Source organism: Solanum pennellii, chromosome 3 (genome assembly GCF_001406875.1).
Source record: "Solanum pennellii chromosome 3, SPENNV200".
Classification (NCBI taxonomy): domain Eukaryota; kingdom Viridiplantae; phylum Streptophyta; class Magnoliopsida; order Solanales; family Solanaceae; genus Solanum; species Solanum pennellii.
This window is the reverse complement of record NC_028639.1, coordinates 68719905-68791429: the sequence shown is the minus strand read 5'-3', so window position 1 is coordinate 68791429 and position 71525 is coordinate 68719905. Positions and strand designations below refer to the sequence as shown.

Sequence of the window (71525 nt, the reverse complement as noted above, 5' to 3'; positions counted from 1 at the left end):
TTTAAGAATTCAACTATACTATGGCCAATTTGTTGGTCATTACAAGGGAGACTAGTTAATCTGAAAGCAATTTGACAGTGCCTGTTGTACCAAAACGTCTACCTGGAATGACTCTTGATGGTGATAAAATTTCTGCAAAAGAAAAGTTGTACGAATCTGTTCCTAGCCGACTCTGCAACCACCCCTTGCCTCCGGAGAAGCCATCAGTCATGATCCAGCAGTTATTGAAGCCAAAGCTCGTCAGCGATTTAGCAACTGTTTTAGCTGAATCAGAGTACCTGAAAAAAAATAACAGAATATCATTGATAACTAAAATTATACAAAGGTGCAGATCGACTATAAGACCAGAAGGGAAATAAGAGTGGGGTATCAAGTAGATTATAAGAAAATTTAGAAAAACTCACGAGTCCATTATCACGATGTTAGACCCCTTGTTGATTTTCTTGAGGAATGATATCTTCAGAGCCACTATTTCAGCTTCCACTTTCTTCGGATTCCTCACAAGACTCTTCACTTTACTCGGCAAATCTTCCAAACTGAAATATAGCAGGAGAACATATGCACAAGTATAAACATACTTATCTGTAGATCTTTTCCATATCTTCCCTAGGAAGTTCCGAATCAAATGATTTCATGCACAAAAGAAACAAAAAGATGAAAGCAAGTATCCCCTACCAGGTTTCTTCTCACTAGCATAAGAAGTCAATTTACCGCCTCTCAATTAGTTAAGGAGAATGTAGCGAGGAAAGAGACAAATAAATAAAAAGGAAATGTTTGGTTCAGCCATTATCAAGAACCACACACAGTTTGTTCCGGACTGAGAATCCTCAAGAAATTAAAGAGAACCTTCTTAACCCTTAAGACAAGTAACATAATAGACTTATTTTAGTCTTTTTGCATGTCATTCTAGTATATTTATCTAAACAAGACAAGCTTGTTTCTGAGATAGAGCAATTTGAAACATTAGATGGCGGTGGAAATGATAAAAACACAGTTCATTATGTTTTGTACCTCTCTTAGAAAATAGCAATTCTACTAAGAGAGAATGTAAACTTGAAGAAACCCAACTTACGGGATTTGAATCATCTTGTTTTTAGCACTAGATGGAAGACGAGGGATTCCAGCCTTATCCTTGTCCTTCTCTGTTCTAATATCAATCAAGACATAATTCTTAGAACACATATTGTCCAGTGTTTGAGCAGGAGTTAGTTCACCTGGAAATGGCATTCCAAAACAAATTTCTGAATCCCAAAATTAACAGGAAATTGAAAATAATAATAAAGCTACAAACAACTAACTTGGTGTCAAGATAATGCTATTAGAACAATTGTGAACAGAATTTCAAGTATGATAATGATTTTAGTCACTCAAGATAGCTAAATGAACGAACCTACCAAGCCAATCTGATTTTAGTCACTCCAAAATTATGGTTAAAAGAATGTTTGTTGGTTTATATTTGTATACCTTTTTTTAGAGGGAATGGGTTTGCACTGTACATCGCAATGGTCTAAAGCAACAAAATTAAGGGAAATAAACAAGAGAAATAGAACCCATCCAATTACCCTTGTAACCACGAAAGCTGAAAGAGAGAGCGGAGAAGACAGGGGGAAGTAGAAGATATGCCAGGAATAATGTGCCACCAGCCACTGCAATAACAGCTGGATCAGTTGATGAAATGGTTTCAACTGTGGATGTGGCAATTGGTTTGGCCCCTTCAATCACCTTGGATGTCTGTTGAGCTGCATCAACTACTGTCTGCAACCAAACAATCATGCATCTCTTAAAGTTGAGTAAAGAAAGATGAAACTCAAATCATAACCAACACCGAAAGTCCAAGATCATCCTATCATGGCCAAAAATGGTATAAAACGAATGAAGTATTGAAAATGTTTTGTTCTATACCAAATGCTAGTAGCTTTATCAACCAATATACTTCTTCCTCCTACATATAATTTATATCCATGTTGTTTCTTATAAGTAAATTTCTCTAATCAAAAAGCAATGATGGTTAGCTGGCAAATTATTCACATTGCACATATGAATTTAAATGGACTTAAAGCCTTGTGAAACATGAACTATTATAGCCAAACCTTAGCTGCAGTCATCACTGGCTCAGAGTCCATGCCAGCACTCTGCATTGCCTCTTGGGCTTTCTTAGTGGCATCCGATATGACAGGAGAAGCATTCTTTAAAACTTCCTCTCCTGCCTGCTTTACTAAAGGTAATGCTGCATCAATCCCAGGTTTCACAAATTCAATCACGGGCCCAATCACTCCGCTTACAGTATCAAAGATGTTCGAACCAACCTCTTGAGCTTGATTAACTACCGATTCTACCTGGAAAGAGAAAGCTTCCAATAAATTGCTAAATACCAAATCTCAAGAAACAAGTTTTATTCACAAACACAACACAGAGTTTTGTGGAACTGTACCTACAACTCCCTCCGTCTCAATTTGTTTGTCTAGACCATTTAAATGTCTAGTTTCTTTAGCAACTCTATAATTTCATCTTTTTCACATAACATGTTCAATACCATAAGATTAAAAAAAACATTTTGATACATTTACACATATCTTTAGTGAAAGACCAAGATCATTTTGATACATTCCACATATTTTTACCATAAAATTCATAAGTTCTTTTTACTTTCTTAAACAAACTCTGTATCGAAAACTAGGGATGACAATTGGACGGATTGGGTAAAATTAGGCGGGTGTTTAAAGACAATAAGACCCTACCAAATCCAAAGTTGCTTGGGTCAACTTCAATTTAACAATAACAATATATCAGAACTGCATGCAGTAGAAATTATTTGACCAAAAAAACATATTTGAAGAAATGGGTTTTAGGGGGAATATTGTGATGGGTACCTGATTAAGGGAAGAGACGATGTCTTCCTTGGGTAAGGTGATTGCTCTTGCTTCATGGGTCGCAGTGAAAAGGGGAAAGAGGAAAAGTGCAGTGGATGTAGAGAATGATACTGATACAAGTTTTTGAGTAAGTTTAGGAAGACTAAAAACTTTAGGTGGTGATGAAGTAGAAGAAGAAGGAGGAGGAGGAGGGGGCAGAGGAAGAGGTGATTTAGCGGTGGCTGAAGCTCTAATTGCCATCACTTTTCAGCCTCTTTGCCACTGCTTGCTTGCAGAGTCTTATTGATTTAATGGATTTTGTCCTACTAATTGAAACTATGATGGGCAATGTGTGATGAGAAATTGAGAAACAACTCTTTAACGGCTGTTCCTCTTCTTTGGTCCTTATTATCCGACGTGGCATTACAAAATACTGATGAAGCTATAAGATGATGACACGTGGATTGTAAGATGAGAAAACGTGGGGCCCTGTCGTTTCCTATTGTGTACCGCATCCTTCTACCATTCGCTTAGACAATAGTTCTTTCTTGACATCAATTTTAATTTTGTTTCAAAAAGTAGACAGTAGTACTGGGTTGTGAGATTAGTAGTACAACAATTTTGTTTTTTCTTAAATCAAAGTGAAATTCATGGTATTTATTTTGATTAATTCACGAGATGTATATTATTTTTCATTAATAATAAGTATATTAGATGATTTTATTAACTATTTTTCATTAATAATAAGTATATTAGATGATTTTACTAAGTAAGTCTAGGACCTATGGGAATTGAGACCTTTCATTCCTTGGTCTTTCCTTATAACATCGTTGTTTGTTCAACTTTAAGCAATCCATTTGATTCCATAAGTGGATTAGGGAAGATAAAAGGGTATGCAAAATCAATTACTTCTTTCGTATCATTTTATGTGATATTATTTTATTTTTGGTTAGTCCCACAAAGAATATTACATTTTCTTATATGGTAAGTATTTAAAGGTATAATTTCTCTTTTACCCTTATTTAAGTTACTTTTTTAAAGGGCATTTGATAAATATTTTAAAGTTTTCATTATTTCTTAAACTCTATATCAAGTCAAATATTATCACATAAAATGAAACAGAGTGAGACTCTTATTTTCGATAACTTTAACAATAAATAGTGCTGAAAATCTTACTGCTGTAATACTATTGAGCACACTGTTTCAGAATCCTCGGGGAATATACCAAAGTACATTACATATATGACCTGAAGTAATCAGCTATTAAAATAAAAATTAAATAAGGTCTTAAATTTAAAATTTTTAATAATTTTTATATAATTAATTTTTTTTAGTTTTTATCGGATGATATAATTATTTTTATTTTAAATTATTTTTCATAAGATATAATACTCTAAATATGTCAAATTTATTCTAAGAATCCCTTTATTTTCATGAAATGTTTATTTTTTTACAAATAATATTCAATATTTGTTAAAAAATACTAACTTATAACTTATTATTATTAAAAATGATGCGTCTTAAATTTGGGGACTTAAAACACATGTTTTTTTTAAGCACGGTCGAGCCACCCCTGAAAATAGATCATTTTGGTCGTAGTGACCAACCGGCTCCATAGATAAGATCTTAATGGACATCAGTGTAATTTTTTGGCAAAAACGATCTCGAAGTTCCGGATGACCAAAAAAGATGGTGGACTATAGCACACGAAAATCAGCAAAATAGGAATTTTTCTGCTCTAGGGCTCGTTTGACCTTGAAAATAAATCGTTTTGGCCGTGGTGACTAACCGGCTCCATAGACAAAAATCAGCAAAATAGAGAGTTTATCAACTCTAGGGCTCATTTGACCTTGAAAATGAACCGTTTTGACCATAGTGATCAACCGACTCCATAGATAAGATCTTAACGAACGTCCGTGTAAACTTTTTGGCAAAAATAATCTCGGAATGCAAGTAGTATAACATGACATAATGTTGATAAAATTCTCTGCAAAAACAATGTTGAATCCTGATTTTGCTGCGAATACACACTTTGCAAGACCTTTAGCCACTCACTAAATTTTGCTTCTTTTTTTAATTTGTTTTTTGGGGCTATTATTACCACATGCTGTTCCGATTAATTATTTATTTACATATTTATTTTCTAAAAAATAATTGATGGCCTATTCAGCCTTTTATTTATATTTTATTTTAGAGAAGAAAAAATAAAATTCATGGTCAATCCTAATTAGCGAGGTGTATATTTTGGGCTCTTAACTTGCAAGTTCCGTTTGGGAGATCAATGGACAACCAGTGTCTAATCACCTTGGGCCAAAGCCCTATTAGCTTTTAGCCCAACACAGTAAACCCAAATTGTAACCTAGATCTGGGTTGATTGAGCTCACTAATTAAGCCCAATTCAAAAGTTTAAGGATAAGAGGCAATCAACTCCTTACATGGGACTTCCCGGCACGAATTCGGACTTGGTCAGGCTCCAAAGTGGGTGTGGGACACCAGGTGGGAAAAAAAAAGAAGAAAACTTATATTACTTGCTTATAAAATTCAAAAATATTATCAAATATTAAAAAGGCAAGAAATCTCATTTTCTTCAGAATTACAAGAAAATTAGCTCTATTTTCTTGGTTGCACATTTTGTTTTGAAACTACTGGTCAATTTGAGCGCATCTCAACTACTTTACGTGTTGATCAGAGATAGCAGATCCATGGGGACACTAACCAGAATTTCTGCAGCAATATCTAAACCATAAATATTGGAACAATCAACAATGTGAGGATTATTTTGAACAGTGCATGACAAAATCTACCAAAAGTTTTACGTAAGCACCTGTTAAAAGTACAATTAATGAGAATCGAAGTATGAGAATATTAAAATGAGAATGTTCTAAGAGACTAACAAAGACATACACTATGTGACAACAACAAAATATTAGTTTTTCATCTTTCTGAGAGGAGAGAGAGTGAAGTCTAATAATCAGAAAGAAACACTAAAGAGCTCTATTCATTTTTGGACTTTTGATGAATTAATTTTTGTTTGTTGGCTCTTGGAAGTACTTAGCCAAGGGCATTAACCTTTTATCATTTTAAGTTGATCCTATAACAAGATATGACAAATATTATTTGTAGTTTAGCACCTAATGTTTCAACATTTCAGCTCTATTATCAATTTTTCACATCATAGCTAGCCTACAATAATTTAAAAATACTACTCTTCTATCCTTAATTACTTGTTAATTTTTACTTAGCACATCTATCAAGAAAATAATGATAGACATAATGATTTTACTATTCTGCCTTATAAATTGATAGAATTCTAAAATCAATTTTCTCGTTCTAATTCTACCTTTTCAAAAACATTAACAACAATGATATAATATGAATATTAGTAACAACACTTTATATAAATATCCTTAAATGCTTTAGCAACTAATCTTATTTAGGTTTACAGTAAGCAATATGTTCAAATAAGTTCAAACGGAACGATATGATCAATTAAAAGTCATATAACTAGACCTAATTTATAAATTGAGAGCGTAAATATTTGTATTTTTGGTATCAATGATGACGTCATTTATAACATGTATTTTATAATAAATAGGGAAAATACACAAGTACTCATCAACCTATGCTCAAAATTTCAAAGATACACGTATACTATACTAAGATCATATTCTCATGCTGAACTTATTTTATAAGTAATTTTCTACCCTTTTTCAGCGTACGTGGCACTAGATTGAAAAAAAAAAGTCAACCAATATTGGTCCCACAAAATAGTGTCACGTAGGTCAGAACTGGTAGAAAATTACTTATAAAATAAGTTCATGAGATAATGAGACCTTAGTATAGTATAAGTGTGTCTTTGAAATTTGAGGCATAGATTGAGGGGATACTTAAGCATTATCCCTAATAAATATTACTCTTTCGACTCTAAAATATCCAAATAAGGACAATCAACATTCCATTATATACAAAAACCAATATTAGTTTCCCCAACCACCTAATCATAAAACTAAACCACTTCTAATCTCCTCTCTAACTAAGTATTAGAATGGAAAACTCACAATCCCCATCAAAGTCCTTAAACAACTCATCCAAAAACATCCAACAAAAAATAAATCCAATTTCCTCAAATGATGGAAAGAGATTTATTGGAGTTAGACAAAGGCCATCAGGCAGATGGGTTGCTGAAATCAAACAAACTTCACAAAAACTCAGGCTGTGGCTTGGTACTTTTGACAAAGCAGAGGAAGCTGCTATGGCTTATGATAGTGCTGCACGTCTTCTTCGTGGGAAAAGCGCGAAAACAAATTTCAACAACCATGGAATCTTTAAACCTAATGAAGAGAATTACAGTTTGTTGGAAAAAGATCCAAGATTATATCAACTTATGAAACATGCCATCATGAAGAAATTTGCAGGGAAATATCAAAATAATGAATGTTTAGAAACAGAGGAGGTATTATTAGTTCAAGAAAGTATAAATAAAGAAGAGATCTGTGGGATTCAATTACACGGAAGTTCAAAGGTTTATTCATCAGTGATTGTCGCTCCTTCTTTTAGTAATAATGAAAAATCGTATTAAATAGTTCCTTTTAATGTTAGTTAGGTTGTATTAGCTTTTAGATGTTAGGTTGTATTAGCTTTTCTTTATCATATTTGGTTTGTTTCTGCTGAGATTAGTTTTAATGCAATACATATTGTTCACTTTTTAAATACCAAAGTTTATATGATTTTGGGATATTAATAATTTTCCCGATTTCACTCAGGTGTTACAAGTATATATCGCCTCCAACTTTAAAAGATTATAGATTCAAATTATTAAAGGAGCAAAATATGAGAGCTCCAGAGATTTAAAGAAACAAGTGTGTAATAATCACTAACAGATAATGTAGTATTATATAATGATCAAACTTTTATAAGAAATATCAATTAGGATTAGTTTTTGAATAATTACAGAAATTTCATATTTTTAGTTTACTTATTATCATTATTCTCCATTATAAGTTTTGTAAATCTTCAAAATTTCTCATTTTTCTTTTAAGGCAAAAATGTTATTAATGTATCTGATCTTCTATTAATGTACTCAACTCTCTTTTTAATGTATCTAACACATGTATTTGATCCTCTTTTTAATATATCAGCGCTTTAATTTTTGGTCATTAATATATTTGGACCCTCCATTAATGTATCTGACCCTCTTTTTAATGTATCAGCGTTTTGATTTTTAGCCATTAATGTATTGACCCCCTTGTTAATGTGTCAGCGCTATATATTGTATCCGTTTAAGAAATTTATGTAATTATAAATTGTTAATGGATAAATTGTAATTTTTTCTTTAAGGATGTGATTTATTAGTTTTTGTTGTTGACTTCATTAAACTGTTACCAATAATTGGGCTGTTTATGGCTTGTCAAAATAGATTCATTTCTTTAAAAGGGCCTGGCAGTGACATCTTTCTAATGTTTCTTGACCTCACTGGGCTCAAGCGGGTCATTAGGTAGAGTGAAATATTCCGGGACGATGCTTTCAACAAGTTCTTTTATAGAAAATTTACTTAGAGATATGATTGACTCGATGCAAAAATTTAAAGAAACTTGGATTAGGTTTTTTGATTTTGAATAAAAAGATTAAATAAAATTTATTTTAATTATTGAGATGGAGCCACATATTTCTTTGGAATACACATAACTAAAAATTTAACGATAAAAATATATATAATCTTAAAATATAACAAAAATAATAAGATATTATTTGTGATAGTTAGAGATATATTTATTATTTTTCTATTTAATAAATGTAATCAATTCTTTGATTGTAATCTAACTAGTACCTACTAACTGGTTTAAGTTATCTCTTAATTATATCATAATCACCGATCATCAACATTTCAGTTATTTTGTTACTTAATTTTTTTTAATATGTTATTTTTATTTAAATAGTTGACTATAATATTTATCGTTTTATAAAATTAATGAATAAAGTACAATATGCTTCATATTTTACTCTTGTGAGTTATTAATTTTAAAAAATTAATTTAATCAATATAGAAAAATTAAATAAATAATTCATATTGATTGATTAAATTAATCGATTAAAATAAATTAATTCATATTCATTAATAGAAAAGTTAATTTCAAAAAAAATTAATCATAAATAAAATAATAAATTTATTTAATTTTTTAATGCACGTAAAATAAAAATTAGTGATTCATAAATGAAAACGTTGGGAGTAGTACTTACTAGCGGGGTGTGCATGTGGGCGCATGCAAACAAAAAACCTTTCACCATCAAAAGATGTCATTTTTTTGGCTGTGAAATGGATATGTTTCCATTCATAATTTGGCATTATTCATGTTTGCTTAATGTCAAATATTTCTATCGCTCGTTTCATATTTATCCATCATTTTAAAATAATTTTTTATTATTATTAATTTATTTTTTGATTTTTTAAATTTTAGAAATTAAAAAAATTAATATAATGATCAATCAATATAGAACTAAAAAATCTTATTAAAAAATATATAAAATTTAAAATGAATAAATAAAAGTTAATCGGAGAAATATAATTGCGATTGTCCATTATCACCTCAAACATTTTTTAAATTCCACTTGTCATAAAATGTTTCATGAAATGAGGACCCCTTTTTTTAATCGAAGAACTGTGCAATATGATAAAACTTCGTCATATGTGACGAATTAGTGTTGAAACTTTTATGTTTCACATTTTTTAATGTGGTCCACATATTAAATAATTATTTCTTTCTTAATTAAATAATATAATTAGGTAGTTCCTTGATGGAAGAAATTAATTATTTGAGTTCCTAACTTTACATTATTTTATGATGGAAGAAATTAATTATTTGAGTTCCTAACTTTACATCATTTTATCAAGTGAAAAAGTTCCTAGGGTTAAAAAGTAATTGCATAAAATATAAACACCTATGAAGTGTAGCGAATTTTCCATTAATTCGTACTAGAATTAGAAAAAAATGTGACCGTACACAATTAATTAATTTTCTGCACTCATTCAAATCCACTTTTTTCTCTCTTTTTTAAATGGTAAGTCATATCATTGGTAATATTTAAGTAGATTGAGAGTTTGAAGTTCATGAATTTTTAATTCAATTAAATGTTTGAGTGCGTAAAAAGATTGACTTAAATTTTAAAAGAGAATATTCAAAAAAAATTAATCAAAGGGGCTAAATCGCTAGTGAGGTGGCAATTTTGTTTTATTTTTGCTATTCCATTAAACAATCAAAATCGTTGATCTACCAGGAATTTTATCCAAAAAAGTTTTCATTTTTTAAAAAAGTCGTTGTCCATGCAGTGCTTTTGAGGATGTAACGATTTTAGAAAAAAAAATTAAAATTACTGCCTTGCCAGCGTTATTGGTAAAAGTTTTTCTTTTTTTTAAGATTTGTGAAATTTTTTCCACTTAGTAGTACTAGCATTTGTCTATTCACGTGTAATAAATTAATGAAGGTAAGTTATAATTAGTTTTCCACTTACTGAAAATTACTTAAAGATTAAAAAAAAGTTCTTCATCTATATCGCTGTATTAGCAGCGATTTTTAAGGAAAATAAAATTAAAAAAAAATTCAAAACGCTGTTTTTGCAATTGTGATTGTTTAATAGGATAACGGTGTCAAAATAAAATCGTTATCCTACTAACAATTTTACCTCTTTGATTAAAAAAAATTCGATATACCCTCTTTGGAACTTTTGTAAAAAAAAAATTTCACCCTTTAAACTCGAGACTCATTAAAACCTCGTCAATGAGGGTAGTAAAGCTTAGTGGGTTCTATTTTTTTTACTAAACCAAGAGCCTACTTTCTTATTAGGATTAATCCAGCACATATTTCTCATATATTTATTAGATTTCCATAAAATATTGAATCTCGAAAAACTATCTCAAACTCTAGATTCGTTCTATAATATTCAAAGTCTATTAGATCTAAACAAAATAGAACATGGCGAAATGACGTAGGTATTAACATAAACATGGTAAAATATGTTTGGAAATAACTCAAAACTGAGTTATTTCCCGTGAAAAGTTTATAAAATAAAAATAATGATATTAAAAAGTGCAGAATTCTGTGAGAAATAGATATTTATCTTACTAATATTGGAGTGTTTTTTCCCCCTAAATATATTGGCTCGACCATTATTAAGATGTTGTATATAATTAGTTGCTATATTTTTTATATTATCTTCTTTTTCTTTATATTTATTGTACTTAAATTGAGAGTCCTTCAAAAACATCTCTACAAAAGAGTCCTTCGTAACCAACCTTTCTACAACATAATGAACAATTTTGCATAAATATTTTATCCTCCCCAAATTTCACTTTCACTCGTACGCTACATCACCACTCCATAAATGAAAAAATAACATTTGTGTTATTCTAGAAGTTTAATATGTGATATATCTTAGATAAATATTTAACTCAAGAAAAGTATAATCAAATTAGGATTTAAAGAAAAAGTATGATAATAATATTGTATTTAAAAGTTTTTGTTCTTTTATTTTTGAAAGTGATGAAGAATATTTTCCTTTTAGTGATGCTATTGAGGTACAATGAAAATAAAGTTAATTTTGATAGCTCCAACCTTGTTGACTAGGTTTCTAGTTATGCAAAAAGAATATGATACCACATTCCTACGAGTTCAGTTCACTTGTAAAGATTCTCTGACGATTTCTTACTTTAAATACTTTCATCTTTACTTTCAACATATTTCCCACATTCAATACTTCCTTTACTAGGTTAACTTTCAGACCTCCACAACTAGTAACAACTTTTCACTCACTAATTATGAAAGTGACACTTAAACTTGCTAACCAATTGATTCTTATCTTAATCTAACCCCAAAACCATAAAAGAAAAAAAAAGTAGCATAATATTAATTAATTTGACATCAGTTGATAAGTGGTTGATAGGAGTTACGACTCATTTGTTTCTATTAAGATTAAGAGATCTAAATCTAAAATACACATCTAAATTTTAAGATATGATCTCTAAATCTGAACACTAAATAACTAAATGTTATTTGTTTTCAATATTTGAATATGCAAGTAAAATTAAATATTATATTGATAAAATATTATAAAATTTTCATTTCAACAAAATATATCATTTTTGATTAAAAAAACATAAATTAATAATCATGATTTGAAATATTATTTTTTCATTCAAAAACCTTGATAAAACCAAAAATATTATTGCAACCACTATTCTTAATATAAGAAAATTATTAATATATAAAACATACTTGAAAGGATTTATGAAAACTTACCGGTTCAAAAGAGAAAAAAATGATGTTTGATTGAGAAAAGAAAGAAAGATTTTCATTATGAAATAAAAATTAAGAATCTCCAACAGATCTGATTCGTTCAAACCTACTAAGAAGTTTTTTAAAAATAAAAAAAATGAATTTAGTGGATTGAATCAGAATAATTTAGACCAAATCATACGAACTTAATAAAATAAATCTGAATAATCAAGATTTATACCTCCATTAAGTGAAAACAAATGAGATTTTAGAGTCGAAAAAAAATAAACATCAACATATCAAAAGGACCAATTGGCAAAAAACATGTTACAAGCTTCTCTTGATTAAAGTTTTAATTAATCAGATTTTTCAAAAATAGTAAAGCTACTTCAAAAATAATGCACTTTTAAGTAATTTAACATAAATTCAATATAAATGAATTAAAATATCAACGTTGAACCATCGGAACAACATAAAAATCATGATACGTTAGGTACTTTACATGAAATCAAAAAAATGAAACAGATAAAAATAAATCAGAACGCCCGAAAAAGTTTAAGCATTTCCCAACATGTACTTTTCGCCATATAATGAAAAAAAACAAACATAAAATAAACCGTTCCGTTTTCGAAAAGATAAACTATGCAAATAATAAATACATGATTATTTAATGACAAACTATGAGATTTTTTTTTCTATTTCAGAAATAATAATCGTAAAGCCAAAAAAATTCTTCACATAATTAATATTAATTGTGTTAGGACGTAGATGTAAAAGCTTTTAGTTACATATGATAAGTATGAGTGTTAAGTGCTAAATTATTTAATTTTTGAAGGTACAACATATAAAATAGAATTTAGATATTAAGAACTTATATGTAAATTTTATAATATAATTAACAATATTCAGAATACTTAAATATTAGGTTTAGCTAAAGTGTTTAATGCCAAGTGACCAGGCGATATCTACAATGATGCAGTATAAATGAACTAATGCGGCCAAATACATTATATATATTTTAAGAAAGGGAAAAAAAATCGCAACAACATAATTAAATGACAATAAATAATTAAAAAAATTATATGGACGCACATTAAGAAAATCCAACAAAAAACAACTAAAATATTAGGTTAATTTCTTCGTGTGTTCACTCAATTGAATTTATTATATCATAATTTATTTTTTTTCGAAAAAAAAAAAAACTTGTAACTCAGGCGTGAAATCCAACAAATCAACCCTAAAAAAAAAGTTTAGGTTATACCTGGTAATGGAAGAAAATTCAGATAGAAAACCTTTTTTTTTTTTTATATAGATCTTAATAAACGCAAATCCAACTTAATCAAAACCTCACAAAATTCAGATAACATTGTTTCTTTTTAGTTACATAGATTTTAAACAACGCAAATCCAAATAAATTGAAACCAGATAGAAAACTTAATTTTTTCATAAATAAATCTTATACGATGCAAATTCAAATTAATTGGAACCTCAAAAAACTCAAAAATTCAGACAGAAAACATTTGTTAAATAGATCAAGGCAAATCTCCAAATTAATCCGGCCTCAAAAAATTCAGATAGAAAATGTTTCCTTTTACTTAAATAGATCTTAAATAACGCAAATCCAAAATTAAATGAATCAAAAAATTCAGATAGAAAACGTTTCATTTTACTTAAATAGATCTTAAAAAACGCAAATCCAAAATTAAATGAATCAAAAAATTCAGATAGAAAACTTTTTTTTTTTACTGAAAATAGATCTTAAACAACGGAAATACAAAATCCAAAATAATTGAACTAAAAATTCAGATTGAAAACATTTTTAAGATCAACAGATCATAAACAACGCAAATCTAAACTAATCGAGACCACAAATCGAATACCAGACAGAAAACAGAAATCCAGATCGGTGCCGTAACAATGTGAGGCGGGTTAAGCACTGGATGCAGAGGTTTATCGATCGCTTCCTGTTGCTGTATTTATCGCTTTTCAGGGAACAGATCGATGAACCGCTGCCTCCAGTGTTCTCACCCAACAAAAGAACAAGAACAGATCAGTTATCCACGCTTGTATCACATAGATCTAACCTCAAATTGACTTCGAAAATGACGATATAACAAAAAAAATTATATGTACATATACACTCACATAAATTTTTTTTAAAAAAAATACAGGAATCTATGGCAAGAGAGAGAGGGAAGGGGGAGAGAAGAAGATAAAACCCAGCTGGTAACTGAAAAGGGCAGACTGAATAGCTCTGCCATTGATGAACTGTCACATTTTATTTATTTTATTTTTGTATACTGATTGTGGTGGTGCTTATTAAAGCAGATGTGGGGTTATTTATATGCAAACCTGGGTGGCTTTAGGGAAAGTGAATGACTACTTTATCCCTGGATATTAAAGATACTGACCAGTAATATTTGATGAAAAGGGTCATTAGAACAGTTACGTCTTGGAATTCTGAGAGTGACGTGTTTGTACAAAATTTATTGGGTCAATTGGAAGAAGCTTGGGAGTAGTGTACACGTGTTTGGATCCCCGTCAAAGGAATCTTTTGTTTTTAAAAAAATATACTCCATAATCTTAAATAAAAATATTTTCAAGTATTTGTACATCAAATATGTCATTGTAAATTAAAAATAGTTTTAGAGCCCTATTGGATTAGCTTTTAAAACGTAGTTTTTAAGTAAAATTTAAAAGGGAAAATTGTATATAATAGCAAACTAATAATTTAAAATAAATAGAGTAATTAGGGTTTGATTTAATTGTGCTCCATATCAAACGTTTGCAAAAAATTGTCAGGCGTCTCTCTCCCAAATATCTCGCTCGCCACTCTCCTCCAATCTCTCGCTCGCTTCCTCACTTTTTATACAAATACAAGTATATAAAAATTATTTCTAACTGCATAAAGCAGAGAAAATTGTATAAATACATATATTTTTGTTCCCCTCTCTCCCCTCTTCCAGATCTCGCTCGCCACTCTCGCCTTTCTTACTTATACAAACAGAGGCGAAATGTATAAGTTGCGTTTTTGTTTGTATAAAACGTGAGAAAATTGTATATACACATGCAAGTACATATATTTTCGTCCTATACACTTACAATTATACAATAAAAATACTCCCCTGCTCAGTTTCTTTTGTCTTTCTCTCTTTCTCGTTTTATACAATTTTCAAATTGTATCTAATTTTTCTCTTTCTCGTTTTATACAATTCGATTCAATTGTATATTCCTTGTCAAGTCTCTTTTGTCTTTCTCTCTTTCTCATTTTATACAAATTCAAATTGTATATAATCGTTCTATACACTTATAATAATACAATTCGTTTTATACACTTCGTTTTTATACAGTTCTCTGCCCAAGTGTCTTTCTCTTTCTTGTTTTATACAATTGGTTTTATACAATTTGCTTCAACTGTATATGTATAGCGAATTATACAGTTTCTATGTTTGCTGTGGAGCGCAATTATGTAAACTTTGCTATAGCATACAAATATGAATTTTTTATTTGCTATATGTGAAAGTTGCCCAATTTAAAATGACCTTTTAGTGAAAAAAAATACAAAGTAGGAGGGTTGTTTTTGGTTTTTAATTTATTTTAAGTTATTTTTAAGTTTATCAAACACTTCATAACTTATTTTAAGTATTTTTGATTTATTTTAAGTTTTTTTTAGTCAAACACTTTCTGAAATAAAAAACTGACCAAAAAATATGTTTGATCAATTTTGAAGTCAATTCAAACACCACTCCATTTTAAGAGTTAATTACATCACATCTCTACTATTTTCTGAATTACAAAAATCTTGTAATGGTAGAATCCGAATACATACCAAAACGTGTAGTTACATTGCCCAACGTCCAAATACATCACGTTTCGATTTTAGATACATCACTTAACGTTTCAATATATCGCGTCCGTCCTCATGTATTATGTAAAATAATGTATCCAACTGATATGTTACATAAAATGATGTATCATGTGGATAAACCGCGTAAATTAATGTATACGAATATAGGATAGAGTAAAAATTCTTGTAATTTTTCAAATGGTAGGAATCTTTTAAAAATATAATGAAATAAGTTAATTATGTTTTTAGGTAATTTTTTCTTTAAAATAACTACAATAATTTAGTTATTTAGTTTTGAAAACAAATAAAAATGATGAAGGAAGTAAATAAAAGGATGTTTTTTTTTCATTTTTCCTTGAATAATTTTTTAAAGAAAATATTTCATTCAAAATTTTCTTATGACAAAGACAATTTCGCTAATAAAAGTAACAAAAATAAAGTTCACAAGTAACATTTCACCTTAACACATTTTATTTTTATTTCCGCCCTCTTTGCCTCCATCTATATTACCCCTTTTTTTTTTACTTTTTAACTCATCTTTCATAATATTTATTTATATTATATATAAATATTTAAATATAATTTTTTTCTTGAACATAAGAAGAATAAGTAAAAAAATGTGTATTTTTCTATATAAAAAATATTTTTATTCACAAATGTCTTCTTTGAACGTGTTCGGAATTAGCATTATAATATTTTCTTATGTATAATTTTTATCATCGATTGTTAAAGATTATGATAATGCAGAACGTATAAAAAAATAAAGGTAGAAATTAACTTTAGCCGATAATAGGAGTTAATACCTCAGATGGTCACTCAACTTTGCACTATTCTCTCAGAAAGTCACTCAACTTTCAATTTTCCCTCAAAAGTCACTCAACTATGCACTCTTCTCTCAGAAAGTCACTCAACTTTCAATTTTCCCTCAAAAGTCACTCAACTATCCACTCTTTCCTCAGAAAGTCACTCAACTATCCACTCTTTCCTCAGAAAGTCACTCAATCTATTAAATTATTTTTAATTAAAATTTATTGATATTAATTATTTATATAACAAACCAAAAATTTTAAAAAATAAATTAAATCATTTAGTGATCCACCCACCTAACCCGACCCATTAAAAAAATATGATATGACCCATTTTATTTTATCTTTAATCCTAAATTAATCCCTCTCTTTAACCTTAAATTAGGATTAGATTAATTTAGGATTAAAGATAAAATAAAATGGGTCATATCATATTTTTTAATGGGTCGGGTTAGGTGGGTGGATCACTAAATGATTTAATTTATTTTTTAAAATTTTTGGTTTGTTATATAAATAATTAATATCAATAAATTTTAATTAAAAATAACTTAATAGATTGCGTGACTTTTTGAGGAAAGAGTGGATAGTTGAGTGACTTTCTGAGGAAAGAGTGGATAGTTGATTGACTTTTGAGGGAAAATTGAAAGTTGAGTGACTTTCTGAGAGAAGAGTGCATAGTTGAGTGACTTTTGAGGGAAAATTGAAAGTTGAGTGACTTTCTGAGAGAATAGTGCAAAGTTGAGTGACCATCTGAGGTATTAACTCCGATAATAGTTGTTTGTTTAATATTGTTGAAGATTGACATATCATAGATTTTAAGAGTTTTTTTCAAAGTTATTAATTTGTTCGCAAGTAGTATTAAATTAATGGATAGTCTAATCAAAAGTGTAAGAAAATTTTAATATTTGTTCTAGAATTAAATATCTGTTGGAATAATTTACACCAAAATTCCGCCATGAACAAAAGCTTTAAAGCGAAGTGAATTCCTTTGGATAGTTTTATTTAAGCTTAACTACTCATGTTTTTTGAAAGTAAAATTTCTCCAAGGTGTATTAAGTTAATGAAGTCTTGTGATAAATTTTATTTGCATAAACTCGAAAATTACAGTTGAAAGTGATATTCTCAATCAGTGGCGGATTCAGGATTTTCGTTCAGGGATTTTGAAAAATAAAAGTATAAACGTATAAATAAGTCTTTAGAAATGGGACCCTTGAATTTTTTTGGAGTTTAAAACCACACTTTTAGCATATTTTAAAATGAAAAATAAGGCTAAAAAAGCTTGAAAAACATAACCGATTTTTTCTTTAAGAAAATAAACTGAACTAAAAAAGAAAAATAAACAAATGTTGTTGTAGGAATTTGAACCAGCTTATTATTCAAGGGACTTGCCACTGAGCCATCAATTTCTATTTGTTTTTGAGGGATTCAAAAAATATATATCTATAAAAATATAAAAAATTTATCTTATATATATCGTATATTGTTTTGCCAAGAAAATTTAGATTAATACCCTGTACCCAACGTAGATCTGCCCCTATTTGCTATATTTGAAAGTTATCCTTACACTAAACAATAAAAATTTGAGTGTTTGTGTAGTTTGCAAGTCTTTTAAGTGATTAAATTGAAATTATATGCTCCCTCCACCTTACTAAATTAATAGTTTATTTTTTTCGTTCATTTTTAATCGTCATGGTTTCCTATTCTGAAGTTAAATTATAAAAATTTTGATTAATATTTTACGATGTATTTTTTTTCATACTGATATACAAAAGTTGTAATCTATAGTACTTTTCATAAGTTTTTGAAATTCTAAATTTTTTGTTTAAAATATCGAATTAATGTAATCTAATTTAATTTTAAAAATTAATCAAATTGACTTTCAAAAACACAAATATAAAAAATAAAAATGAATGGAGAGAGCACATTACTCTTGCAATTAATTATTTTTTAAAGTGTTCACATTTGCCAATTGTAGATTTCTAAGAAAATTTTAAGAAATAAATTATTAAAATTATCTTCTTATTTACCATTTTTATATACAGTATAAAATGAATAATGATCAATTTAAAAAAGAAAAAATATTATACTTATCTATACTTTATGTATGTAGTTAAAATTATAGCTTGTTAGTCATTAGAGTCATCAAACTAAAATATAAAAAGTACTAGCATGCATAAAATATTTTTATGTTCATTTAATATTTGTACTTATTATACAGTTTATTAATTACTAAAATGGTTAAACTGAATTTTTTAATGATCTATATATAGTGAAAAAAATTACTTATTGTTATTCTATGTTTGTAATTATGTTTATATAGTTTGTAAGTTATCAGAGTAAATAAATTAGAATAATTATATTATGTACATAAAAATGTCAATTAATTTCATTGTTGATTTCTGCATGGCTAGGGTTATCGTACCGCAATCTTGTCTAAGTACACGTATCATAAATTTCTTTTTAGTCTGTTATATGAATTTTGTTTACGATTATTAAATTGTTGTCGTGTTTTAATCCACATATTATATAACATTTCATTGTTTTTGAAATCTTTTATAGTCCATCTTTCTAATATGGTTGTCTTCAGATCAACCGACAATAAATGTGATATATAGGCCATATTTTCATCTTGAATTGATCAGCTTTTTAAAATTCTAGACGTATCGTAAATTTTTTTTTAGTCTACTGTAAATTTATTTTTAGGATTTCTATCGTATTTTAATCCACATATTGTATAATATTTTACAATGTTTGAAATTTATTATAGTCCATCTTTTCAATATCGTCTTCTTCATTTCAACCGACCATAAATATGATATATAGTCACATTTTTCATTTTGATTGATCAACTCTTTAAGATCCTTCGCGTACCACTCTCTAATTTTATTTATATCAAAATTCATGATACGTTATTTTCATCTAAAATCCGTGAAATATCAGTTATGATAGTTATTTTTTTCAATATTTCCTTGTTTTAATCATTTTGACATATCCAACCTCTCAAACAATATTCAAACATTCAAAACACTAAAAGCATGTCAAAGAACATTGAAACTTAAGTACTCCAGAGATATCAAATTTGTCAGAAATTTAAGATCCATCTTTAGTCATCAAAGTGGTTAGCTTTAATCATTTCCATAAATAAAATGGTTATACATGGACACATCTAAATTATATATATATATATATATATATATATATATATTTTTTTTTTTTTGTAGTTCTATATCTAAACTATTGAAAATATGAGTTTCATATCTAAACTATCATTTTTTAGTTTGAGAAACACATTTCTCTCTTTTATACCACTCTCATCATAGTGCGTGTAATACACTCTTTCATTTATTTTAAAAAAGGGAAAAGGGTCAAATATGCCTCTACAATATTTGAAAAGGTCTAGATATAGCCTCCGTTTAAAGTTTGGCTTACTCATGTTCTCGCCGTCCAACTTTTCACATCGGTATGCCTTTATGAGCGTTAGTTGGTCTGCTGGACATATCCAACTAATTATTCATTTCTTTAAATGTCACATGGAATTGTCATGTCATTTTAACCTTATCATATGACATTTATACCTTTTAAATAAACTATCCAATCCATTTTCAACAATTTTGTTCAAATTTAAAAAAATATTGAAATTGTTGAATTTAAGGTTACTATATTTATTTGTGAATTTTTGACGTTAATTCTATAATTTTTTTTATATTTTCTCTATTTATTATTACTCATTTATTCATTTTTGGAATTTACCAAAATAAAATAAAAATTTAAACAAAATTGTTGAAAACTTGTCGGGTAGTTTATTTTAACTTCTTGTTCCAGCGAACGAATAATCATTGAGTCGTCCTCTTTCCCGACAACACAGACAAAGAGACCCGTCAACAATCAAATTCGAAATACATGTATCTGGACGTATTTGAAGATATCAAAATTTAGTAAGATGCATAATATTTCAAACTAAAATATATCTAAATAATTAACTCCTAAACCAGTAAAATATATGTAAGTTCCTCTTTATTTTTTACCCTCATTTTAGCCCATTCTTGTTCAATTAATTTCAACCCAAATAACTGTTAAGGTGAATTAATAATTTATATATATCTTAACTTTGTTTATCTTACACTGCTCAAATTCAACCTAACTCACTTATTTATCACTTCTAATAATACATCGGGCTGACAAATTCAGTCCAAACTCATTTGATGACTCATTCAAGTTTTAATGAGTTGATTCTTGATCATGCATTATTTTATAAGGGAATTATGACTATGAGCAAATATATATTAGTTAACTAGTTAATATAGTTGTAATTTGCTTTAGTTGTAATTCGTAACCTATTTTTAACTAGAATTACATTGCTCAATTTTTAGTTTTGTATAATTTGCATATTTGTATAATTCAAAATTTGTACATATAATTTGTATAACTATTTACAATTCTGATTTTTGTAATTGTATAAATTTGTTATTTTGAATTTATACAAAAATAATTGCATTATACAAATGTACCCGCAAATTATACAAACATGTGAATTATACAAATTCTCAAATTATACAAACAAGACAACTTAAACTGTAGCTACAATCCGTAAATATGCAAACTATATCTATGGAACATAATAAATTTATTAAAGTGACTATTTGCGAAAATTTCCCATTTTATATATGAGCTAAGTTTGGACGATCCATTCACTACAACAAAACACAACTTTTAGCGGTAATAAATAAACATATTAATAAAGAGTGTTAAAGCTTTAAACATTAAACAGCGTTAGTTAAGAATCATTAGATCCAATATTGCTAAAGCCTTTAGGGACATATATAAAGGTGATAATTATTGCCTTTAGAGACATATATAAAGGTGATAATTACTGCTAAAAGTATAGTGACAATTACTAATTAATTGCTGATTAAAATTAATTTTGATATAGTGATTTTAACTCACTACAAAAGCTCACCCAAAATCAGCTCCAACAACTCATTTTTAACACCTAGACTCATATATATACAAACCAAAAATTATTTATTTTGGTTTAGACTCATATATACAAATCAAATTTATTTTTTTAGATATATATTTTACTCACGTATTCTGAATCTAGAAATTGTTTCGACTCCGTCTCATAGCACAATCAATATATCGATGTGAACGTCTGTATACACACTCAGTCTTCTCAAATATACTTGCTAGGTGGCCACTTAGATTTCAATGTCTAACAAAATTACATTCTTTGTCTCAAAATTACTTATTATCTTTGTAAAAATTAAGTCTTTTATGAAATCAATAAATACAACGTGTAGTGGACAAAATTAAATTATCTCTATATATAAATATCTTTTGAAAATTGATCACCATTTTTGAAATGAAGTGAAGTGGTATAGTTCAAGAATATACTAATTTTTATCTGGAATTTTTAACTTAAAACTTATTTTGGGACTATATTTTTACTAAGCTTACATTTATGGAAAAACTGCATAAGTTTGATTCATCGGACAAAGTATTTATTCAAATTGGACCCACTTCAATACCAGACTATTTAGTTGACTGTTCCACTTGCTCTATTCACTGAATCACTATTCATAGAGATGACGATCGGGCGTGTAGGGCACAGACGATGCAGGTTGAGCTTAATTCGTAAAATTTGTAGTCCGCTTCGCTCGCATAGCAACACTTATCATTTTCAACCCGCTCCACACAGCCCTGTACAATTTTTTTTATATTTTCTTTTTCTAGTTATATTTAATATTAAAAATAAAATTCACAAAAATAAATTTATTTTTTCATTAAGTTGTACTAATTTAATAGGATAATGATTTAGAATTTCATTTTTTACACGTCAATTGAGAAACATGTAAGAAATTGTATTGTTTTTTATTGGATCATTTTCATCTTCCTCTTCCTACTTGATACCATCAAAGTATATATGCTCTAATGATATCTCGAAGTAACTGAGTAGAGTTTCCACTAAAGAATTGATTCTTCCTCTTTGATATCATCACAGTATATATATACTCTGATGATATCGAGCATTAAACATTAATTAATAGGTAAAATTAAAAGTATGAAAATAGTAGATAACCGCTTGTAAATAGTTTCCTTCTTAGAGTTCAAGTGTTCTTTTCCCTACATTTATTTTGGGATGGGTAAGGAGTAATAAGGATAAATTTGAATCTCATTTGAAAATGTTTGTGGGAGGCGAACACTGAATAATAAATACTCTCTCCAATCCATATTAAGTGAATTGTTGGAACTGTTTTAATAATTTATAATAAGTAAATTATTTAAAGTTCAAGAAAATTATTGGGAAAATGCATAAGTACTCCCTCAATTTATGCTCGAAATTCTAGAAACACACTTATACTATACTAAGATCATATTACCCCTGAACTTATTTCATAAGTAATTCTCTATCCCTTTCGGTCTCCGTGGCACTAGCTTGAAAAAAAAAATCAACCAGCGTTGAAACCACAAAATAGTGTCACATAGGTCAAAAGGGGTAGAAAATTATTAATAAAATAAGTTCAGGGGTAATAGCACCTTAGTATAGTATAAGTATGTCTATGAAATTTCGGATTTAAAATTTTATTTTCATATTTCCCTTCATCTAGTAAGGTCATTAACTACTTTATATATTCGAGTAGAATAGTTTGAAAATAATCAAATGACTAATAATAAAAAATAACCTTAAAATTGTGTCCTTAAATATTCTTATTTAAGGTACGTGTTATACTTTGAATGCCACTTGATATGGACTAGTGAACCTCTATTTGAAAATGAACTAAAACTATAGGATAAGGTAGAACCTAGCATTAACTAAGCTCACCAAATAACGTTAATATATATCGAAATAATTAGGATTGTTCATGGTTATAATTAATAATCAAATTAAATTGTAACTTGAATTAAATTAATTTTGAAAAATCAATATTTGATTTAATATGGTTAGATTTGGTTTTTAAATTTTGAAAATCGATACTATTTGGTTTGATTTTGATTTTACTAAAAACAAGCGCAAAAATAACCAAATCGAATCGAAAATTAGATATATAAATTTTATAATTATTTATATCTTATTCATTAATAAGTTAAAAATATTTTATTAAATTTTAATTAACTTAAGTCTTTAACTTTATCATTTTCTCAAACTCAACATTTTAGCCAAAGTATAACGATCTCAAATCCAAGTACATCAAAATTAATTTTAGTCTTTACATACTGTACTTCACATAAAATAGTCACACACTCTAATATTGTTTAATTGCTTGACTGAACCGACATTAGCTTTTCTGTAGATTGTTCATGTAATAGGTGTTTGTGTCTATCGAGATATGTACATACTCAAAAAATTTATTACTTTCAAATCGAATAAACCAGAAAAACTCAAACCGACAATAACCAAACCGATGATTATTTTTTTCGTTTGATTTGTTTGATTTTAAAAATTTAAAAAATCGTCTAGATTAATTTAATTTTAAATTTAATCAATAAGCGATCCAAATCTAACCACAAACACCCCTAAAACAATCCTTCAATTCTCCACTACATCTAATAGCCCAACGTACGTTTAAAAAGGGAAGAAAAAAGATGGGGAGAAAGTAAGGATAATACTTGATCATGGTGGCCCATATTTATTTTAAATTAAATGTTCTGGATATATTTAACTTAGGTACGAAGAATTAATGGAATAACAACACACAGAAAGGTTCATACTTCATAGTAATAATTAAATATCAACTTTAACTATCATATTAGTCTCTGTAAAGAATTTTTATATCATCAGATTAAATTGATTTATAAATCTTTACATATAGCAAGCTAGTAATGGTAATTCGAAATCAACTAGAGTATAACGTGTTATAGTTGACTAGTACCTATTTATAACTTAAATTTGGTAGAAACTATGATGGGTAATTTGAAATTACTTAACTAATTTGACTAATACATATTCACATGGCCTATGCCTTAGCAAAGAAGATTATTCATGAAAAGGAAAAAGAGCAAAGTGTAGCCACATGGGACTCTTTTTATGTGTAAAAAAGTCAAATATCCATTTCAGATAAGCACATGCAGAAACAAGAAAATACATGCAAAAAGTTGGAATAATATCAGTCGAGTCGAGAACTATTAGATCTTAAGTTTAAATTTCAGATATTTGATTGTTTTTTTTTTATTTGTGTTAGTTCTGACATATATAACTATCTGATAAAAGTGTATAATAGATATCTCATGATGTATAAATTAAATCGAACACCACGATTATTAAATAAAATAATTTCGAGATAATGTGAGTAAGATTTCTGAATTCCATTTGCCTTTCCATGTTGTAATTCCACTCTGGTTCTTTAAAGCCACATTTAAAAGCACAACGCCTCTCAGTTATACCTTTTATTGGTCCGACAATAACTTTTTTTTAAAAAAATCGAATTAATAAAATATGCAGAGTTCTCTGTTTTTTCTTCTTTGCGTAGTATATATAGTTTGTTTGTGAATGAACGAACAAACAAACACATATATACACTAACAAAGAAATGGCAAACACGGATTCAACAATTTGGCCTAACGAACAACAACCACCACCTCAACAAACAGTGCCAAGCAGCGCTTGGCGTTCTTCAGGGTCTATAGGGCCATTTTTTGCTGTCATCTCTGTGTTAACCATCCTCGCGATTCTTTCTTGTTTAGTGGGAAGGTATTGTAGGAATCGGAAGCCTGTGACACCGTTGGATAGTGTTAAACAGAGAGATTGTAGATTTGGGTGGCTGAGGGGAAAATTATGCTGGCGCTGTACGAATTGTGGTGAAAGTAGTAATAATGAGGGTAAGGGACAAGATGTTGTTTGATGAATTAACAAGCCCTTTGATCCTTGAGGACAGCATTGATTTGGAGTAAAAATTTTCTACTGTTGTAATATGGTTATTTGTGTAAACATCTGATCTTTGCTATATGTAGAAGCAGAGTCATTTGTAAGTTGCTGTTCTGTTTTGAAGCAATTTATAAATATTATGAGTTGCTAGTTACTACTCTCGTGCAATTTTTTCCTTTGTGAATGTTATTTGTTATTCACAAGTGAGAATCAATGATCAATTAATAAGATTTTAAGAGTGATGGATTCGGAATTTTGAAGTATATGAATTCATGCCATAATTTCAAGTTACTATACAATTTTATTTTATTTTTTGATAAATTAATGGTTGATCATATGTTTATTTTTAAAGATTATTAGACAGACACAAGAAGGGAAACCTAGTGTTATGACCTAAATAATTAGGTGTAAGCTAGATAGATCATGTGTAAGAAAGCAAATTAGTGATCAATCTACATACATCCACAAAAAAATGAACAATTCAGTATATATAAATATGAGAGAGTGAAATATAAAGAAAAATAGCTCCATTCAATTCACTCGGATTACAAAGAGGTTCACAAATTCTCTCGCCAAACCATAACCTCAAAGTCTCTAGTGAATGTTGATTAAATTACAAACTTCTCTTTATCGTGAATTTTTTTCACGTAAACACATGAGTCCTATGTGACACAACACAGTAGAACAAAAAATGACATGTAGGATGCCATGTAAGACATGTGTGTTTATTTATGCAACTTTACAAAGTTTAAGTGTCTACTTGTACACACCCAAGTTGAAGGACATAAATGTGATTTGAAGCCAAGTTAAAAAGACATATTTATGTATTGATATAAGACCATAGCGTGTGTTCTGTTTATCAACTCATCTTTGACAGATTTGGGCTTTTTCTTTTTTTCATAGCATAAGACATAGGTAATTCTAGATTATGTTAACTAAAATTTTATTATCTCTGAATTCATTTTTTTTATATTAATATTGTACATATTTTGACTCCATTTCGAAATATTTGAAGAAAAGAATGATCGAATATTATAATATATTTGTATTAAAAATCTTTTACTTGTATATCCACCATGTGGAATGAAACAGCTTATGGTATACAATATATAAAAGAAACTATTAAATTCAAAATGTATTATAACTATTGTATATTTCTTTTCTCTTATTATCAATGTCAAAAATGTATTATATCTAAATTTCAAACTTTATTTTAATATAATTAGGAATTATTATTTTTAAGATATGTTAAGAATGTATTATATTTTAATAATAAATTGGCCATTTATTTTTCACATATGTTGATATTATTTTTTAATGTATGATATAATACTTTGAATATTATTTATTAAAAATAAGATCAGTTCGTTAGTGGCCCAATTTTTTTAAAAGATAGGAAAAAAGTCATATTTGCCCAAATACTTTTAGAAAAGGGTTATATATTGTCCTTCGTCATATTATTTTGATATATTTGCTCCTACCATTCAATTTTAAATACATATTCACCCTTGGACAGTTATTTCTCATATCCCCACTTATCATTTGGCCCTACCATTCAAAATGACACATTTACAAAAATATTATAAAATATTTTGTGGGGTGATAAAACACTTTCAAAGTTAAAATATCTTTATGCACACATGCGATAACTTTATGTCTTTTCTCTTTAATCAACAAAAAATTTTCTAATTTTATTTTGGTCTAAATAATAAAAATCAATACTAAGGTTATTTAAAAACGGCTTTACTTTTTATATTGGATAGTAATATTTTAAAATTTTGAATCACACTATTCACATTTTTATATTTATAGAAAAAATTTATATAATATAATCCAATATATTGTGTTACAAACAGATGGTCAACATACTATGAATTTGAATTAATTTTATTAATATAAATATTCATAACAGTATTATTACATGAAGTTAAAAGATTAAATATTTTAAGATACTATATTATAAAACAAAAGTAAGAAAAAACATAGTTTTCTTAATGAAATTTTACTTAAAATTATTAATTTTAATTTATCAAATTTCTTTTAATATTTGAATAAAATTTGTTGTGTGGAGTCATTAGTCAAACAATTGATTCTTGATAAACAAATCTTTATTTCATAGGTGAACTCAAATTCGAAACAAGTCCATAGGTTGAAAATTGTTGGCTCATAACTTAAATTGTATTATGGAAAAGTAAAAGTCCACTTCAATTTAAATATTACAAATACAAATTCTCTTAATTCACAATTTTAAGGCGAAAAATATTGAATCGATTCGAATCTCCATTTTACTCACTGATGATAGCGAATAGTCCTTCTTTTTTTATAGTCATTATATTTGCTTTTCTAATATTATATTTATATACTTTAGTTTTTGGATATTTCTAACTGTATAAACTTGCTTTAAGTTGTGTTGCGTCATGAACTTTCTTTCAGCCATTTTATCATAGTTGTTGCGGACATATTTTCAACATATATTATCACGTATTAATGATAGAATTATAACACTGATCATTTCTTTTATTCGTTATATTCAATAAATACGAACAAATAACTTTTTGATTAAAATTATTGCGATAATAATCTGATACGATCATCATAACAAATAACTCTCTGATCAAAATTGTTGCCGACAGAATCTGACACGAACGTAATACATTCAAATAATTCGACCCGTTTGTTAACTCAGGTAAGAATAAACAATTTTTTATAAAGACGGTTACCTGATCACTTATTTATTTTATAAAATAAGGTGAAGTAAGAGCAGAAGATTAAGTCCAATAGTGAAATGGGCCACCACAATTGACTTTAAGAAAATTCAAAGAACTGACATAGGAAGGCTCACTTGATTCTTGAAATGATACATTGAACTCCATACTCCAAAAAAACAAATTAAAATCCACCGACTCCCAATTTTTAAAATACAAAAATCATAACATGGAACCCATACATAGCCTCCTAAATCCAAATCTTCAACACTTCTCCCATCACCACCAATTTTTATCTCTTTTCCTCTATAGCATCTCACATTTTCAGTTTCTTGTAATAATTATTAACCCAAAAATGACGACGAAGAAAAGAGGAAAACAAATAATGTCAAGGCTTCACGTTGATCAACTTGACCAATTAAGGAATATATTTTCAAGATTCGACATGGACGATGATGGTAGCCTTACTCATTTAGAGCTAGCAGCACTATTACGTTCATTAGGGCTAAAACCCAATGGGGACCAAATTCATGTTGTGTTAGCCAAAATGGATTCTAATGGAAATGGGTCTGTGGAATTCGATGAACTTGTCAATGCAATTACGCCTGATTTGATTAATGAACAAGTTTTGGTGAGTCAGGGGCAGCTTTTGGAAGTTTTTCAATCGTTTGATCGTGATGGAAATGGGTACATTACGTTAGCGGAGCTGGCAGGATCAATGGCTAAAATGGGTCAGCCATTGTCGTATCGAGAACTAACTGAGATGATCAGAGAGGCTGATGTTGATGGAGATGGTGTTATTAGTTTTAATGAATTTGCAACTGTTATGGCCAGGTCTGCTGCAGAATTTCTCGGAGTTCCTATTTTGTAGTCTTATGTCGATTTGTTCAATATTCTTTTATCAATCAATCAATCAGCTGTACAAATATTATAATTTTCTGCATATCAAAAATATGCTGATTATCCTAACTTTCAGACTTTGTTTTCCTTTCCCTCAAATTTCACAAAACGTAGAGCACTCAGCTTATCCAATTAAAATAATCAAAGTCAATTTCACAGTTGGCTAAAGCAATCAGTCACTTGACCCACCAATACAGCAGGTGATATAAAATTATTAGAAAATGATAACAGGTTGTCATGTTATAGAAACACTGAATAAAAGTACAAGGAAATTTTGGGGGTCAATCATTATGCTATCTTATTGCCTACTTTCGTGTAACGCATCAAGTTTGAAAACAGATGGATTACTCCATAATCATCATTCCAAAGGCTCTTTCTTTTCATTTAAAAGGATGTGGAAAATGCAGGCATCAGGTAAACAATCTAAACTTCAAACTGCATAAAGGGAAACCACATACATTTGCTGTTTCCATTGCGGGATTTCCTTAAAGGAAAAGGAGTATTGAAAAAATGAAACAGATAAACAGCCTTTGATCCTGTATTATTTCTAATAGGGAACCACATACAAACATACATAACGAATTCCCAAGACCTCAGAAAGACATTAGCTGGAATGCTTCGACATAAAATATATTTTAATGTAAAGCATGAAACAAAAATCAGACCAGCCATACCATTATCCAACTGCTACAATCAAAAGCTTGATCAGTGGAATAAGCTGGAAAACAGACCGAACCAATATCATATCCTGCAAGTCAAAAGGATGATCCTAGTGAGAACTTCAGAATCTGGCCTCTTGCTCCCATAGATTGACCAAAGAAGAAGGAGCTCTACGCACAGCACATAGTAGTAAACCCAAGGAGCATGAACTGTTCCAGCAGTAACTAACCACTTATCTGAGACATCATAGATATTCAATCAGCAGTAGTTTCAAGTAACTCCTTAGATCCATTTCAAATAGGTCATATAGTAGAAATGTTTCAGTCCTTGTATTTACGCTTCTCTCTCTTGGCTTCTCTGCGGTCTTTTTCTGAACCATGACGGGAATGTCTACTAGGACTTCGTGAATCTCTCCTTCTATGCTTATGGTGCTTTGAGTGCCTTTTACTACTACTACTCTTCTCCTGAGATGATTTTTTCTTCCTTGACCTTGAGCGACGGTCTTTGTAACCCTCAGATGAATCAGAAGAAGCATCTAGACTGCTGCTTCTGTGAGGCCGCTTTCGTTTTCTATCGGTTTCATCTTCTGATGAACTGCTGTTCTTATTTCGGTACTGATCTCCTTTTGCTTTTGCATGTATTCTACCTTCTGCTTCAAACTTTTTCTTATCAATATCATTCCTGTAGCTTTCAGTTTCAGTTCCTCTGCCACCATTTTTCCGAGAGTTCATATCCACAGTTCCTTCTCTAGAAAATATACCTTGTTGAGAGATGTTCCGATTATTATTTCCTACTACCAGTATCGGATCTTGGTTAATGCTCTTTGCTCTCACATCTAAGGGAAAACTGTCCTTTTTAGCTGGATTACTTGATTTGTTATCTGGGAGAGGCATATCGGTGGGAACCTCCAAACCTAGTTCTTTACCCAATGACTCCAAAAAGTCTCCAGCTATTAATCGATTTAAAGTCGTATTAACAGCTTCAACCTTCTTTTGTGAATCCTCTGTGACATCCTGATTGCTAGTTTCCGCTTCATCATCCGAATCATCAGAGAAAATAGCCTACATATGAATATTAACCAATACAAAGTTGTAAGTTTTTATGCAAATGAAACATAGCACATTAAAGAAATGAATTCATACTACTCATTCATCAACAGATTGTTCTTAGAATATCTATCGAACACCAGAAACCAATCCAACTGCCACAACAGGAAGCAAGAGAACAAAAGTGAGTGAAGAAAAAAAATTCATCTCCTTAAAACAACACTAATACAGTTTGCATATTCAACTACTTTTTCAAATAGTTAACATCGATAAAAACTATCCGTCAATAGGTGGTGAGATGGCCTTTTCAGGTGAGGCACTAAGAAACTAAACCAACTAACCCTAACACTAACTCAGGTAATGAGGTTATCCAAATTAATACATAAAAAATGGAAAACCAGAAAGTAACAAACCACTGCCATACATCAACCAAATAGAATAAGAGAAGAAAGCTTCCACACATCTATCCCTTTTGACCTCCGTAAAAATACCAAGAGAAAAGAAACCTTCCATACATCTGTCCCTTTTGACCTTCGTAAAAATACCAAGTAATCTAATGTACTAGTTTGTAACCTTGACATGACAAAGAACAATTAGAAGCAAAGCATAATAGAGATACTATTGCTGTCCTTGATACAAAAAGTGATCAATTAGAACAAAGATGGAGTAGCAAAATCAACATTATGAACATGATAGTCCAAATAAGAGAGAACTTAGCACTCTCCTCTAATAAGGAATTGTATACTTTAACAACTGATTTGAACAATAAGAGACTAAATACCTTGTACAAATCAACAGGTCTTTCAATATTTTCAGGTTCTGCATCAACCTCAATTTCCTGGTCAGCTATTTCTTTTCCTTTTTCTATACGGCCTTCCTGGAGAGAGAATTGGCTCCTACCCCCAGAAACATCATCTTCAAGCTTTGGAGCTTTGACAGACTCCGGCAAATATATAAGTGAGTCCAATTTGCTCCTCGCGCGTGGAGCTGGGGGTGGCTGCATAAATACAAGATGGAGCTCCGTCAACCTTAACGGATATGAAACAGAAGCAAAGAGAAATGACTGAATAAATGCATTAATGAACTTCAAAATTAGATAAATACGATTCACCTATTTATAGATGTCAAACGCACTACATGTAACAAGGACAATCTCCAATTTAAGAACTTAACGCTTCTAGTTTATACATGTGAAGAGTAGCCTCCTGTCTCTAATTTCTTTTTTGGTATACCAATCTGGCCCTTGTTTGTATAGATTGCGTGACTTTTGTAGAGAACCATATTGTGGTTTAGGTTTCTTAACATTTTGGTATACTACTTGCATATGGGAACTTCAAATTATTTACCTTATCAAAAAAAGAGAACGTCAAACACTAATATTGACAATTAACAATGTAACAGGACCCTCAAACTCAAGGCAGGATCCCAAATTCGAATCCGCTTATTCAGCTACAGCAACAATGTTAAAACACTTGAGAGAATAGTAAATTGGCCATACAGAAATCTTGTCAGACAAAGGCAGAAAGAGTCTCCAAAACAATGGTAGGACTACAGGCTAAAGAGAGGCATCATGCTGCCAGAACGGTCCAAGAGAAAACAGGCAGAGTCCTGTCTAAATTGTCATAGGAAAAAGGCATCGTCCTGCCAGATAATTCACTTAAAATAGGACTGATGCTGCGGCCAGCCACAATTCACTAAAAGAAACATGCATAACAAAACTAAACAGAAACTTTGACCGGTAGACAAAAGCTACTTGTGTTTCTACCATAATCATAGATTTTTTATACCACATGAGACAATTACTTAGAGGACAATAACTAGCTTAAGAACTCAACAAATCTTACGTCCTACACCAATGCTTAACACTCTAGTAGAAGAGCTAACCCAAGCTAAGTGACAAACAAGCGTCAAGAATATTCAAACTAACGTCTCGAGGTTCTAGAAAACCATGAAATTCCAAAATTTCCTGATCTGTTGCCTGTCAGGGTATACTCGTCTCCCCCCTCCCCCCCTTTTCCTCTTCCCCTAAACAACTCTTTTCTATTTAATTTTCACTCATATTACCTAATTGTACTAGTTGTATTATTGTAGTTCGGTTTTTGATATTTCTCAGTGTTCTATTATTGTTTACAATAATCTATCCTAGTATGTTGTTTAGTGTGTTTTTCAATTACGCACTATCTTGTTTATGCTTGCTATAATTTTTCATTGCCTCCTTCTTTGTACCTGGATTTGCTGCACTTGAGCTGAGGGCCTTTTCGTAACAGCCTCTCAACCTCCACGAGGTATTGGTAAGGTTTGCACACATTCTACCCACCCAGACCCCACGTGTGAGATTTCTGTCACTCATATTAGACCTCACGTGTGAGATTTCACTAGGTATGTTGTTGTTTCACTCATATTATTGACTTTTTGTTACCATATTCTATCCCTTAAAACTGTTTTAAGATTTACAATGGTGATGACATCTCCTTCCCTATCCTAGCCCCCCGGTGCCACTTCTTCCAACGTTGGCTCTAAAATTTTACTCATCCCTGTTAAAACCATACAGTCAAAAAGCATCTGCAGACTGCAAGGAGAGCTAAGAAAGTGTTAGTGGTGCAGTTGATCGTTGGAGAAATTCACATTCTTCAACAAGCAACACTTTGTCACTCATTCTTCCCCTCAGCCTTCGATTTCATACTAAAAGCCTGAAAACTCGAGAGAGAAAAAGGAGAACTTTGAAAACCCATTGGGCACTATCATAATGACAGACTGGACAGCTTACTGATTCCAATACAGCCATTTTTACTGGTCATCCCCAACTATGTTTGAATTGCACTCAACATTCTGCAACACACTGTAGCCCCCAACCACCCACAATCCAACCAAATCTCTCTCCGTCCCTCAAGCACATCATCTTAAGATCCAACCTTCAAGGTTGACACCACCCATCGATCTCCTCCATTCCAAATCACCTGGTGCAAACTTGCCTGCCCTTATGTGTTCTCTTTCTACCTTCTAATCAACTAAGAACCATATTCTCATGGTTTTTGAAGAAGGATCTTGTGCCATTCCTTTCAATCTGGCAAAGTAGATCGCCATAGACAAGAAAAGGTGATGAATTTGAAGCATAAATATGACACAAAAATAGAAAAAATGTAACATCTCATGTCAGCTGCTGCTTATAACATGATTCAACAATCCTTTGGAGTGTGAATCATCAATAAGCAGAAAATGTGACTGACATTGCTTGTATCTCTGAAGCATCTAGCAGCCTCGGTAGAAAATTTGATTCTAATAGCTAAGGCTTACCTCATCCCTATCCCCCCACCATCAATTGAATAATTCTTGGATTTATCCTGGATCAACAAACCATGTACATGCTATTTCGTTGAACTGTGTTGACATCTGACAGTTTACTATACTTTCGACGAACAATAAGACTTCTTTCTTCCTACCCATCCGGCGGGTAGACCAATAGAATAAATAGAATAAGAGGTTGACCTAGAGCTCTTCTCTTCACCAAGGAAAAAAAAAACCAGATGATGCATTCAATAAAATGGCAATTTCAAACTTTTGTAAAGGCAACCTTTGGATCATTGTAGGGCTAAGTTATGGTATTTTTCAGCAGTACAGGCCATCCAATTCCAGTTGGAGCAGGATAGTGACAGTCGGGATGTACGCTCTGGAGGTCAGGTGGTAAGATGTAGCAGTGCCTGATGACAAAGGATTATAGTGTATTTCTATTTTGACGTCTAAGATGAAAATTTCAGTGTAATCGTGTATTTCCCATCCCTTTCTCATCATTCTTTGTGAAAGAATGCCATCTCAAAGCCTAAAATTAGATCCCATAGAAGAAAGCAATTAAGAGGTACTGAAAGCAAATATAGAAATAAGACATTTTGAAAGAAGAAGAATAAGTTTTAGGAAAAAAAGGTTACAAGGTAAATTTCCTGTGGGAATGATTTCACTAGGAAGCAACTTTCTAGGGAGAGCGAGGAAACACCTTCATTTTCCTAGATTTATCGAATACAGAGGTATATCATAATATCAAGCCTAAATTCATTCAGTCCATTAAATTCCAGTGACTAACCTAATACGGTTTGGATCACATAGAGAAGAAATTAGAAAATTCCTACATTCTAGAATGTCTATTACAATGACATCTTAAAAAAAAGAAAAAAAAGAGAGAAACCTGCTCAAAATTACATCTCTCTCAACTGTCCTTTCAACTAACAGAAGCCCAACTAAATTCTCATAAAAACAAGAAGTCAATGACTTCAACAGCTGAAACATCTCTCCACAAGATAGTAGTAGAAGGCTTGATTTTGATAGAAATATAGAAGTATGATTTGGCAGATCGACACATAACAATCATGAAATATACAGTACTAGTTGGTACCTTGCCCATATAAGGGTCAATAAGATCAAAGCGCTTGCACAGAATAGATGAAGGTCTCCACTGAAACTCCTCCCGTTTTGGGTACATACTTGTTGCCGCTAAGCCATCATCTTGACCAAATTTAGCTAGCTGCAAAACAGCAGTTAGAGAACAGGACGAAACTGCCAACTTATGAATGTTCACTCAGGGGTTAAATAATGTACATACCTCTGCTGCTCCAGAAGTGAATTGCAATCCTGCAGTAGCTAACATACTTGAGAACAACTCACTAGGTGGAACACTTTCTTTTCCATGGTTTCCTTTATTTATTGTTTCAGCTACAGACTCAAATTCTAATCTTTCGCGAGCACGGGCAGCTTCAGACATATTACTTGCTCCACTTCCATCTTTAGGGCGAAGACCACCATGATATTTCTCCTTCAGAAACTGCTCGAACCTTTCCTGCTTAGCTGGATCATCTTGAAAAGGTTTTGCAGATTCAAGAAGTTCATTCTGGAGACAGAAGTTCAGAATCAACAAAGACCAAAAACAAATTCCAACATATGATGGCAAAAACTAATTAAGTATACCTTTCTAACCTCAAGCATTTTTAAGACCTTAAACACTAATTAGCTAGTTACTCAGCACCAAATCTGAAAACAGCTCGGCATATGAAAATAAATTCAACTAGGAGAAAGAGTGGCCAATTTTGGTACTTATACATAAAATACCAATCTTCAACTTAAAATTGAGCCAAACAATTGAAGCCCAGAAGGAAAAAAAGAACTGGCTCCCATTCATGAACACCAGAAACATCAAACAATAAGACACTACCAGGACTAACCCCTACCAAAGTAGACTTAACGAGGTGCCAACTTAGCACATGATTCATCCTAAAATTTATTCAGCCTAAAATGAATATCAAGCTAGACTTAAAGTTACTGAGTACTAAACTACTTACAATTGACACAGGTTTGGTGAATGTATCTGAAAGATTGGACGTTAAATTGATTGCATCAGCAGAAATACCAGTGGAATTTGCAGCTCTCAAGCTTCTTTCAATAGGCTTCTCCCCTAATATCTGGCCACGGCTTTCTGCTGTCATCTTCTGAACTTTCCGAGACATTTTTGCATCCCACTGTTGTTTTCCTTGATCATTACGTTTATGTCTCTCCTCCCAAAGTTTCCTTGCATAATATTCATGACCTTTTCCTCCATTCAGGAAACCAAATAGAGGGTTAAACTGATTTTTTTCTCTGGAAAGATCCTCAAGTAATTTACCAGAACGAGCTACTAATGTAGCCAACCCATCAATCAATATTCTAAGATTATTATCCTCCGGGGGAGGAACAACAGGAGGAGGAAGAGCAGGAGCTTCGTTATCGGATTCAAGGGGAGATGCAAACTTGTGACGGGGGACAAAATTCTGTGGTATCACTGGAGAATCGAATCTGTTAACATAGTAGAAAAAATTGAGTTAGAGAAAAAATAAAATCAAAGTTAATGTTTTTGTCATATACAACCATACGCCTAAAAAGAACCAATTTCTAGAACACACAAAACAGACTTTATTCTACATGCCGTAGAAGCACGTACTAGTTACCTCATAATTCCTTGATCACATCTAGAAAAATGACAGTTTTAAAGTAAATGCAGCTAAGGAGAAGCATTCATGAAATCCTTCATGACCACAAGAAAAGCTATGTGATGAACCTTATCGTAGAGCCAAAAGACATTTGTGGGAAAACCAAAAGGGTGTTAGGAACTTTATAAAGACTTATCTTATCAGTGGATTATAACTTCCCCTCTAGGCAGTACTGTCTTTTGGTGCTGAAACAGCAAGGATTCCTACATTTCTGACATATAAACATCTGGCCTTTACCATGCTTACAGGTCTCTCATCTTAAAAATCTACCTTAGGTTTGATTAGCTCAATTACATCCAACGAAAGGCGCACAAAACATTCTCCCTTTTTGAAAAAATAATGGTGGTGTTTGGCCAGCTTGAGAGTACCTCGACTATTCCACCAGCTACTTATGCAAATACTAAAAACTTTGTCCACTAACGCTTCGGTAAATGGGAAGAAATCACTTACGCTGAGATTGAACCGTGGTCTCCAAGGTTCCGTCACATCATTGATTAATAGGTCATACCCTTGGGTGCACGTACAAAGCATTCTAGAGAAGTCTCATTTTCATGATATAGGCGGAGTACTAATTCAGAGCATGTGTTACTTTCAGTAAAAGAATTAGTGTCATGATACCTTTCCAGCTGATAGTCGGATTTTGAAGCAGCACTAAAACCAGGTAGAACATCATGTGCCTTCCTGTCCAACATTTTCAGATTCTCCACCTTTGGTCTTGAAGGCTCTTCAGCTTCTTCAACATAGGTCTCTTCAAAGTCATAACCTGGTGATAAATACTAGTCAAGATAAGAAACTTTCAAGCAGAACTGTTATTCCCCCTACTTCACACCAATAACAGCTGGAGGGGGGCAATGCAAGGTTACAAGAGCAACAAAAATTAGAAGAAAAGAAGAACTCTCATATTCTGCAATTGTCTAACCTCAAACTGAATCAACGAAGCATTTAATAGGACTACACAGAACTTTATTCATGAAAAGTAAACTTGAGAGAAGGAACAAAAATACTGGTGATCCAGAATGGCCAAATGAAGTTTTTGATAAATAATAAGGAGACAACGGATCCCTACGTTAAGAAAATGTCGAGCAAAGTACATAAAAGGGTAACTTTATAGTGTAGGTAAAGAACTAAGAAGGTCAACCATAGCATCCAACTCTAAAACAAATGCGATATCGCACCAAAGCTAAGCAAGAACATATTTTTGATTTAAGATTAACTACATGTCCATCTTGTATTCAAAGACACTAGCATTTCTATCTCTCATATGATGGCAAAATGAAGTTGTAACCTCTAATTTAAGGTGACTAATACTTTCTTGAAAAGTGCAAGTAGTGAAGATGTTCTCTGCAAACACAAACCAAACTTGAGCTCCAAACAAATTGCTCCTATGAAGGGTCCATAGAATTTACTTGCATTTTGCACAAACAGAATCCCATATTGACAACATATAAATTTCAATTCCATTATGCCTCAATTATCCTATTCCATATTTTCTTCTCACCAACCCCACTACTGCCTCTACACTTCCCCGGGCCAGTCAATGAGCATAAACTTAGTGGTGGTGATTGGTATAAGCATAACACAGAACCAAAGTTTCTGTTGTGAACGAAAAAAAAAAGACACGGGAAAACTATGGTGTTGTCATGATAAGAGAAGAACTAAAGAAGGAACAACAGGAATATCTGTAATCCATACTGCTAACTGATTGACTGGTACTTGTACATAAAAACAAAAGACACTGACTGGTATTGTGTATTTATAATAATTGGATTGGATTTACAGCCAAAAGGAAAATATATAACCTGATGCATACACATCTTCATCTTCAACATCAAGATCTTCAAGAGCCCCAACACCAAATCCAGGAGCAACTCTTCCTGCTGATAAAAGCAACCCAAATAGCTAAAGAGCCAACATCGGCAAAGTTCGCAATGTTTGAAAGAAGGCAAGAGGTACTAAATGGAAAGCAAGCTAAAATCTGAAAACATGAGGGGTAAATCTTACATTTAAAACCAAAAAGGCTGTCCTTCAAGACTCTGTCTTGTTGCCCCGTTTCCCTACTATTAGATAGTCGTGATCTCTTCTTTTCTGAAGAAAAAAAGAAGCGATGCACTTATTCACAGACAATGTGTTACGGATCAGTTAACACATAATTCGATAAGGACAAGGCAGTTAACATTTTCTCTACTACTGAGACATTAAGTACCTCTGAACTCAGGAGCATTTTTGTAAGGATCATAGCCTAAACCATGCAAATCTTGCTTTGGATTAAGCAAATAAACCTAAAGAGATAAGGAAATAAGCAGGAAAATATTAGGGAACCAGTGCATTAACGCAAAGGGATTAAATGGAGATAGAGATGGAAGTTTGTTCAAGTATACAAAATCACTATATTTATTTCGAAAAGAAAAAAGAAAGTGCAAGCAAATGAAAAACTTCTGATCCCGTGTATAGCCATGTAACTGGAATACATGCATCAAACGCAAATGGAGAATCCCATTGTCTTTATCGATTCTGACAGGAATATACTGGGAGAGAGAGTTTCTCGGCATTGAATGGCATAACAGAGACTGTTCTTGGATTAACTGATCTTCGCAAGTTTGTCTGCATCGTTTAAATCTCTAATTTAGTATATCTTACAATGCTGTCTATAGAGAATACCTTTTTTATTCTCCTTTAACTCTTCATGTTCTGTGTGAACAAATTATTTTACTATGAAAAAGATGTCGGGCAGAAGAACTATGTCAGCCGATGTTATTAAATCAGAAAGTAAACCCAATTAGTTAGTATTTTGTCGACCAAAATCCCTCCGCATATTCATAGAAGATGTAAGAGTATTCATATAAATCGGGTCTCTCCGTTATTTAGGGGTAAACACTACCATTGACATTCCCTTCTCTCACCAGATAAAAGGTGAACTGAATGAATTTGAGCAATCATACTATCAAAGGATCACTATAGTCAACCAGGCACTGTTCTAGTTGAAAAAGAAAGAAAAACAAAATATGTACAACATCCACTACTCCTAAAGATAAAGGGCATTTTAAAGTAACCAACAGAGTGGTTTGGTAGCAACCCACTGCATCACTCAAAAAGAGAAAGGATAGCTAAAAACCCAACAGTTCTCCACTCACACTGGCCATCCCAGTTTTATGGTCTCATAACAATAGACCAAATGAAGCAGTACCATGAAGATGAAATGCGAGTAATAAGAAGTGGAGCTGTTTACGTTCAAAAAATGAAGCAGAGAAATAAAAGACAAATATAAAGCCCAAGATGACAAAGAAAAGCCTTGAAGAAATAAAGCAACAGTTCACACCGGTGTGCTTTTAGAAAACTGGTTCCCATCATCAGTTGGTAGATCCGCGATAGGGTCAGCAGCATCTTCAGCTAACCCAGAGTCCAAAGGTTGTCCGTCCACATCAGCAAAAGAAAATGCAAGAAAAGCTTTTCTTGCCTCTCTCTTAGCATCTGCCAATTAGAAATAGAAACATATCAATAGAATAGACTGATAGCAACAAATTGATTCATAGTTATAAAGCATGAAAACTAAATGTTTAGTTTCAAAATTCTTGAAACTTTTTTCTTAACCGATTATAAGACACTAAGAAAAAATACGCCAAGAACAAAGTCCTAAAATGATAGCTTCTAAAAGGCAGACTCAATTCTCTCTGAGGGTATTTGTAGATGCCAAATATGTCCAAGAGATGTGCATGGGAAATGTTTAGGCATCATCAAATTAGCTCTTAAAGATCAACGGAAATAATTCTGAGTTCAGACTTCCAGTCTATTTCTTGAACTAATGCGAAATGTGTCTAGTAAGGTCCATTTGTCAACACCGAGATGTTTGCTTCTGGCACCTGTTGAGAACCGATTGGACTATACAAAATTTTCAATGTCCAACCATCTACCCAACAGTTATGCTTGAGTTAAAAAAAATGCATTCTCTATGAACAAGGTAAAGCACTCTGCAAAACTAGTAGAAATTAAGAATGATTTGTCCAGACATAAAGCTTTTCTTCAGCTAGTTTAAAAACTGTGTCTAATTAAGTCCATTGCCAATTTATTTTCTTGCCAGGTAACGCATAGTACAATAAGTCAATAACCATATCCAGCAGACTAAGCATGACATTAGGGTACGTGCATACTATATAGTGAATCAGTATGTGAGCTGTTAATTGAGCGGCCACGCCTCCATCCCATTTTCTGCAGTAATGTGAGCCCTGCCCAAAAAATAAGAATAACATAGTGAGAAATTATTCCCTTCACAAAAAGTGTACTTTTCAGTGTACATAGAATCAGACCAATGGAGTCTGTCACTGGAAGTACCACTTCGTCCGGAACTGGTCCAGGTATAGCAGAGGGCCTGCAATACAAGCAAGATGTTCAAAGTATGAAAAGTGAAGATAAGAGAAACTAGAATAGTTGACTCATAGTTCAATAATGGAATTTAAGCATCTAAGGTTCCTTCAATCCAGTTCTACTCGAGCGATTTGCAACAAACACTAATGAAAGAAAGTAGGAAGATTAGACATACAATTAACTCAATCATGTAGAACAAGGTATGCGGTAGGTCTGGCATGGACAGTGTAAGCACAAAATTAAGTACAGCTATAATCCTCGTACATCGAGAAAACTATTCTAAATGTCAACTATGTATACCAATCAGAATAATTTTTGTACATTGAGAGGATTCTAAGGTTGTCTCAGACCATGCATTTACTATCTCACCCAATTAGTTCTCACTTTATAGTCACAAGATTGTTCAGGAAGTTACAAAAACATATATCATAGTTTGTAAAGAACATGCCTAGTAGAAAAATGAGCACAAAATCCTTTCAACAATAAAAGAAAAGATGCAGGGAACAAGTTTGCAGCTCAATTAGGTAATGATATTTAGATTATAGCAATCACATAATGCCATAAGACAGAATAGTAAAAATCAGCTAAGGTCTAAGCTACAAACTAACAATTTTATACATAAGAAGCAGCTAAGCACAATAGAACACCTCTGCTTTTGCTCCTTTTCAGCTTGTTTACGAGCAAGTTCAGCAGCAGTAAATCCAAACGTATCATACTGCATCGATGTCCCTAGACGACCCTCCATTTCCTATGATGTAAAAAACCAGAGTAAGCTTCTAGGGAACAGAAATGAATATGAACAAATGATCACTACCAGCTCAACTCGAATATATGTCATTCTAAACTTCACACATAATTTACAAAACGAACACTTTGATGAATTCACAGAACTAGAATCAGCTTGACAACAATGACTTGGAGAAAATAACAATTAAATATCAGAAAACAAGGGAACTCGAGAAAAAAGTAAACTGACTTGCACGCTTCACAAGAGTCATTCAAGTACCCGGTGCTCTACACTACTACTCTACGAGGACATAACCTGCTCGGGTGGTTTACTAACTAAACCACCTTTGCATCGTCATCCTCAATCTAAATGTAGAAGCAATAATCATCAAAGAGTCATTCAATAAACTGAAGCAATAGCAATCAGCAGATACGGTGAGTGTTTCTGAGATTAGTGGCTATCATGTCATGTTTTCTGCAAAAGCACAAGTTCAACAGCAATTTCTTTTTTAATATGTTCAAGCATGCTCCCAGCTCAAATAGAAGAGACAGTGTGAACTTGGAATTGTGGCTTTCGGAAAAGAAACAGCAGAGGAAAACACACTAGATGTAAATACTGGAGATGTTGTGTCTTTCCGAAAATATCTCTTAAAGTAAAAACTCCAACCTTACAGGAAGAAGTAATTGATAACAAAGGTGAGTAAGCATCCTGAGAGGAGCATCTCGGATTATTTCATATTCTCCAACCAAAAGTTGATGTTCCGTCAGAGGATTGATTGACTTCTTTGGGCGTAACTCATACAAAAAATAGCATAACATATTTATATTCTTATATCTATGAAGAAAGGAAAGGAAGAGAACATACAGCTTTCTCATCATCATCCAAGAAGTTAAAGAGAGACTGTTGTTTGACTTCAGCTCTGTTTTTCCTAGATGACGTAAATGTCTGTGGAGTCCATCCTACAACATTGATATAGATGGTTCATAAAGAATCTCACATAAATAGGTCGAAAATAAAATTATCAAGAAAAACGTCACTGAAATGAAGCAGAACAATAAAATGGAAGTTACACTCTACCCTCTTTCGAGCCAACTGTATTGTAGTATCCAGCGGAAAAACCACCAGTAAATGCCCCATGAAATCTCCTCCGTCCCTCTTCATCTGTGACCTGTGAATCAATTTCGTTAACAAGTAAAAAATAAGTGAAAAATTCAGATAGAAGCAGATAAAAAAATAGCTCCCAAGGATAAAATCTTTGATCAAGCACCCATTTCAATCTACAGGGAGTGGTGTTTAATGGGCTATATGCATTAGTAAAGTACTAATGTTTCCTCAAAAGGTTAAACAAATTATCAACTCTCTCATAGTATCAATGTAAACAACCTTAAACTCAACAAGGATGACATGACATCTACAACCAAACAAAAGAAAAAGGAGCTTCACAATGTCCATCAAACGAGGCTACATTGCCATTAAAATTCTACTAATTTCACACAAGAAACGAGCAGGAGAACTTCAAAAAACATAATCTATCATATTCTCTGTCTTCTCATCTAAAACATAGACTTCTAACTTCTAAAGAATACAAGAAACAGTACTTTCAACCAACTTAATCAATCATATTTGATGTCCTCTTGTCTAACATATAGACTTCTAACTTATAAAGAACTCAAGAAACAGTATTTTCTAACTTCTAAAGAATTCAAGAAACAGTATTTTCAAGCAACTTAATCCATCATATTCTAGGTCTTATGGTCTAAAACATAGACTTCTAACATCTTAAGAATTCAAGAAACGGTATTTTCTAACTTCTAAAGAATTCAAGAAACAGTATTTACAAGCAACTTAATCCATCATATTCTATGCCTTCTTGTTTAAAACATAAGAATTCAAGAAACACTATTTTCTAACTTCTAAAGAATTCAAGAAACAGTATTGGAATCAATAATTCAAGAACATAAACCAACGGAAATTGTTCTATTTTCAAACCCGTGACATTGATTTTGAAATCGTTTACCTCTTGTTTCCATGCGGGAAGAGTTCGCAACTGGCCAGAGGCCTCAGCGATGGCCTTCTTCTTGCGGCTACTGACATCCTCCTCTCGTTCTATAGGTGTTCCGTAAAACACGAAATCTTCCTCGTCGCTATCCATTTTCCTATATATATGTTGATGCTAGCGCATTACACGGGGAGAGATTATAAACCCTAGTTTCCTATATTTTGATAAATGAGATCATCGGTTCGACAAAATCGTCTCCCGGAGAGCCGATGTAAGCCAACGGCGTGATTTCTACCCTCTGCAGGGCTCCGGCGGTTCTTTAGTAATATATACTTGCGTGGTATATCTTTAGTAATTACTGTACTTAACTTAGGGGTAAGTACGGAGTAATTAATTTTGGAAGGAGAAATTAGTGGCTACTTAATCCACCATTTATACGTTTTGGTGTATTTTGATTGGTATAATTTAAGTTCTTCACAAATTATGTGTGTTTCATATGGGATTAAATTATTTAATTAGGTTAAAATTTAAATATCCGGTAATGTCTATATTTTTGATACACATCCCTCAAATTTTGTGGGAGAGAGTGATTGAGATATGTGTAAGATGGAACTATATGATTCATCTCTGAGAATTAAGTTATCGTGATATATACAACCACATGTGATACAGTATAGATTAACAATAAAATGATGCAAACCCAATGTGTGTGTATATATATATATATATATATATTGTCTAAATTTAAATATATGAAATTAAAATTAGGTACAATTTATTTTATATATAACATATTCAAGTGGATTTTCATAAAATTGAATACACGGAATCTCTAATGTTCGTATATCTATTATATAGAACATATAAATGCAGTTTAACATGTCAAATGAACTACACCTACCTACCACATTTAGTGTTTATAATTTTGTAAATTGAAAGTGGATGTTATTTTCAACAAAAGTGTTTTTTTTTCCCTCAAAATAAGTGATATGGTGTCCCAACAATAATGTTAAAGATGCTCTAAACGGAGATGATTATATCTAATTGTATTACTAATAGCACAAAGACGTAGAATAAAAAAAGATTGTCTAAGAATGGTTTGGTCATATATACATGAATCCAAGCGCCTTTGATTTGTAATTGTGACACTATAATGATCGAAAGTCTTAAAAGTGAGTGCGGTAAACCTAAAATAACATTAATAAAGTTATCTCAAAATTACAATCTCACAAAATTAATGAAAAAATGTGCCTATGCATAATAAAACAACAGTCCAAATGCAGTAAGCTTTTTAACTTTTTTTGAGCTTAATATTAATATTAATTAGACCATTTATAAGTCCCCCCCCCCCCCTTCCTCCACTCCACCACACACACCTTTTATTTATTTCTTCAATCTTCATTTCTCCTTTTCACATATTAATTAATTAATTATTTCATTTAATGTTATTGTTCATAACTATGGTGAATGTTATATGATCGAGATAAAGAAATATTTTATTTTTTACAGTTTTAAGTTTTAAACTATTTGAAGTCCTCTTTGATTTTAGGCTTTTAGCCCAAGTTAAACTACTTAAGTTTTAAGTGTAAGGGCCTTTGTATAAAGGTTGCAATTTCAAAGTTTTAATTTATTTAAATCCTCTTCAATTTTAGCTTAGTGTTTTTAAAAACATGGCATCCGCCTTAGTCTAAAAATATAAGGGACTACATTTTTCAGTAATATATATATATATATATATATATATACACACACTAGATTAGTGCAGTCCGCGCTATGCACGAGCCTAACAAATTGATTAAGGAAAATTTTTAATACATTTTACTTGAGAAAAATTCTATTATTACGAGATAGATGAAATAAATTATTTGTATACCAAAATTCCAAGGAATGCAAAGTTATATTTACAAATATACTACAAAATTGCCTCTTAGGTAGGGAGAAATGTCAATAGCCTTTGTTGGTTGTATGAAAATTTAAGTAAAATAAGAAACTAAAATTTCTTACAACATTTTATTAGAAAAAAAAAATAAACAAACAATACAGATTGTTGAAAAATACAACTCTATCTTTCAAGTTGTTGATTAGTTCAAAGAATTGAGGGAAAAGAAAAGAATATTGGAGAGAAGTACGTATCCCAGACATGGCTTTTAATTGAAAGAGATTCGTCTAATGCTCAAATTTACACGAGTTTCAGCTCACCAATGTTGTTCCTCAAAACAAAAGACATGTTGAACATGAGATGTCCACGGTTAAAAATTAATAAAATCCTATTCCCTTGTCTTTAAAAATTTTTCTTTAATAAAGTCTCTTGTTTGTCACAATAAAATGATAAATCTATCTTGTATATCCAACTGATGTTGTCTACTTTTCAAAACCAGTGAATGGTACACAAATCATTGTTCCCACTGCGAGAAATAAGAAATGAATATAATTGTTCTAGTTATAGCATCAAAAAACATCTAGGATAATTTGCATGTGTTCAGGCCCAGGGCCACTAACAAAATTTATTGTTTCTTACAGTCAATGCAGTGTTCACATACTCGGAAAAAAAAATAGATGATCAAACATTGGAGCCCCCATCTTAAGCTTTCTAGATACCTATAATGAAGTTCGTTTCAGCGGATATAACACAATCATTGTTGAACAAGTGGTTTTGCCTACGTCTCAAGTGTTTGATGTAGCAATATAACTTGTTCAACAATGATTATGTTGTCCACAAATTTGTAATTTAGCATATAGCCAGATTCAATGATTTCTGCAAGGGAAAAATTACTTGTTCACTAATTAAATATGAAGATTTTGTCTTATGAAAAAAAATGTAGAAAGCAAATTAAGTTGTTCAATTATCTAATGCCGGAATTTTTTCAAGTAGCTAATAGATTTTTGGGATATGAAATGAAACAACAATAATTTGATAAAAATACAAAGAGTTTTATAATATTATTATCAGTGAGCTTATAACATTATTACTACAAAAATTATATAAAACATTTTGATTAACTAAGTCATGAGCACACAAATATCAACAAGAACTGAAGTTTGTGTCCCATTGAAGTGTTGAGCAGAGATACATTCCATTGCACAAGTAGAGGAGAAGCAGATTTCACCAACTTATTTTAAATCCTTGTAAGAAAAAATCATAAACTTACTTGACTATTAAGTACATGGTATCTACATGTCCTTATTAGTTCTGATTCTCACAATTGCAGAACAAAATAACATGTATAAATTTCATATATTAATAATAAGAATGAACACGTATAGCAAACATCATGCCAACCTTGTTATGAACACACAAGTACTCCGACATCACCCTCATACTTTCTTCCATGTAATAATAGTTTTAATGTTAGTGGTGGAGACAGAATTTCAAATTATAACAAGTAAAAATTCACGTATAGATCAAAGGAGGTTCAACATCTATTACATATACATAAGTTTTTTTTATAATATAAATAATGTAATTTTCCACCGATGAACCACTTGAGGAAACACTGTCAAGTGAAGTATGTAAGCAGAGAGAATTATTATTTTGTAGAAGCAACATTCATATTCTAGCGTAGAGTTTTGTTGATTGCTTTACTTGTATATTACCTCTAAAGTAATCAAATTAAATTTTGGGATAATGCACAAGTACCACCTTAACCTATGTCCGAAATCTCAGAAACACACTTATACTATACTAAGGTCCTATTACCCCCTTGAACTTATTTTATTAATAATTTTCTACCCTTTTTGGCCTACGTGGCACTATCTTGTGGGCCCAACGCTGATTGACTTTTTTTCAAGCTAGTACCACGTAGACCGAAAAGTGTTAGAAAATTATTTATAAAATAAGTTCGAGAGGGGGGATAATAGGACTTTAGTATAGTATAAGTGTGTCTGTGGAATTTCGGGCATAGGTTAAGGGGGTACTTGTGCATTTTCCCTATTTTTATGAACACAGTGCTTCTTCGATAAGAAATTCCAAGAAATGTACTACTCCCATAAAAAAAAAAGAAGATGAATCAATATGTACACCATTATTCTTATAACAAAATATTTCAATTGGATGAATATAAAATAGGCAAGAGACACTCAAGAAGCAAAAATCACTTGCACATATACATCAATACAATGTATTTGATTGGAATCACATGCATTTGGGCTCACACCAACAATTTCACCTCTTGAATAACACAATGGCAAAAATTTGTCTGCAACGCACATGAAAATACATTCAGCTCCTCCAGACTCTTCGAAAGATGGGAAGGCTAACAACATATTCAATGAAATCCAATCAGTGAGGTATGAGAAGGGTAGAATGTAAGCTAACCTTACCACGAATTCTTGAAACCAAAGTTGTGTCATATTTGTGGAAGTATGAGTCTTCACATCAAAGGGCATCTCTTGTGGCCTGCACGGTATATCTATTGGTGACTTCAAAATCATATAAAACAAAATACACTAACAATATCTCGATCATTTCTAATGACCCTTACGAGATAATCTGTCACTATTGAGTTGAATGCAATTAGTTTCTATACTTGCTAATGATATCATTGAGATGATGTCGTGTTGGTTGAGGATCAAATTCAAATAGTTAAGTATGAAGCATATGAATCCATCCATTAACCCTCATTATCAACTCAACTAATTAAAATAATAAAATCAAATTCAGAGAAGTAAAATAATTAGCTTCAAGTTGTAGAGCATCAAAGAAAAACTATTCAGTTATTTTGGGCGTATTATCAAAAATCTTTGTTGCATCAGTTGCTCATTTGATGGATCTTTTCTAATATCATTTGAAAAATCTAGATTGGAGTATCTAAAATGTATCAAAAGTTTCAGGACAAATTTATACTCAAACTGAGTGTTATTTTATCAAAAGCTCCTTCCTCTCTTCGCTCTTCAAGTTTTTGATCCAATCTACAGAGCCGTAATAATAAAATGTTTAAGATACTATTTATTAATTACTGAGTTTCATATGAACATAAAATTTTTGATGATATTTTTTAAAAAAGGTCAAGCAGAAAATCATATATTATTATAAGCATGAAGCTCAAAACTTAAAAGTTGGATTACTAAAATGCCCTTCACTTATTTATTAAATTGTCATTTACAAAATTTGAAAATTAAATAAATAATGATAGCAAAACAGTTTTTTTTTTTTATCTTTAATTATTGATCCTTTGAGTTTCTGCAGTTAAACTCATTCCAACCGAACTTAATGCTTTACACTAAATTCAATATTTAAGATTGAAGATAGATAGTCATAATCTCCTTGATTACAATTCAAAAACGTTTCAAGTCATATTTTCATAGTTATTGTTGATCAATGTTTATATAATTTTCTCCCCCTTTCCATATTCTTTACATTACAAACCTCTATATAGGTATACAATAAGTTTTCTTTCTCTCATCTTCCATTCATTCTCATTCTGCTAGAGATTCTTTTTTTTCCAGGTATATCTATCCTTTTTATATATGTATGTGTGGTTTAAGCCTCAATCTTAGTATGTTTAGCGATATAGTGTTTGATATGAAAACAGAATGATTATTTTTAAATTAGAACTATTTATCCCAATTTCTTAAAGTAATCTTTTGGTTCATATAATTAATTTAAATCTTATGGAAACAAATATCAAAAAATATTCGAAAATGAGAATAATGTTCGTCAATTTTTTCTATTTTCATTAAAAAAATACTATTGTATATTTAAAAAAAGAAGAAGAATGCAATTCATATAAGCACAAAAGAAAAAGATTGTTATATTTCTGATTTTAGCAATGACTAAATTGCATTTATTTCTTCTTCATGTCTTTGCTACTTTCGTGAAAGACTTTTACATCTGTTTATTATTTTTTTCGAGTAGAAATTCATTGTAAACTACTTCAATAAATAAGTTGTTTGATCTGGAAAAATAATTAGTTATTCATAGACATATTCATACCATTTGAGATTAAATCATAACTAAAATTGTTAATTTCTGCATTTCTTATTCTATAATTGAACTTTATAAAGAAAAATTTAAAATAAAAATACTAAGGGACAAACGTGCAACGCACGTTTCAGATACTAGTATATTAATAAGCTTCAGCTATATGGGATTATTCATGGCACCAAACCATGTAGAGATATCCAACAGAAACTATGAAGGCTTCTTCTCAAGCTAGGTGAAGCCATGAACATAGAAATGTAGTTGTAATTGAATTGAAAACACAAATACAACAATGAGAATCTTCATAATTCAAACGATACAACTATGTAAACTAAATAAATTTACTCAAGAAGGCAGGAGCAAAAAGAAAATACCAGCTTATGAAGCAACCGACAGTAACAAAGACCTTTTTTTTAAAGCTTTTTATATGCTAACTGGTACAATGAAACCACTGAGACAGAAATTTTTGTAGCATCTCTTTTTCCATACCATTGAATTGACTTACAGAGTTAAATAATAAACGAACAGAGTACAGAATAAAGTCCCTCCTTGTTTCTCTTTTACCTCTACAACAAAAAGAAGACATATTAGCCAAAACATACATAATAGTAATCCATTGAATAGCCAATCAAACATATTTGAGTTGTCTGATCCCTTTGGAACTTAAGTGAAATGCAATGTTTATTATTATTGAGATGCTAAAGAAGAGTGAAACAATCCACATACCTGCCCGACTTTAGCTTTCGCCTTCGGAGTCTCAAGAGTAAAAAAGTCAGAAGAGGAATTCCAGAGAAATAAGGAGAGAAGAAGAAAAAATAAGAATAATCAAGAAAATGGTAGAAGAAAAGAACAGAGTAAAAAGACGAAAATAACCTTATTTTTATTTTAAATAACTAAACCTAAATATATATATATATATATATATATATATATATATATATATTATGTCTTTCAACTTATTTGCCCTTTTTTAGTTCATTTCAAAATATTAAAGAATGTTTCTTTCTTTTTTGTCATTTCAACTAAACTTTCCACATGACATGTTTACAATCACAAGATTAGAAGTTATTTTGGTATATATTTAAAAATAGTTTAAGACCATGGACTTTAAGAATCTTCTTTACTTTTTAAAAATATAACGACCTGTAAAACTAATAATGAAACTAGAACCTAACGAGTTTTGTTTTGAGTTGAGTTGGATTTTTGAGTTGTAAATTGATGTCCCGAGCTTAGGTTAGGGGTTTTAGGGCTAGACGTCAAGCTACGACTCCCCAAAGACCAATCAAGGGATCCGAGTACCCTAAAGTCTAACCCCCAAGACCCCAAGAAGCCAAAAATGATGGTATCTATGCCCTGTAGGTCCATCCACGCCCCATGAATGGCTTTTGTGGGTCAAGTCCAAATGGCAACCCACATAGACAACCACGACTTGTCAGCACAGCCTGTGAACCCATCCACTGGATGGGGTTTGGTGGATCATCACAGTGTTGTTGTCCAAGTCTCGGCCATGTGGGATCAAATCGGTAAATTCCTTTTGAGTTTAGTTTTGCTAGGGGACTGTTATTATTGATTATTTAAGATTTTTTTGGTTTTAAAGATAGTAAACTCCTTTTATCGTTCATTATTTTCAAAACCCTCAAAATAGAAACCTCCTCTCATAAGAAGTTCTTTGTCTAAGAATTCTCCATTGAGAAAAAAGAGTCGAGTTCCAAGGTCAACTTTTTCAATCAATTTTTTGTAGATTTCTCCCCTAAACTGTATAATGGTTTTGATCCTTGACTAAGTTTCATTACAAAGTGATTTCAAGTTTTCAAATTTCAAAATTTAGGATTTTCAATGGTCCAATTCGAAATAGTTTTTAACAATTTATAAATAATAAATTATATATGAATTGTTAATTTAATGATAAATTATGGTGAATTGTGAAGGATTTACGACATGTGTTTTTTCTAAATATCAAAGGTGAATATATAGAATTTTGGATTGATTGATCATGAATTGTATAAAATTGTTTAAATTTACATTAATTTAGTGTATTGAATCATGTCACTACTCATGCCTAATGGTAGTACTCTAGGATTTTTTTGGTGACTTGTGAATAATGGCCTTATGAAGGTATTATGTATGATTGCTATGAGAAACATATGTAGTGAGTTCAATGAAAGTATCATGATCATGTTTAGAATGCAAAATTATGTTGTGATTGAAGACTTATTCTCAATTAACACTTACGAATGATGATGATAGAATGTGAAGGGTTTCTTCTATGTATTGTACACTTTGAATTGGTAGACTTAGGCATCATTTTCTTGTATGAATGAAAGCAGTGATGATTTTCATAACTTGAATTGGTAGATTTAGACATCCTTTTCTTATGTGAATGAAAGTAATGTTGAATGATGTACTTTGGATCGATAGCATAATGGAACCCTTCCATAAATGACAATAATGAACCTTAGGATAGGTAGCTTATGACACTCTTCCATAAATGATGTTAATGAACTTTGGGATCATAGGCTTATGGCACCCTTCCATCAATGTCAATGAACTTTGGGATCGGTAGGCTTATGACACTCTTCCATCAATGTTAATGAACTTTGAAATCGGTAGGCTTATGCGCCCATTCCATCAATGCTAATGAAATTTGGGATCGATAAGCTTATGACACCCTTCTATCAATGTTAATGATGACCTTGAATCGGTAGACTTATGTCACCCTTTCATAAGGATTCAATGATTTATCCTAATAATGTACTTTGAATCGGTAGGTTTATGACACCTTTTCATGTGTTGAGTAATGTATGTTGAATCGTTAGGTCTATGACACCCTTTCATGTGTAATGATGTTAAAGTAATGAACTACTCTATAGGAACGAACACATACACACACGCAGGCATGCGCGCGCGCACACATACATCATGTGAAAAAAATAATCACTTTCATGGCAAATTAAAATATAGCTATTTATTGGAAATAGTAAAAGATAAATAGGAGATCATATTAGTGTTTATTATTTATTGTTCATGAAATTTTTTCTTAAATTTAATATATTCGAAGAATAATATGCCCAAGTAACACTACAATATTGAAAAAATATAGCTATTTATCGTAAATAGTAAAAGTATAGATATGAGATCATATTAATCTTTAATATTTATTGTTTATGGAATTTTTTCTTAAATTTAATGTATTTGAAGAATAATATGCCCAGTTAACACTACAATATTGAGTGTATACAAAAATTTTCCATTTTGATATACACTGGAATTTACTTGGCCACCTGATTAGCAGATTTCAAATTTCTTGCCAATGAAAGTCTCAAATCAAATCTTAAGCAAGAAGGACATACATTATACTTGATATTTGTATAATTTCAATTTTTGTATATTTTTACTTGTTGAAATACAATTTCAAATCACTAGATGTATCAAAAGTTTATATATATATATATATATAAATATAAATAATATCCAGAGAAAAAATTAATCCCTATATCAATAAATTCAAATTTTATATTTGATTTTGTATCTATTACACAAATTTATACAAATGCAAATCATTAGATAAATCAATTATACATACCATCCTAACTTTAAGAATACAAATATAATTCAATGCAAATACAATTCAATCAGATTTTCGTGTTTCACAGAAACATAAAAATAAAAACAAAAAGATACAAATACAAATCATTCTGATGTTAGTATAATTTTGAAACACAAAATGCAAAACATAAAATCAGTCAATATAAATATGATCCAATTTTTTCTTAGCATTTGAAACAAGAAACATACTAAAAGAAATCCAATTAGTACAAATACAATGGGTGATTCGTGGGATTTTTTCACAATTTGTGAATTTTTTTTTTGCAAATCATGAAATTATTTTCAAAATTACCTTGTCTCCACCATTAATTAAATGGAGAATCCTATTGTGATATTCAGTATTTTCAAAAATGTTTTTTGGGGGAGTCTCATGTCATACCAAAAATGCTTTGAGGCGTAAATTAAAGACGTAGATTCATAAGACGTAGGTTCTAAAATTTGAGGCGAAAGTCTCGAGCATAAAACGTAAGTTTGACCATTTTAAATTATTTTTTAAATATTTTTTGCTTTAAATCATATATATTTTTTAATTATTGGGAATGATATTTCTCAAATAGTAATCATAATACTTTTTTCTTCATTATTTATTATTAACAGTTATCTCCAATAAAAATTATAATATAATTTCTATATATTATAGGTTATTTATATAAAATTATTTTTAAAATCATTGAAAGATGTACTTTTGCTTATATTATTAGTAATAAAACTAATAAAATTGAATATACATTAGACTAGACCCCGTAGATCCATGAGACTTACGTTCCGTATCTCTAAACTTATGTCTCGCCCCATACTATATAAAATGACTCGCCTCACGTCCCCGCCTTTTAAAACACTGAATATAAATATTTAATAAGCATATGAGATATATAATTGTGACCTGAATAACTACTCAAATTATTAATATAATGCAAAACAGAGTGTATTAGTAATGCTTGCATTAATAATGTATGTATTAGTTATACTTGCATTAATTATACATAGATTATTAGCTTAAGTCATATACGACCTCTTAAAGTTGTCCGCATATTTCACTTAGACACCTCAATATAAGTTTGTACCTATTGAACACTTGAACCTTAACAAATTTATACCTATTTAACACAAAATAATAGTCAAATAAAAGAGAAATATGCGTGCATTTCAAACGCTCAAACATAGCTAATGGACCAAAGAAGCGATGACAAATGACAATGGGATTAATTTTTTAAAAAAAGTTCTATTTAAATAATCAAAAAGTAATTCAAAAAAACAAAAAATTGAATTAACCCACCCCACCCCACCGGCCAACCACCCATCTACTTCTTCTCCGTCGATCTTAATGTCACCTCTATGCTTCTTCTTCTCCATTTCCTTTTCACTGATTCCGCTGCGTCTCAACCTTAACGTCCATCCTTTAAATTAATTATTCTTTATACATTATTTATTATTTAGATTTATTAGTTGGAAAGAAAAAAAAAGATCATTTCCAATGGTTTCACGCGCTTAAAGATGTGAAATACACAATTTTGCCACGTAAGCATTTTTGTATCAAATAGGAACCATTTTTGAACATATAAGGTATTTAAAAGGTATAAGGCTAAATTAAAGTGTCTAAGTGAAATATGCAGATAACTTCAAGGAGCCGCATATGACTTAAGCCTAGAATATTTTATGCATTGTTTGGTTTGGTGCATTAAAATTAGAATGCATTGCATTAAAAAAATTACTTATAATGATGCCCTTTACTATTATGGTGAAAATTGAAAAAGATATAAAAAAAGGTATTGAGGGGCAAATTGGGTCTTTAGTTGAGTTAATGCATGCATTAAAAGCATTGTATTCCATAGACTATTTTAATTAATACCTCCTACCAAACGGATCCTTAATACACCCTACCAAACGACCCTAGCTACTTTATGGAATTAAATAAACATAAAGCTATTTACCTCATTATATTTCAAGTCTTAGGAAAGATGATAACCCAAAAGCCCAATCTTACCATAGAGCCGAAGCCCAATTACTAAAGCATCACATAATCGGCAAATCCAGCGGAGATCGGTAACTTTCTCGTCTCCTCTCCCTTTCACCAAAATCCTTTTTCCATTTTGCTGAAAGACTATATAAACAATATACGTCCGCGTCAACCCCACACACTTCGCTCATCCGTGCTTACCACGCTCCATTTAGCATTCAGAACGATGGTGGGACCCACTGCTCATGCACGACACGTGTCCATTCGCGCGTGGAGAACCCCTTGTTGGATGTGCTTTGCCCTAGTCGTCTGCGAACACATCCTTCTCTCTCTATATCCACCATCAACCACCACCGTACTCCGATCACCTTATTCGATTTGCTGCCCGTCTCGCCGATCTACTAGTTTCGCAAAATTCTGTTCTGAGGTAAGATGCTTGTTGAAGCTGTTTTCATCGTATTCAGTCGTTGCATTTGCTTTTGTTTAATACGCAGTATTTTGGCATTGTTTTTTTTAAAAATAATTTATGAATTTGATTTTTGAAGGATTAGAATGGAACCGATGGATATCGTTGGTAAGACGAAGGAGGATGCTTCGCTTCCCAAAGGTTTTCCTCCTTTCCTCCTTTATAACTGCGCATATCTTGTGTATATTTAGAGTGATTTATATGTTGCTCTCGTAATTGTGCTTCTTTTTTTTTTGGTTATGTTTCTGTTTGATTATCTTTGAAACCTAATTATCGAGATTTTGAGCGGATGAATAGGGAGTAAGCAGAGGGGGATATTAGTTGTTTTTGGAGGGGTGATTAAAAGCAATTAAATTGTTACCAGGCTGGGATATACTAGAAATTTATACAGGGATTCATGAAATACTGAAGTGTGATACCTAACATTGGAACTTGTGACCTGAAGCAGTTGTTGAACCCTAGAAACTTCTCTTATGTCAAAACAATTTAACCGTTCATGTATGACCAATGAAATCTTTTTTGCCATATTTCACCGTTCAATTTTCTTGCAAAAGGGGTTCAATTAAACCTTTTGTTTCCCCTTAGTTCTTTCCCTGTTAAGTGGAGTTCGTGATTTATTTCTGAGAGGGTAAAAACTTAATTATCAGTGACTCAAGTGATACTAATTGCTTTTGCAAAGAATTCAATAATTAGAGTGATGCTATTGGTGATTTCAGTTGCAAAAGCCAAATAGTGGTAATACTGAAGTTCTTCTTTGTTGCTTCAGGGTTCACCTTGTCTGAATCATTTTATTTTCGTCATGAGTTTGCTATTTGGGATTATATGAGTGAGTTTGCCTGATGGTTTGCTTATTTGTTATTTCCTTTATTTCCTCGATTCCAAATATACTGATAATACAATTTTCTCTTATCAGCAACTATGACAAAGATCATTAAAGAAATGTTGCCCCCTGATGTTCGTGTTGCCCGAGATACGCAGGATCTTTTGATTGAATGTTGTGTAGGTGAGTTGATTTTAGTTTGCCTGATCTATTTTATTTTTGTTTTCTTTAAAATTCTGTTGATGTGTTGTGCTGTTACCCAGTAGGGCTTCTAATAGCAACTATGCTTCTCTAGAATTTAAAGGGTACTAAGTGTTGGCATGTGCTGTTGGCAGTAGTACTTACGTAGGAGGACTGTGGTTTACTATGAAAGTTTTGTGCTAGTTGTTTGTTAGCTCTTGGTTTCACTCTGTCGACACAAGACAGGGAATGTGATAAGCATCGGAAGGTTTAGAAAATCGTTGGATAATACAGGTCAGTTTGAAGGCAGTCAAGTTCTTTTTAGCTCAATTTGAGTTAGATTCTATAGGAAGATGACTCCTGGTAACTTAAAAAGTGTGAGTTTTGATGAAACTTGATCAATGTTCCGTTAAACTAACTTATTCCTTAGATCCTTTTTTTTGCCTGATAAGGTAACCTATTTCATAATTGTTTTGTTAAACTAAGCATAACGATTTGTTACATGACACTACTTCTATTACTTATTTCTGCTGATATTTTTTCAAGTATATTTTCATTGATGTTTTGTCTGGTGATTTGTGTTTGCTATTTCAACAGGATTGAAGTCTATCCTATGTTCTTTCCTTCTATTAGATAATATAATTTCATCTCCTTAAATTCCTTAAAATTAAATCATGGCTTGATTTCATAGTTGAAGGATCTTCTTATTGTGGTTCTGGTTTTAATTTGCATGGTATTCCACCTTTCTTTGTTCTTGTGCAGAGTTCATCAATCTTATCTCATCAGAATCAAATGAAGTTTGTAATAGAGAAGATAAACGAACAATTGCACCAGAACATGTACTCAAAGCCTTAGAGGTACTTTTTGATCCTGGAGTTTCTCTATTATGTTCGTCATCATCATCTTGCTCTTTTTGCAATTCCCTTCTGTTCTCAGCTGCAGTCCCCTAAGCATGAGTTCATTTGAAGGTGATCTAAAGAATTTCAAACCTAGTTCTCATATGAGGTCACAAAGTAGCATGGTGCCAATAAGAATGATGTAATGCAAACCTTGTTGTTTAGTTTCATGTGTGGTTTGGTATGGTAGTGATGTTAGGCAACATCAATATCACTCTCATGCTTTAGGTCTCTAGCAACAAGTTTTCACCATGAAACCATGGACCAGTTTTAGTTTTCATTTCTTAAATACTTCTAAAATTGTTAGTGTTGCATCATTATCATAACAAAAATAAAAATAAAAATGATTGTGTTAAATATAAATAACAAGAGAACTTCAAATTTTCACCGTGAAAATTTGTTCTATATCCTACCGCATCCTGGGAATGATAAGCACTTTTGGCTCTCAGGTTCTTGGCTTTGGGGAATATACTGAAGAAGTTTATGCTGCATATGAACAACACAAGTTGGAGACTGTGGTACGTAGGAGCTAGTTTCTGTCTTCTTACATTGTTGGAAATTGGAATCTATGAATGGCCTAAAAAAAGTTAGGATGTATGAAGGATCCTTTTGCTGTTGTAACAAACTCATTTATTCCTTTTCTTTTCTCACCCTTGGTCCAAAACCTCTCTGCATGTAGCTAGAGCTAGGCGACATTTATTTTGAATTCAAATAAGTTTTGTGACCATGTGAAACGATTTAATGATGAAATTATCTTCATTCACGATTGCCCTTTTGCTTTGTGTTTCTCCCGTAGGACACTGTGAGAGCTGGGAAGTTGAGCAATAATATAGCTGAAATGACCGAAGAAGAAGCATTAGCTGCACAACAAAGGATGTTTGCTGAAGCACGTGCGAGGATGAACGGAGTTGGTACAGTTCCGCCCAAACAGCAAGACCCGGAAACAGAGCAAAAATTGGACTGCTAGTGCAAACTTAGGGCGTAGTTTTTCTCTGTAGGCAAGCACCTCTTTAGTTTTTACAGGTGGTTTCTCTTTTATTATGTAGAAAAAGCTCCATTGGCACTTTTTGCCTGCTTGTGAACGTGAGTGCAATTTGTACTCTTTTAATTATGTCTATATTTTCTGTACTTGGTGAATTTACTTCAGAATAGTCTCTACGGCCTACAAGTGCTTTCAGTATATATTTTTATTTGTCAAGAGTGGGAATTTGTCATCAGTTGGCCCTTTCACACTAATTGGCCGACTCAGCCCCCACCCAGGGCCAATGTGATTGATTGCGTTGGGGTTTTCATCTTTATTACTTTTACCTAATAAAAAAATTGTCACAGCACTGAAAACCATTAGGGGACGAATAATGAATGTGATGGTCGCTATACACTTATTTGGTCATTGTTGTAATGGCTTTACAACTCAACTTAGTGCTCATGGCAACAACCTAGGGTCCTCCCTGTAAGTTTCCTGTTTACTTTGGATCCACCATTATCCTTTACTGACTTTGTTTCTGCTAGGATTTGTCTCATGATTTCCTATAGTTCTTTGACTGCTAAGTTGTGCCTTTGGTGCTCCGCCATACTCGGTTTTGGTGCAAACCTTTTACCCTTCCAAACGTTGAAGAAAAAGCCTTCGATATTTAGGCCCACCATATGGTTGGCATTTTTTCTCTTTTCCTGCAAAAAAAGAATGAAAGAGGAATGAGAGAATTGAAAGAATGTCAGTTTTGATGCATTGTCTATCGCAGGTTTATTGTGTCTTGAGTAGTAACATAATATTTCATCTATTTTGCAACGTTTCAGAATGTGTGTGATTACTGATCTGAGGCAAACATCATTACTGTTGTGTGCAGGTTTTATCATACATGAAGCAGAAGGTTGTGTTGGGAGGATGTCTAGTGTAAATAGTGATGCTTCTTTGGTTCTCTCTTTCACTGTTTTTGTTCAGGTCAAAAAAGAGCCAGTCAAGCTATTTTTTTTCTCACCATACCCCACAAGAAAGTGAAATAACACATCTTATGTCTCCCTGAGATTCCTTTCTTTATTTCAAAACATTTACCTTTCTCTCCTCACATCCTCTCAAGCCTTCACTTTTCCCTGTGTTGTGTTATACTACTCCCAATTCCCATGACACTTGGTGGGGACACTTGTGTTTTTCTTTATCAGATTCTTATTTGTTTGAACAAAGTAGTAGAAGCAAAACAAATTTAAAAAAAATATAAAAGAGAGAAAAAAGAAAATCCCTTGAATAAAGAAGTAGTAGTAACAAGAATCTCTTTGCCCCTCACTCTTCCATCACTTTAAAGGTGCATCTCCCACTCTTTTTTTTTTAGATGAAGACAATCATGGCAAAGAGTTTCCAAGACTTGTCCTCTAAGAGGCAGTTCCACTGGACAGCTAAAGTCAGCAATGAAGAACAAGAAGAAGTAACATCAAAAGATTCATCTCCAAACAGAAATACTGAAGAAGGGAAAACAGAGAATATAAAGGTACATTCTTTCAAGAATCCTGAAGATTCAAACACCAAGTCATCTACTTTAAACACCATCCATGAAAACAAGGCTGAGGACAAGCAAGAATCTTCTTCAGCAACTAGGAGGAAGCTGCAAACAATAGCAGTAGCCAGGCTAAAATCTGTCCTAACAGCGTTCGGGCGAAACAGGTCTAACTTCCAACAAGGCCTTGGAACAAGAGTTGTTGGCACTCTTTTTGGGCACAGGCGTGGACATGTACATTTTGCATTTCAAAAAGATTCCACCTCCCAGCCAGCCTTCTTAGTTGAACTAGCCACACCTATAAGTGGTTTAGTCCGAGAAATGGCGTCTGGATTGGTCAGAATCGCGTTGGAATGCGATAAGGAGGAAGAGAAAAAAGTGTCTAGACTCATAGATGAGCCTGTGTGGAGGACTTACTGCAATGGTAAAAAATGTGGCTTTGCAACAAGAAGAGAAATTGGGGCAAAAGAACTGCAGATACTTAAAGCTGTGGAGCCAATATCAATGGGTGCTGGTGTTTTGCCAGGTAATGGAGAAGAAGAAAGTGCTGATTCTGGTGAGATTATGTATATGAGGGCTAAATTTGAGAGAGTTATTGGATCTAGAGATTCAGAGGCATTCTATATGATGAATCCTGATAGTAATGGAGCTCCTGAACTTAGCATTTATTTGCTAAGAGTTTAAGGTTTATCAAACCAAACCTTACTAGAATATTAGATTATAAGTCCTTTTAACTGAATATATTAATCTTTTCTTGAGATCTAGCAATGTTCTATGTTTTTATTTTCTTTGTTATTTTGGATAACAATTGGTTACTGTAATCTTTTTTTCTCTCTTTCTTGGGTGGAATGGAAAATATATGTTACCTATAAATGATTGAATTAGTGCATGATCATATAAGACAAATATTTATTCTTTTTGTCTTCTAATTCTCTGTTGATACCATGACATTTTGTCACATAAGTTTCTCCTGTATACATCAAAGTAATTGGCATTTTGTGATTGAAATTCTTGAATCTGTTTAGCACAAACACCCCTTCATTCAAATTGTCATGACAAAAGGGGTTTGTTATTCCTTTTGCTTCTTTTCTTGACTGCTTTTTTCTCCCTCAAATCTTTAAAGATTTGGTAGGTTCCTTTTTCTGGCAAGTAGCTAGATACAATACTAGATAAATTTTGATCCAAAGGGTATAAAAAATGTATGTTCCAATCATTGGTTTTGGTGTCTAGACTTGATCAAAGTAACATGAGAATCCCAAGAAATTAAACTATTTACTACTACTACTAATAAAGCTACATCATAGAAGTTCTCAAAAGCAAAAATCAACCCAAACTTTCCTTCAATGACTGACATGTTACTCAGCTTTAGAACTTAGCTTTCCCTTTACACCATTAGAAGTTTCAAATTTACCAGATTTTCCCATCTTTTATTTGACACACATATCCATTATCAAGGATGTGTTTAAAAGTTAGTTAGAGAAGGTTAAAAAGGACAACATGATACACTTAACTCTCGCTATGCGAGAAATCTACTAGAATTCGCAGTTTAAATTTGTGATCTCTTGATCATACGATGACAACTTTTAGCGTTGCCTCAAAATTCACTTGATTGAGAAGGTTAAAAAGGACAACATTGTTACACCGAACTACAGCTACTCCATGAATCTAGGGAAAGGCCCAAATTACACTGCGGTGTACGTACACATAATTACTTTGTATTTCATCAAGAAACTTGTTTTCACAACTTGAATATGTGACCTCTCGATGATATGACCACATGTTCCAAAATTTTATTTAGGTAAATATGTCTATGTCCATTTGCTTATTTCAGAATAATGTTCTGACCCCTTATTAATGACTAATAAATGAAATAATAAAAGGGTAGGTAAACTATGATGCTATTAGAACTTAATTATTAGAACAAAAGCTGTATATATTCATTTCATTCAAACAAAAGTTTTGTTTACCGTAAGTAATGATTCTTCTCCTATTTTCAAGGCTTTATATTTATTTGTTTTATTTCCAATATCCTTTATACAAAGTGAAAAAGATAAGGGGGCCATCTTAGTGGATGTGTGATGGAGTACAACAATCAAATAAATGAAAATATCAAAATTAATAAGGTTACATTTTCACAGTAACCGAGGTTTTCTTTTATCATGTTGCTATCATTATTCAAAGTTTCAATAGTTGTTTAATAGCTTTTTATAACTATTTCAAATTAATAAATAATGATAATTGAGTCCACATACATGTTTAATGAATTTTTTAGTAAAGATACAAAATTAATATAAAAATTATTAAGTTTTCAAAGAACATTTGTATCCGCCGCTACTTGATCAATCAATTTTATAAGCACAAATATAAAAATGCTGATGAATTGTTTTTGGCTTTAGTATGTCCCATCTAATCATTTGCAAATTCAATTACAATTTGATACATAATAAGTTAAGTAGGAAAAATACTAGTTATAAAAATGAAAAGCTTAAGGATTTTAGAGGTCCTAGCAAGATATGACACAATTTTGGGCATGTTAGGATTATTTTAGTCTGTTACTAATGGTTCAATCATTAGGAAAGTATAGTGCATTTATTTTAATTATTGCTTGCTAAATATACCCAATCTTTAATTTAATTTGTTAACATTTTCTTGTTTTTTTGTCTATCAGGCAAAAATAATTGTAGGACAAAAAGGAATTACGACCGTTGTTAAAAGAGTATTCAAGACATTTTGGTAAAAAAAAAATAAAAAAGAATGAAGATAACGTTCGATCATGGGAGATTAATGATTCAAATCTCATCATAAATTTAAAAAAATAATGCTAAATTGTCCTAATTTCATCTCATAATGTGTAATCTTTACTGGCAGAGTTATCTTATTCCTTTGTTGACGTAAAGGTAACAAGTAACAAAACAACATTCGTAACGACAGTACAACAAAAATAACTTTTAGCGGTATTAAATATTGACATAAATAAAGAGTGTTAAATTCTTTACCGACATTAGTTAAGTGCCATTAGAACCAATGTCGCTAAAGGTTTTAGGAACATATACAAAGAATGACAATTGCCACTACAAATACATATTCTTAATTGTTGCTAATGATATTTTTGTTGTAGTGTGAAGTCAATGTCATTTCATATATGGGAATTGTCTAATATCTTTGTTGATGAGAGGTAATAGGTACGATTGGAATTATCAAAATACGTCCGAGTTGATCCAAATACCACATTATTTTTCTCTAAATAGAAAAAAAAGAATAAACAAGAAACAACATTCATAGTGATGTCAATATCAATGGGTTAACCAACTTCTTATTAGGTTTACAATTGGTAGCATATATTTAGCTGGATAACTTTGATTCATTTGAATCTAATTGTTCTGTCTTTGATGCTATGTCTGAATATACTTTTAAACTATTCAAAACGAGATAACTTTATCTTATATTGTTTTTGGTTAAAATATATCCTTGATATTACGTTTTTTGTTCAAATATGCCCTTCAACGAACAAAATAGCTCAAAGATATCCTTACATTACTCATTAGTGCTCCAAAACAAGGAAAAATGGGTCATTGACAATAGAAATGGAGCTTAAAATACTTTTTTCTTCTTTCACGTCCAAACAGAAGCTCTCCATGTTTCATTCAGTTAAGAGCTTTTGATGACTGCTTAAACTGTGAGAAAGTATTTAAAACAGATATGTAGTTGCTTTGAAAGAGTACCAGGATTTTTTATCAGTTAAATCCTGGTGTGAAGCTCTTTTTTTTACTTTTTGCCTATTTAAACTTTCTTGGCTAGTGCTGTTCCAATTTTGTTGTGTCCAAATCGCGATTCACTTCCAGTTAATTTTCGATACACAGTGCCCCTCTAAGAAAATTCATCATTCAACAACGGGTGTCCAAAAGCACAGTAGTATACAGAAGCAAATGGTGCTTCAAAATTTCCATAACAGAAATAATATTAATAACATGACTTCAGTAGCCCTAGTAATCTGGAAGAAAAAGACAAAGGGAAGTCATAAACAACTAGATTTAATCACTGTTAGACAGTTAGTCTATTGTCTAATACTAGTGAATGAGTGCTCCTCCATTGCCTTGCTCCCGGGTGACAAACGATAAGCTTGATTGTGAACCGCCACCAACCAGACTGGAATTGCCAAGTGATCTGCCTTCCTTAGTGCTTTACATTCTGGCGAGCAAATCCTGGCTGAGTGGTGCAATTGAATACATGCGGCCCAAACATGAACACAAACCAGAAACATGGATATGCAAGCTGCATCAGTTTGCAGAAGAAAGAAACTCAAAGGTACACTTTCAAAGCATGATTATGAAGTTGGTTGTTGTGCCAGTGAAAGATGTAGATAACTTCTTGTGCCAGAGAGAGTAATGTTTTTATACTATTGCGCTCAGACGGACTTAAATGGAGTGACATGGATGGTGAGGATTATTAGTATAGCCAAATTCACTTGATTGGTATTGACGGGCAGGCATCTGTTTTTGATGTTATATGATGCTATGGATTTTCAAGAAACATCTAATCTTTTCTTGTAAGCTAAAATTTAAAATATATTAGGACCATTGTTCAACTGTTCACTTGCAAAAGTCCATATCTATTCAAAAACATTAGTAAAGAGTTATTGAACTATTCGGCCATGTGAAGTGAATGTAGAAGAAGATATGAAAATATACTTGAAGAAGCATGGATACCCAGAAACTCCATGAAATAAATGATATGTGAAATGGAAGTAGAAGATTAGAAGATGTTGAATGTACCTGGAGAAGCATGGATGGAGCTGCTACTGTTTCAGTATTAACATGGCTTCTGGTCTTTCTTCCATTTAAAGTGACAACTGATGGACTGTTAGCTGTTGTTATATCCCAGAAGCTGCGTTTTTTTGCCGTGGGAGCTGGAGAATGAAACCGATGACTTGGACTCTTCAAATGAACATCATGTGGTTCCCTTGGCCGCAAGCTTGCCCTTGTAACAATCCTTTTTACACCACCCACTTGTGTCCCTCCTGCTGGTTTTGCACTCTTTCGTGACAACTCACGGATAGTATCATCTTTCTGCTTTATCTGCAATACGTGATCCTTTTTCAGTCTCTCAATTTCTGCCTCCAATCCCTTAACCACCTTTTTTAGATCTCTAACTGGGTCATCTGCACCTTTTCTCTTGGATTCTGGGGTAAAACAATTTCCAGCCATGAAAGAGGGTCTTGCTTTTCGTTTTTCATTTGCCTGAGCAGAAGAAGGTGCTGGTGATAAGATAGAGGAAACTATTGATGGGGCAGGGGAAGAGTTTGCAGCCAAATTTTCCTTCTGGATTGTAATCAGCTTTTGCTGCTGATGAGCCAAACGCATTCTCAATTCGCGATTCTCTTTTTGCAGCTCAAGCAATAACTTGGCCTGATCTGTTTCAGAATCAGGCATTTGCATTTCCTCATGTGCATCATAAGCCTGCACTTAGTAAAAGGAGATATTAGGATGATAATGCATCCTTAAAATACTGAAATTAATAGATGCTTCACAGCTAATGTATTTGTCAACTGCATCTGCATGTCATTACGGACTGGACTGCTCTGGCATTAGATAAAAAACATTGAGTTGGAATTAACTTTTAGAAGCATTACTGTTCATTCTTTTTTCAAACTCATTATACTTCAAAGGAGATAGTAGCATTACATACACTGCAATGAATGTACACCTCCTTTTAAGTCACTGTATTACGTAGTATGATAGTAAGATGCAGAAAGATAGTATGACTGCAGAGGGCTAGAGATTTTAGTATCTAAAAGTAACTTCTAAAATGACACATTCATTTGAAGTAGTACACGTAGAGAATAGTAAATCAATCAACCAAACCTTAATTCGAAACTAGACATTGTATCGCCAAGGCAAAAAATCATGATGACCAATCAAAGCATTTTACTTATGATGACAACCAGAGCTCAAAAAACAATGTCGCGTAGTAGTAGTTATGAGTTATCTAACCTTTGTTCGGATCTCTTTTGCTCGGTCAGCCCAGTGTAGTGTGTTTTGGGTTTCACCAAATGAAAGATTACTTGGGCTAATATTGGCAATCATCACGGTGTTACAAGCACCACCCAGTGAATCCTTGAGTAGTTGAGTGAGCTTAGAATTCCGATAAGGAATGTGCTTTTTTCCCTCAACGAGAGCATTGATGCAGCTGCTCAGTGCGAGAAGAGACTTATTGATGTTAGCACCTTCAAGTGATCTCAGGGTTCTCTGATCAGTAGCTAGAGCTCTTTCTGAACCCGCAAGGTCAATGAGTGAAAGCTTTCCGACTCGGCTTACAATGTTATTTGAACTATCTTTGACATGGTATTCAATAACAACCTGTGTGTTGACTAAAAAAATTCATTAAAAATCAAGAAACGGTGGTGGTTCTGCTTGAATTATGACTATGGCAAAATTGCAATGACCTGAAGAATAGCATGTGAGCGTGAGGACGTTTCGTTGCAGCGGGTGGGCTCTGTGGTTCGGTTTAGGTTTCCTTGTTGGAGCAACGCCATTACCTGTTTCCATAAAAGAAACACAGGTAAACAAAACTTTGATTTAGCAACTAATATTCTACTATGACCAAACTAAAAGAAAACAAGAATACATACTTCATCTGTGGAGTAAGCTCTATACTGTGTAAGCCCTGCTGCCACTATTGCCTGCATTATAAGCAGTGTGAGATGATCACCCTTTTGCTAATTTCTTTCTATATATGGAAAGCGCTGATCGGAAACTACTACAACTACTAGTAGACAGGTATAAAAGAAGGGACTAGAAAAGAAAAATATCAAGCAGTAAGCAGTTTATCCATTTTAGAAACAAATGGCAATCACTAATGTTTTTGAAGCTGATCATTCTTTAGAAATAAGCACATACCTGCTTATCTTCTCTTAGGACTAAAGGCCTTCCCGGGGACAGCAAATCTCTCACGGTTTCATTGTAGACCTCTAGATATGAAAGATGCACAACATGGTTCCCATCAAAGCTCCTTTGCCGTATCTTGCTAAAGAGATCTTTGATTGCTAAAACCATTACCCCTGGATTCTCAATTGTACCGAGCATTGTGTAAGTCTTTCCAGCACCTGTGGCACCATAGCAAAACACAGAACCATTTCTTCCCTGCAGAACTGCTTCCACAAGCTCTGCTGTTCTGGAAAATACAAGAATCCAAGTGTTCAGTTCTATCTACAGTTTAATCAAGGTGGAGTAGACTTAAGTAGTTTTACCTCTGATAGCAAAAGCTTGACTTCAAGAAAATAAAACAGAAGATAATCCCCTCTCATCAAACAATCTATTAAACCTCACAATTCTGTTAAACTTTCACGACTTTGACAATCAATCAACCAATCCCTATGACTCATTACCAAGTAGGGTCTGATGAATGAATACTCTATATTGATTCCACTCTATTTAGGTCCATTTTATTCCAATAGTTCAGCATAAGAAAAACCTTAACGTGAGCACTTAGTAGCCTACCAAATATAACAACTAGGTAAGATCTGCTAGTCAGACAATGTGCTCAGTCAGAAGACTTAAACTAACAAATACTCATACCTCTAAAATGCAAATTTTAAAGCTTCTAGACCTCAAAAGATACTACAAATGACACTGCAGCCACAAACTATCAAGTTGCTACCACACTAACATCAAAGGCTCTAGACATAAAAAGATACTACAAATGACACTGCAGCCAGAAAATGTCAAGTTCCTACCACACTAACAACAAAGCCTTAAAGAAATAAAAAGATACTACACACGACATTGCAGCACAAGCTATCAAGTTGCTAACACACTAGAGCATCAAAGGCTTTTATAAACAAAAAGATAATTACGAATGTCACTGTGGCCACAAACTATCAAGTTGCCACAACAATAACATCAGAGGCTTTTAGACCTTAAATAGATTCTACAAATGACACTGCAGCCACAAATTATTAAGTAACGAACACGCCAATATCAAAGGCTCATAGTATTGCCAAGTTTGACAATTGTTGTTTTCTTGATTAATGTATCATGGATGAAATAGTGAAATCAGCAGAAAGTTATTAAAATTGTTCCAACTCACGTTGTGGAATAAACATCATGCTGAGTAGCAGTATCAGGAAAGGAAGCATCAAAAGTAAAATGGCGCCCCCTGAGCCTCTTCAGCCTAAGGTAATCATTCTCAGTAGCGAATTCAGTCAGATAAACATCTCTTCCATCCACTATTTTGACACAACACCTGGCTCCAGCTTCTCTTTCCTTTCTTGAAATTGGCCTCAGCCTTACAAAAACAAGAATTCTACTACCACCATCATCACCACCCCCACCCTTGCTGGCTGCTTTCTCCGTAATGGAATCCAACTCTTGTACATTTTCTTTCACTATCCTTCTAGCTGCCCTAGGCTCTGTATGCGGCATTGTTGAGCTTCCCAATGAAAGCTTTCTTGCCACATTACTCGACGGATTCACCCTTTTGGGGTATGAAAATCCTACTATTCTGTCACCACCTGCCACCACCGCGACATTTTCCTTCCCATCATCCAACCCAGAAGGCGGCGGTGGCTGCACATAAGTTCTTGTTACAGTCGAACTATGCATAGTGTTCTCCCTCATCACATGACTACTTGGCTTTGATTGTTTTTGCTCTTTCTCAGCTCTTCTCCCGGAACTAACAAGGTCTACACTAGGGTGACTCGATAATCTTGAATCTTCAGGCTTGAAAGATTGATTCTTGATAGCCGCAGAGCCTTGCTTTTGCTGTTCATACAAAAGGGTAAGTGCTTTCATCTTCTCTTTCAAACCATGATGTGGATTTCTCAAATTTCGAGCCATTTGGGTATCTTCTTGATCTGTTCTTTGTCTAATTCGTTGCTCATTCTGCGGCTGCGAGTCAGTTATCTGAGATCTTGTGAAAACTGGCATTCTATCAAGAAAATCTCACAGTCCCAAACATGCCCTTGCTGATTCCCGAGTAACCCAGTAGCTAAAACTATTTAGATTGCAAGAAAGTTAACAACTTTCAGTAAAAATTCAAAGATTCTTGATGGAATCGAAGCTAATTAGCTAAATTGGGTCTCGAGTAAACAGAAGAAATGAGAAGTTGGGGAAAGAGGGAAAGAACAAGATCCTGTATATTGGGGGGATTAACATGGACCGTTGATTTGAGAGAGATCGACGGCTGACAGTAAACCAATTTTGAAATTATAGTAATTTGTAACGGTCATATTAAGTGTCAGATTGTTAAAGGTCCGTTATAAACAAGTATTGGGGTCCATCACGGCAAATCTTCACCTTTATTTATTGTGATATACCTAATATATTAAAACTGATAGACAATTATATTTATATAGTAGAATTTTCGTCGGGTTAATTAAGCACTTGATATTTTAGCATTTTTAAGTAAAATTAAATTTTAAATTAAAAATATTATATATTTTCTCGATCAAACTTATTACACGACTCTTGCTTAATACAGTTTACCTTTCAAACTTTTTAGTGTAATTCTCATTTCCTCTCTAACATATTTCCAAAAAAAAACATATGAGGGAACTATTAATTTCATTAAGTACAAATTAGTTTTACCTTTTACCTTTCGACCTAAAAAGGGAGAACTAATGATATATTTTTCTCTTTTGTATTCTTTTTGTTAAACTAAAGTGCTTGTTTGCTAACTGTGAACTCCACAAGTCAAAAGACATTTCCTGTGTATATTTATTATTTTCTACAAGTGTGATAGAGTCCATGTGACATGTATGACAGGATATCATCTTGTTAAAAAAATGTTTTTTTCACATACTACAAAGCATTATTTTATTCAAAGGGAAATACATTTTCCAATAATATGATTTTCCTACCAAACAGCCCTGGTCAAATTAGTTTATTACTTTCTCCGTATAAAAACAATATTTTTATTTTTTTAAATTTATTTTAAAAAAATGACTTTTTTTCTTTTTTAGTAAAATTTTAACTTTAACTTTTCACATGATATGTTTATGACCACAAGATTAAAGGACATTTTGATACATTTAACATAACTTTAATTTAAAACCATAAGATAAAAAAATCTTCTTTCTTTTCTTAAACTCTATTCCAAATTAAACTAAATTATATTTTTAAAACGAAGGAAGTATAATTTATGAAATGTCATGTTGCACTTTTTATTAGATAAGATTAAGTTGAAAAGTCAAGGGGAAGAAATAGGTGTAAATTTTGTATTGTTGTAAGGTGATAGAGTTTTAACTTTCAAGAACATAGGAAATTATCAGTTATCATATTAGTTTCAAAGTAACAAAGAATTATTAAGAGCATATATGAACATGATTTTTTGGATAATAATCAGATCAGTTTTGAAGTGTAGGGATTTAATTGATCATCGAACCTTCAACATAATTAATCAAAATTACAAGTTTATTATAGATAATAAAAAAATCAAACTCAATATTTATATAAAGTTAATAGATATAAGATGTAAAATATAATATACACACTTATATTTTCATTATAAGTAATCAATATATATTTATCAACTTAACTTTTAACCATTCATATTAAATTAGTAAAAATTTAAGGAATCCCATAGTGTAATTCAATAATTACACTCTGTCCCGACAAATTTAGTATTTACTAAAAATCCCTTAAAATTGTTGTGCCGTGATACTTTAGACTCTAGTGATACATGGTAAATGATACATGGTAATTTTAAACTGTTAAGAAAAAAATGGGGAAAAACGGTACATTTAATCTTGTTAACTAAAACAGCTCAATTTACGGTAACAGATCATTCAGCATTAAATCAGCACGTAATTGGATATTAATTTCCAAATTTTGAAAATCAAATATTATATCATCGACTAAACACTATACACACTGATTCTATATGTATCATCAAGCACAGTTGATGACGCAGTTATTAAACTTAGTGAATGATACATTATAACAATTTTCAAAACCTCATGATACATAGAAAATATTATGATACACAACAAATTCATGTATCAATGCATCATCTAAAACACTATACACACTGATTCAAAATGTATCAGCAAGCACACTTGATGGCGCATTTATTGAAATTAATCACTGATACATGATAAAAAATTTAAAAACCCTTGATACATAGGAAATCATATGATACACATCTAGTTCATGTGTCAAAGC

The 71525-nt window shown here is 31.8% G+C and overlaps 8 protein-coding genes across 13 annotated transcripts in view; 5 read left to right on the top strand and 3 right to left on the bottom strand.

Moving 5' to 3' along the window:
• LOC107014572 (calcium sensing receptor, chloroplastic) overlaps nucleotides 1-3211 on the bottom strand; it is a 3273-nt gene extending 62 nt beyond the window's left edge. Inside the window, exons 1-6 of the mRNA XM_015214540.2 lie at nucleotides 2871-3211; nucleotides 2091-2336; nucleotides 1563-1755; nucleotides 1073-1214; nucleotides 405-536; nucleotides 1-278 (exon numbers count right to left, since the gene is read on the bottom strand). The exon at nucleotides 1-278 is cut by the window's left edge and continues 62 nt beyond it. Coding sequence (XP_015070026.1) covers nucleotides 56-278; nucleotides 405-536; nucleotides 1073-1214; nucleotides 1563-1755; nucleotides 2091-2336; nucleotides 2871-3110 — 1176 coding nt within the window. The 5' untranslated portion in view covers nucleotides 3111-3211 and the 3' untranslated portion in view covers nucleotides 1-55. The remainder of the gene's footprint in view (nucleotides 279-404; nucleotides 537-1072; nucleotides 1215-1562; nucleotides 1756-2090; nucleotides 2337-2870) is intronic.
• Nucleotides 3212-6894: 3683 nt separating this feature from the next.
• LOC107013619 (ethylene-responsive transcription factor ERN1-like) lies at nucleotides 6895-7428 on the top strand. Its single transcript, XM_015213488.1, has one exon. It carries the CDS (start codon nucleotides 6895-6897, stop codon nucleotides 7426-7428), a length of 534 nt encoding a protein of 177 aa, XP_015068974.1.
• Nucleotides 7429-25164: 17736 nt separating this feature from the next.
• LOC107013915 lies at nucleotides 25165-25891 on the top strand. The gene has a single exon (XM_015213792.2). The coding sequence runs from the start codon at nucleotides 25297-25299 to the stop codon at nucleotides 25606-25608; it is 312 nt and encodes a 103-aa protein (XP_015069278.1). The 5' UTR covers nucleotides 25165-25296; the 3' UTR covers nucleotides 25609-25891.
• Nucleotides 25892-28431: 2540 nt separating this feature from the next.
• On the top strand, nucleotides 28432-29305 carry LOC107014001 (probable calcium-binding protein CML15). Its single transcript, XM_015213873.2, has one exon. The coding sequence runs from the start codon at nucleotides 28566-28568 to the stop codon at nucleotides 29205-29207; it is 642 nt and encodes a 213-aa protein (XP_015069359.1). The 5' UTR covers nucleotides 28432-28565; the 3' UTR covers nucleotides 29208-29305.
• A 341-nt stretch (nucleotides 29306-29646) lies between these two features.
• On the bottom strand, nucleotides 29647-44387 carry LOC107014863 (G patch domain-containing protein TGH). The gene is made up of 16 exons (XM_015214969.2): nucleotides 44054-44387; nucleotides 43114-43204; nucleotides 42901-42995; nucleotides 41957-42057; nucleotides 41252-41313; nucleotides 41096-41170; nucleotides 40267-40418; nucleotides 39154-39229; nucleotides 38952-39035; nucleotides 38750-38827; nucleotides 37569-37713; nucleotides 36267-36756; nucleotides 35534-35818; nucleotides 35327-35455; nucleotides 31724-31939; nucleotides 29647-30957 (listed from the first exon to the last, which is right to left on the bottom strand). The coding sequence occupies exons 1-16, from the start codon at nucleotides 44186-44188 to the stop codon at nucleotides 30217-30219; spliced, it is 2955 nt and encodes a 984-aa protein (XP_015070455.1). The 5' UTR covers nucleotides 44189-44387; the 3' UTR covers nucleotides 29647-30216.
• An 11157-nt stretch (nucleotides 44388-55544) lies between these two features.
• On the top strand, nucleotides 55545-59078 carry LOC107012209 (protein Dr1 homolog). 4 transcript variants are annotated; one of them, XM_027915851.1, is made up of 7 exons: nucleotides 55545-55945; nucleotides 56070-56125; nucleotides 56751-56810; nucleotides 56898-56987; nucleotides 57747-57841; nucleotides 58330-58398; nucleotides 58677-59078. In XM_027915851.1, the coding sequence occupies exons 2-7, from the start codon at nucleotides 56071-56073 to the stop codon at nucleotides 58845-58847; spliced, it is 540 nt and encodes a 179-aa protein (XP_027771652.1). In that variant the 5' UTR covers nucleotides 55545-55945; nucleotide 56070; the 3' UTR covers nucleotides 58848-59078. The 4 variants fall into 4 exon arrangements, with proteins under 4 accessions (XP_027771652.1, XP_015067469.1, XP_015067470.1 ...); XM_015211983.2 differs by having other exon boundaries at nucleotides 55547-55945; nucleotides 56064-56125; XM_015211984.2 differs by lacking the exon at nucleotides 56751-56810 and having other exon boundaries at nucleotides 55553-55945; nucleotides 56064-56125.
• A 142-nt stretch (nucleotides 59079-59220) lies between these two features.
• LOC107012208 (protein MIZU-KUSSEI 1) lies at nucleotides 59221-61239 on the top strand. 2 transcript variants are annotated; one of them, XM_027915850.1, is made up of 2 exons: nucleotides 59221-59330; nucleotides 59725-61239. In XM_027915850.1, the coding sequence occupies exon 2, from the start codon at nucleotides 60205-60207 to the stop codon at nucleotides 61048-61050; it is 846 nt and encodes a 281-aa protein (XP_027771651.1). In that variant the 5' UTR covers nucleotides 59221-59330; nucleotides 59725-60204; the 3' UTR covers nucleotides 61051-61239. The 2 variants fall into 2 exon arrangements, with proteins under 2 accessions (XP_027771651.1, XP_015067468.1); XM_015211982.2 differs by having other exon boundaries at nucleotides 59221-59619.
• A 2991-nt stretch (nucleotides 61240-64230) lies between these two features.
• Nucleotides 64231-69566, bottom strand: LOC107012343 (kinesin-like protein KIN-8A). 2 transcript variants are annotated; one of them, XM_015212158.2, is made up of 7 exons: nucleotides 68452-69566; nucleotides 67263-67536; nucleotides 66995-67045; nucleotides 66809-66901; nucleotides 66357-66722; nucleotides 65139-65822; nucleotides 64231-64638 (listed from the first exon to the last, which is right to left on the bottom strand). In XM_015212158.2, the coding sequence occupies exons 1-7, from the start codon at nucleotides 69288-69290 to the stop codon at nucleotides 64540-64542; spliced, it is 2406 nt and encodes an 801-aa protein (XP_015067644.1). In that variant the 5' UTR covers nucleotides 69291-69566; the 3' UTR covers nucleotides 64231-64539. The 2 variants fall into 2 exon arrangements, with proteins under 2 accessions (XP_015067644.1, XP_015067646.1); XM_015212160.2 differs by having other exon boundaries at nucleotides 64231-64572; nucleotides 68452-69563.
• Nucleotides 69567-71525: the final 1959 nt, after the last annotated feature.

Coding starts and splice junctions, on each gene's coding strand:
- LOC107012343 (XM_015212158.2), bottom strand. CDS start 69,290: ATGCCAGTTTTCACAAGATCTCAGATAACTGACTCGCAGCCGCAGAAT. Junction 66,902..66,994: donor GAGCTTACTCCACAGATGAA/GTATGTATTCTT, acceptor TTATGGAAACAG/GTAATGGCGTTGCTCCAACA. Junction 65,823..66,356: donor CAAAAGAGATCCGAACAAAG/GTTAGATAACTC, acceptor TACTAAGTGCAG/GCTTATGATGCACATGAGGA.
- LOC107014863 (XM_015214969.2), bottom strand. CDS start 44,188: ATGGATAGCGACGAGGAAGATTTCGTGTTTTACGGAACACCTATAGAA. Junction 42,996..43,113: donor TACAGTTGGCTCGAAAGAGG/GTAGAGTGTAAC, acceptor TCAATGTTGTAG/GATGGACTCCACAGACATTT. Junction 39,230..40,266: donor AGTTTTCTAAAAGCACACCG/GTGTGAACTGTT, acceptor TTATCTCTTTAG/GTTTATTTGCTTAATCCAAA.
- LOC107012208 (XM_027915850.1), top strand. CDS start 60,205: ATGAAGACAATCATGGCAAAGAGTTTCCAAGACTTGTCCTCTAAGAGG.
- LOC107013915 (XM_015213792.2), top strand. CDS start 25,297: ATGGCAAACACGGATTCAACAATTTGGCCTAACGAACAACAACCACCA.
- LOC107013619 (XM_015213488.1), top strand. CDS start 6,895: ATGGAAAACTCACAATCCCCATCAAAGTCCTTAAACAACTCATCCAAA.
- LOC107012209 (XM_027915851.1), top strand. CDS start 56,071: ATGGAACCGATGGATATCGTTGGTAAGACGAAGGAGGATGCTTCGCTT. Junction 56,988..57,746: donor TTTGATTGAATGTTGTGTAG/GTGAGTTGATTT, acceptor GTTCTTGTGCAG/AGTTCATCAATCTTATCTCA. Junction 57,842..58,329: donor ATGTACTCAAAGCCTTAGAG/GTACTTTTTGAT, acceptor TTTGGCTCTCAG/GTTCTTGGCTTTGGGGAATA.
- LOC107014001 (XM_015213873.2), top strand. CDS start 28,566: ATGGAACCCATACATAGCCTCCTAAATCCAAATCTTCAACACTTCTCC.